The sequence below is a fragment of the Antedon bifida genome, chromosome 8 (assembly GCF_963402885.1).
Source record: "Antedon bifida chromosome 8, ecAntBifi1.1, whole genome shotgun sequence".
NCBI classification, from domain to species: Eukaryota; Metazoa; Echinodermata; class Crinoidea; order Comatulida; family Antedonidae; genus Antedon; species Antedon bifida.
The window spans coordinates 5,450,252-5,509,743 of record NC_136233.1 but is presented as its reverse complement, the minus strand read 5'-3'; the positions used below and the strand labels follow the sequence as shown (position 1 = coordinate 5,509,743).

The 59,492-nt window shown below is 34.7% G+C and overlaps 1 protein-coding gene and 1 non-coding gene across 2 annotated transcripts; one reads left to right on the top strand and one right to left on the bottom strand.

Moving 5' to 3' along the window:
- Positions 1-15,633: 15,633 nt before the first annotated feature.
- Positions 15,634-16,519, bottom strand: LOC144850387 (uncharacterized). Its single transcript, XM_078707661.1, has one exon. It carries the CDS (start codon positions 16,330-16,332, stop codon positions 15,634-15,636), a length of 699 nt encoding a protein of 232 aa, XP_078563787.1. The 5' UTR covers positions 16,333-16,519.
- Positions 16,520-33,664: 17,145 nt separating this feature from the next.
- On the top strand, positions 33,665-33,739 carry Trnat-agu (transfer RNA threonine (anticodon AGU)). The gene has a single exon. It is a non-coding gene; the product is annotated as a tRNA-Thr (tRNA).
- Positions 33,740-59,492: the final 25,753 nt, after the last annotated feature.

The following is a 59,492-nucleotide window of genomic DNA, read 5'->3' as shown; positions in this document are numbered from 1 at the left end:
TAAAATCAGTACCGAAAGTACGAACCAACTTTATATACCATCGAGTACAAATTCTAAAAGTAAGGCGCGATTTACCGAATTTTGCCCTTACGTAAATTTATATATAGATATTTTTTTATCACAATGATCACCTACAATTTGTCAAAGTGACGAAATAAATTCTACTTTTTTATGTTGGTTCGATGGGGTTTGCTATGTTTTTTTAAGGTTTTCGGTTTAGCAATACCCTCTACATTGAGAAATAAACAAAGTTAGCGTTTATCACCAAAAAAAGTAAATTCTGTATTTACTTAAAAGCAACCGCATGTACACTGCAATACTTACAATGATAATATGGTGCTTTGTTTATTATACTTAATGAGTTCTGCAACTGTATTCATGTTCCATGGCGAACAACCTACACCAGTAGGTAAAGCAATCTTGCGGTCATAGCAACCCTGTGGATAAACTGAACATTTTGTTTGTGAAGTCTATACAGAACTATTCGTCGATGTTCACCAATAAAAAAAAACATTAGTCAAAAATTAATTTGTACAGTAGGTATGCATAAATCAAATATTATATTTACATGAATACAACTTTTAAAATAATCGGTTGGTTGGTAAACACTAACTTGAGCACGCGACTGCAGCCATGCATATGGCCTTGTTATATAATATTAATTTAATAAGTTCCAAAATAAGATTGTCTTTAAAACAAAGGTATTCGACTGTGTCCGGTACCGTATAGACATCGCCATACACGCACACAGTGATACGTTATTGCGGCTGTATACCACAGGATACAGATTAATGTTACACTGATGTATGGTGGAAACATGGACACTGACAGAACCAAACACGATGCAAAAACCTGATCGTGTATTCAACACTGTTGTATGGTGGAAACATGGACACTAACAGAGCAAAACACTAACAAAATGCTACATGTTTTCAACACTGTTGTATGGTGGAAACATGGACACTAACAGAGCAAAACACTAACAAAATGCTACGTGTTTTCAACACTGTTGTATGGTGGAAACATGGACACTAACAGAACAAAACACTAACAAAATGCTACGTGTTTTCAAGACTGTTGTATTGTGGAAACATGGACATTAAAAGAACCAAACGCTAACAAAATGCTACGTGTTTTCAATTGGAATGTTCATATGTAACAGGTATGCTTATAGTTTATACCCAAATACTTGAATGATTTATCTGCTGAATCTGACTTGAATCTGAGAAACCTTGTGGGACCCATTAAAGTAAAACCTGGAATGATAAGTGACCATGCTATAAATAGATGAGTCACCTCATCCAAGTGGCGGGAAAATGGTCATGAATATTTAGTGTATAATGTTTCAGTATGGGTCAGTTCATAAATGGACAAGGGATTTTGTCAATTGATTTGCATTTTTAATAGTTTCTTTTTTTGTATAACCGAACTTTAAATTGATAATTACATGTGTATGACTCGAGTTACAATACAATCGGTCTGTAAACTACGAAATAACGTTATGGTAAATGTATATACCATCGGTTAAAAATTGTCATAGTACCTAACTGGGAATGGATGACACTTACTAGTGCCTAGCCCAAAGTGAAGGTTTTCATCTCCTTCCGACTGGTTACTAGGTAAGCATCTATATTTTTATCTCTCTTAATTTTAGAATTGTTTTAAGTTAATATAGTTGATTAGTTATTTGATTGTTATACTAGACACAACGCAATAGTAGCCTATACTGTCGTTAATGATACGATTGATCGATCGATCACTGATATGTTATTTTAAATATAGTAACACTGTTTTTATTATATCTCCTTCCGACTGGTTACTAGCTTCAATAAAAGAATTTAACTTTTCCAAATCAAGAACTGTCTTTGTGGATGATTTTATTGTGTTTGTGCCAGTGCTGCAGCTCCGGAAAATACTACGCGATAAAGCTACGACGCTAGTAGTACGAACCTGTTACACATATCAATAATCTAATATCTAAAGCTAATCGAATGTTAGGCTTTATTTTTTCTGTAGCCGGAAATTGTTCTCCAGACGCGATTTCGTGTCTGTACAAAACTTTGGTGCTGCCTATTCTAGAGTATGGTTGGCCGGCGTGGGGCCCCAGAAATGGAGGACACATAGAACGCCTCGAACAGGTTCAGCGACGGGCCTCTAGACGTATTCTGTGACCCACTGCGAACCTATATCATACGACGAACGTTTAATAACTTTGGGTTGGTTATCTTTACGTGATAGACATTTAATGATTTTAATTTCCTTTATATTTCGTTGTTTTTATAATGTAACTTTTTGTAGTACTGTAAATAATAATATCCATATCAATCAACGCCATCCTGAATTACTCACATTTGTCCACCCTTTTGCACGTACCGATACTTTAAAATATTCGTCTATCAACAATTTTCCTGTTATATGGTCATCACTACCCCCCATAATCAAAGATCAAACAGTTACTCTTCCTTTGAAAAATTTCCTGTCGAAATTGAAAAAATATCTGCTTGATAAACGCTAACTTTATTTTAATTGTATAGGTGTATTTAAAATTGTGTAACACAGTAATACAAATTAATTAAATTTTTTTTAAATATTCTGTTGTTTACATTTTTACCTTGTATTATGTTGTATGTTACAGGGGTTGCGGACACAAATGTGTTATGGCGCTCTGTTGCTGTCGCAACCCCTGGACCGCTTGTTGTCGAATAAAGAAATGAAAAAATAAAATGGACACTAACAGAACAAAACACTAACAAAATGCTTGGCTGCCACTCCAAGGGTCCTGGGTTCAAGTCCCGTCACATGTCAGGATCAAAATTACAACTCCACTAAAAAAATTGTAATAAGACTTTGTTTATGTAGAGCATCTTGTGTATATGTTTGTCTTGTGAACCTCTGAGGGTCCCTAATGAACAGCAATTGCTGGATGGATAAACAAAACACTGTTGTATGGTGGAAACTTGAACACTAACAGAACCAAACACTAAAAAAAATGTTACGTGTTTTCAACACTGTTGTATCGTGGACATTTGAAAACTAACAGAAAAACACTTTGAAACAAGATTGAATACCTTGAGATGCGGTTTATCCGTATAAAGTTTTGACAATTTCACAAAACCTGAGAACAATCGGCAAAAACCGAAACATCTATGTTTTACAATGTACAGTATTAGAAAAAAAATGACCCAACATAACATATGAACAAAAGATATAGTTATTATAAGAATGCAGAAAAGATGAATGTCCATGATCACCAACCTACTGTGAGAAGACAGTCCCAGAACAGATAATAGTATCTAAAATATCTAACATTGCCCATGATTATTAAGACACAGGCCTACTTAGATATGATAGTTAATGTTTAAGCAGTCACTTAGTTCTAAATTTTAAATGCATTTAATACATACCAGGTCTGGCTTTATTTGTGAGACAGAATGGCAATAGTTCTAGTACTAGGCCTAGTACTAATATTCTTGCGTCTTTAAAGATAAACATCTTCTTACATACGTATTAAGTCGGTAATAGAAATAAGCCGTTAGTTTTTGAAAAGCTCACTAGTATAATGCATAGGTCTTATTATTTTATAATTTATTCATTCATTTTTAAGATGACATTCACTTAAATCACATTACCGGGCGCATTCAATTATTGTTTGTGGGTGTAATATGATTGAATTATTGAACCTTGTTTTTCTTTTGATAATCCATTATTTCGATTTGTGGAGCTTCACACCTCATCATGTATAGAGTGTATTTTACAGCTGTAACTAAATTTTTTAATATAAAGATATTGTCCCCCTGAAAAAATAATTTTTTAAATGTTTTTTTAATATGCCATTTTAATGTCACATAATAGTTTTTCAAAAAATTGGATCTAAAAAAAGTCTTTTTTTTAATTATTATTCATTTTTCATGTTTTTTAAATACAAATAATATTTGTTATTTAAAGATGTATTGTCCCTTGAAACACAAAAAAATGAAGGTCAAAATATTCTAAATTTAAATTGGCCATATCAAAGTAATATTAAAGTTATTCACTTTAAGTCGAAAATTTGAGCCAAAAACAAACATTTTACGTAATTAACAGTTAATTAATTTGATTACATTTCGTCTGGAAAATCGTCGCGAGCAAAAGTAAACAAAGATTTCAAACCATGAGTATACATTATGCATGATGGTAATTAGGATTGTTTACAACTCGTCACGGTTGAGAAGGTGTTTTCACACAGATCGCGAGGAAGTTTTATGATTATGCATACAGAGTAGCCAAATAAGCGCGTTGCATTATGAGACATGTTTTGATCGAAAACTTTGACTGGAAGTCAAAGTTATTTTTTGAACCAAAAAACGTCTGTATTTCAGTTAAATGATTTTTTTTCCCACTAATTTTTGGTGAAAGTTAATAACTATTATGATACTTCAAAATTACCCACTTTTTTCGAAATGTTTTTTTTTTTTTTTTGGGAATTTGACAAAGGGACAATACATCTTTAATATATAAAAAAGAAAGTATTTGTCTATACAAAAAAAGTATTAGTCTAAGTAACTAAGGGCGCGTTTATACAACACGCTATTACACGCATATTCAACACGCCTACGAGAAGTGTGTTGTATAACACCGAAGAGATTCCGTGTAATGAGATTTTAATTGCAAAAAAGGCTACTTGGTTGAATCCTAAAATTTGTGGATTCCTGGTTGCTGTTGGCGTGTTGGAAGTGTCCTCAGGGTATTGTATTGACCTCTCGTTAAATATAAGTATGTGCTGTGAAAATGTTGACCAAATCTAGTAGATAATTGTGCTTTTTTTGCATATTTTAACTGATTTAGCACTTAACATTAACGCTAATTAATGTTGGCATAATTTGGCAAAATGTAGCATAGTTTTATCCTAATTCTAAAACATTTTTTTTTTAATTTCAAAAGCAGATTTAAAAAATCAATAACTGAATAAACTAAATTTTAAACGAAATCATCCATTTTATTAAAATCCTTAATAAACTCATATTAATTCATAATGCATACGAGTATATATACAGTTAGGATTATGAACCAAGGTATAACACGGTATTACGATTTAATGTATAACTGCAAGGTTTTTGTGGGGTTGACCTCGGCCCGTGCAACACGCTAAAAATTAAAGAATTGTTCAAATTTAGGGTGTTGTATAAACACAGCCTAATTGTCATTCTTTAGTCCGTTTATGTATATGTATCTTTTTAATGGGATTTGCTGACAACTGACATTTCATTGTTTTTACGAAGACAAATAAAGTTTCTTGTATCTTGTTGCAGACAATTTTTTTTTACGAAAAGAGGTTTAAGCATCAGCTCCGTCTGTAACTCAGAATTAAATATGAACAAAACCGCTTGTCGTGGCTGAAATGAATCTAGTTGTTATACTGAATTCAAAATCAGTATTTATACTTAAAGCAAAGCAGTGTTGAGCATCAGGCAATGTAAGTTCTAGAAATGAAATTGAGAATAGAAACTTTTGGGAATATAATGAATCTGTAGGTGAGTGGATTTTGCACTGTTAATTGAAAATACAAAACTCTTAGAGTGAGGATGAATCTACAAAGGAGTGGGTTAATTATGGCCACGTGCAATTTAAATATAAATTAGATAATACCATTTTAGTATGTTGAAATTTTGGATATGAATGGAAATAAATTTATTTTTAAAAGCACAAGAGGACACCCATAAATTAAAATATAATTTTAGGTTAAAAAAAAACATTTATACGGTCAAAATTGTTTTCGCTTCGGTTTTTAGTCACGTCCAACGCAACTCTACAGCTCACTATGTCGGTTGGTCGGTAAACACTAACTTGAGCACGCGACTGCATGCAGCCATGTATATGTCCTTGTTTTATGATGGACACATTCGATTAGGATTACCATTGAGTTAGGCAACACTTTCTCAAATATCACTGAATACAACAGAATCGGTTTGTTCTTGTCTCAACGAAATATTTTGTTTTTTTTGTACAAATAGAAATATTCATCCCTGGCAGATGATGACATCGGGAAAAGCAGACGACGAGCAAACAAAATCATATTATCACTGTAAAAATAGTGTTTAGATCTTAAACATCTATTTGTACCAACGTTTTCCACACATTTAGCCTTAAACATGTTTAGATATGAACATGTTTAGGTTCTAAATACAATATAAACATGTAGTCTGTATCCAACTTCACACATCAGTATCGTGTTGATCGATCATGTGGAGAAATATAAAGACAGGTTTTAAACGTGTTTAATGTGCGATGTGTGGAGCTCATGTGTGGCGCTTTTTTCCGCCACAGTAAAACCATATGCGCTGCACGCAACACTAAACACGTACCTTAACATGTTTACTGAACATAATAGTGACATGTTGACTGCTAAACGAGTGGAGGAAAACAACATGTAGCTATAAACACGTTTAGGTTTTAAACACGCTAAACATGAAAAAGTGGGTACAAAATATTTTACAGTGTAATAATAATAAATACATTTCTAATTTCATAGTAAATTGGTCGCGTTGGTGGCTTTTAAGATTTTAATTATTCATTAGATTAACTATCACTAATTGCAAAATTACAAAAACACATGTAGGCCTAGTCAGATAATATTATTATTTATTTCAAGTCCATGAAATATTGATATCCGACAAATTACAAACACTTATGTTTGGATCATCGACAATGTATTTCTTTCAATATATTTCGTTGTATCCCATTAAGTTTAAACCAATCAGTAAGTTACACACATTGATTTGGTGTTTGCAGCCCATGTTAAAGGTTATAGACGTCAAAAACGTGTTTGTATGAGTTAATAACGCATTTCCACGAATGGTAACGCATTTCCACTAATGGGAAAAGTTTAAAAACAGATACAATGAAACTTGTTTTATAAGATACAATCTTTCTAATAATACAATTACCGTAAATCTTCTAATAGTAACCCCCCTTCTAATAGTAACCCCCCTTCTAATAGTAACCTCCCTTCTAATAGTAACCCCCCTTCTAATAGTAACCCCCCTTCTAATAGTAATCCCCCTTCTAATAGTAACCTCCCTTCTAATAGTAACCTCCCTTCTAATAGTAATCCCCCTTCTAATAGTAATCCCCCTTCTAATAGTAATCCCCTTTCTAATAGTAATCCCCCTTCTAATAGTAATCCCCCTTCTAATAGTAATCCCCCTTCTAATAGTAATCCCCTTTCTAATAGTAACCCCCTTTCTAATAGTAACCCCCCTTCTAATAGTAATCCCCCTTCTAATAGTAAACCCCCTTCTAATAGTAATCCCCCTTCTAATAGTAATCCCCCTTCTAATAGTAATCCCCCTTCTAATAGTAATCTCCCTTCTAATAGTAATCCCCCTTCTAATAGTAACCCCCCTTCTAATAGTAATCCCCCTTCTAATAGTAATCCCCCTTCTAATAGTAATCCCCCTTCTAATAGTAATCCCCCTTCTAATAGTAATCCCCCTTCTAATAATAATCCCCCTTCTAATAGTAACCCCCTTCTAATAGTAATCCCCCTTCTAATAGTAATCCCCCTTCTAATAGTAATCCCCCTTCTAATAGTAATCCCCTTCTAATAGTAATCCCCCTTCTAATAGTAACCCCCCTTCTAATAGTAATCCCCCTTCTAATAGTAACCCCCCTTCTAATAGTAACCCCCCTTCTAATAGTAATCCCCCTTCTAATAGTAATCCCCCTTCTAATAGTAATCCCCCTTCTAATAGTAATCCCCCTTCTAATAGTAATCCCCTTCTAATAGTAACCCACCAAGTCAATCTGTAATAATAACTACTCTAATAGTAACTCATTGGGGTTACTGTCACAAAAATTTATGATGCAGTCGTATTTTGAAAATAAGGAGATAATGCAAGTTGATCTTGGGAGTGGGGGAGGATTGAGTGTTTATGAGTACAGTTTATAAAATAAAGTTAGAGTTCAACCAATGTTGTTATTCGTACTGTTTTATTATTTTGCTATGAGTTGCTGACCGGAAAAGCTGGGGGTGGGTTACTATTTTCAGGTGCCTAATTTAAGATTAGCAATAGTGGTACTACTCTAATAGTAACCCCTACTCCAATAGAAACGCCCCCCCCCCCCCCTCCCCTTCTAATAATCAAAGAATAATAAAGGGTTACAATTAGAAGATTTACGGTAACCGTCGTCTGGAATTAAATAATAATACAAAATCTTACGCAGGGTGCGAACAAGTGAGGATGCATACTATTCTCTTAAAATGTAACAACTACAGATTTATTCTTAGATCATTAACATCAAGTGTGGCTTAATAAACAATAATAATCTGCCTAATGAGCGGCGCGACATTTTTAGTCGCGTGGACGCGACTCTATAGTTCACTATGTCGGTCTGTCTGTCGGTCCGGTATCACTATGCGTTTTAGCACGCGACTTATGGCTGTTGGCCTTGTTTTGTAAAATACTTTAATTAATTCTTGATTTGAGAAACTTTCTGTTTGTTATCTATTTTACAAATTCGTAGTTTAACAGTTACCCTAGTTTTCCTGGATTGTTGTAGTAGTTGTCCTTTACCAACTTTTAAATATGCCGTAACCGTGTTTCGAATACAATTAAATTTTAAAAAAATATCTCCTTTTTTATTCATATTTGTTATAGAAATTATTTTAATTTGTGTTCATTTAATTTATTATAGGAGCCATTATTGGAATCATTAGTTTGTGAATGTCTATCAATCGCGTTGCACCAAATAACATCTATATTTGATTTATTTTATTTATTTGATTGCCTTGGTTATCATATGAATTTAACTTTAATTAAATAAATAATTTAATACGTACCAGGCTGACACACACCATCAGACGAAAGAGAATATGAATCTTTACATAAGCATCTGTAGCCATTATTATCAGCACTAGTACAAACATGCGAACACGGATTAGGCCTACTTAAACAAGGAGCTAAAATGATGAAAAGTAAATAGAAGCAGCATTTTACAAGTTATTAATCATATATGATTATAAGTCAAATGCAAATTACCTTTTATTAATCTTTTCAGAAATTCATTGCTCGTTTTACAAACATATACAAATATGTAACAATACTAAATGTAAACAATTACAAAACGCCAAAAACATGAGTAAAAAATTAACAATAAACTTATTGAAAACCACTAGTTACGTTTAAAATGTTTATTAAAAAGTTAAATGACTTGTGGAAGGAAGGAGAGAAGGTACCGGTTGGTGCAAGAGCTCGGTGTCCAGAAGCGACCACTTCGGACTAAGTAGTGGGAGTTAAGTATTGTAAAGAGGGTGGCCGGTGTCATTCAAAATAGATTGAAATATTCTGGATTTGTTACTATTATAAGCCTCGGACAACGACCCCTGGCAACAACCAACTGTCCGCTCAACCTTCCTAACAACATCGTTAATTCTGTCAGTTGTATTGGTATTCCCGGCCCAACCAGAAATACAGTATTTCCAGGTTCGACATATGACTTTAATATAAAAGATAGTAATGATTTTAACATAAACATTGAAAGAATCATTTTCCAGACAGTAAAGAATTAACCCTTTACCTGATACAATATGGTCACACCATGTGAGTTGATCATTAAAAGTAACACCTAGATATTTAAATTTATTAACTTGTTCATCTGTATCATCTATTATAATAGGACAGTGGACACTTTTTTTCGGAAATAGACGATGATCTCTTTTGTATTGTTGACATTTAAGATAACTATTTATTTATTTACAAATGCATTAATTTCACGAGAGTAGGGAGAGATATCATTATCTCCATTAAGTAAACCTAGGTGAAGTAAAAAGGTAATGATGAAAATGATAAACAAATTTTCCTTACATGTCTGTTCTACTTGACCATTGTTTCCATATATTGTAATTCCATAAGGGGGTGAATCCAATTCCACGTTAAAGTAAGCCTCTTCAGTTTTTTTATTAATAGACCATAGAATACTACTCCTCCTATCAGTTATATAAACGTAATTCTAAACGAGAAGAAAAATATTTTTCAATGACAGCCTATCCATTCCACTCCAAACAAGGGAGATGAGATCATTTCATCTATATATAAATTTACGTAAGGGCAAAATTCGGTAAATCGCGCGTTATTTCTAGAATGTTTACTCGATGGTATATAAAGTTGGTTTGTACTTTTGATACTGATTTTAACCACCTGATGTTAACCCTGTTTATTAATTAAATTGAGTTCGATAATTAGTTATTGACAAGTAAAACAAATTTAGGTTCAACGATTTGCCCCAAATAGGGGTGTTTCGTGGTATACACTGTCTAATGCATGTCCATCTTGAAAAATACCCGCATACAATAATACGAGGATGCTTCACATTTTCCTATCTCCTCCTACGATAATTGTTTTTAATGGCTGAAAACCGGTTGAACAGCCCGAGTAGGCCTACAGCATCATAATGTTGAAGACAGGCCGATTTTTTTTTTAAATACTATTTTGATAGATTTAATATACGTGTATACAAATGTATTGATTTGCAATGAATGGAACATACCAAATTATTTGGTTTAACCATGGTTGCATACCTCCATGGTTTAACACAAGTAGGTAAATTTATGGGCCCTTGGAGAATAAACATAAATAGTATTGTAATGCTATACAATACTGTAAATAGGTATTAGCCACTTTTGATCGCCATTTGAATCGCAAATTTCTTATTGTGAGTGTTGGTACTGTTAGATATAATATAAACAAATATACTGTATTACTGTGAGTGTGGGTAGCCCCTAAATATTTTGTTACTGAGTGGATAATAAAGAAAAATAAAGAATATATTAAAAAATTGTTCCTCTTTGTACCTATCCTAATCCCCAACCCACTCAACCCTAATGTTAGATACAAAACACAAATTGGGTTTGTTTAAATGGGGTCCACATATATATAGTCCTGCGGTACGTACATTTGAAATCGCCAGTTTTTTTACGCTGAAATTACTATGTATTCGAGAACTATCTGTGGGCACGACCTAGATGGTACGCGAGCGAAGTATTATAAAATTAATGAATGTTTATGAGTTGGACGGTGAGAATATTTCATGAGTTGAAAAATAGAGCAATCAATTTGTAATCTTATGAATTCTCTCCATTCATTGAATACAAAACGCTCATTGTTTTTTAAGTAAAACATATGCTTTTATTCATTGTATCCATCGTAAATCATTGGCGAATGCTAGGTCGGGCGGGAAGGAATCCAGGCCATCCAAAACTACTCCAACTTCAAACGTGAAGTTATAGACGACGCGCACTAAAACGTAGCGTGGCCAAAAATTCTCAAAATCTTTACAGGAAGCTGAACGTGCATTAGAAGATCCGAAGAAAACAAGCACTAATTTAGCCCCGTTTACTATGAAAAATCAATCTAATTTCACTCTGAATTACCTTATAAACTTTTAACTTAAAGAATTCTGAAGTTGCCTCTGACTCATTGTAAAATATGCGTCGATCGGATCCATCAAGGTTGCATGACTCAACTTTAGAAAACCCATTACCCACGTCTGTCCAGTAAAGTCTAAATAATAAATATTGTAATGATTATGTAGTCCTTGTTGTATATAAGCTAACATTTCTAATTTATAATACAAAGGCAATATTATACAAATAATGAATGTTTACTATTAGTCCGGTGGCAGGAGGGGGGAATCACCACCCGAAAGGGGACAAATTGCCATCCAACTTTTCTAGACCAGAATTTTCCGTAGATTACGAATATGGAAGGATCAGGATAGGAAGCGTTTTCGAGATATAAGGGGTCAAAGTTCAAAATTGACCAATTACAACAATGTATTATGTATATGTATTATAACAAATTTATTGAAGCCCAATTTGGTCTTTTATTACATTTTTATGATTATAAGTGTCTATTCAATCACCTTATGAAAAAAAAATTCTTTGTAATTAAGGTTCAAATGTCAATATTGCCCAATCATAGAATGTACCTATAAAACCAAATAAAAACTTATATTTAATAAAAATTGGATGTTTTCTCATCCTGTTAATCAATCATACGCAATGTAAAAGAGCGAATACATCATTTCATCAGTTGACATAAGGTCAATTTCATCAGTTGACATAAGGTCAAAGGTCAACATTTTAATACACGTATTAGTTAACAAATAAATGCAAAGTTGTCCAAACTATGATATTGATGGTTTTACAAGTAATCAAATTATTTGATTAGTAAAGTTATGTTATTTCATTATAATTTTGATTAATATAATTATAATACTGTATTTAATCAAATCAGACTTTGATCAGGATAGGAAGCGAATAGGAAGAGATAAGGGGTCAAAGTTCAAAATTGAACAATTATAACAATGTATTATTATATGTATTATAACCAATTTATTGAAGTTCAATTTGGTTTTTTAATACATTTGTATGGTTATAGGTATCTATTCAGTCGCCTTATAAAACAAATACTTTTCAAATTAAGGTCAAAAGTCAATATTGACCAATCACACAATTTGCATATAAACCCAAATAAAAACTAACATTTAAGACAAAATGTTATGTTTTATCATTCTGTTAAGACATCTATCAATCATACACAATCAAAAGAGCACATTTATCATTACACAAGTTGACTTAGGTCAAAGGTCAACATTTGAACAAGTGATATACTAAATAATGCAAAGTTATTCAAACTATGAGATCGATGTTTATAAATGTAATCACGTTATTTGATCAGTGAAGTTATGGTATTTTTATATTTTTTCTAGTGCGCATTTAATATTTTAAATGTATTAATATAATACTGTAAAATAAATAATAAAATTATTAATATTATTAATATTATGACGGTTAAAATGATGTCAAAATGTTACGCTGACCTTCAATGATTTGCCACTATACAGTTGCATTAATTAGGGCTACAATATTCGTTTTTGGAAAATAAACTACTATTCATCAGAACCAGAGAATACCAATTCGTACAGGATAGGGCATAGGCAGATCCAGGTGGCCAAACTCAATCCACAACTCACTACACAGACAGACCACAATTTTTATATAGCCACAGATAGTTTGGCCGATACAGGAAATAGTTTCCTGTACACAAAAGATTCTAAAATAACCCGAATGAACCCTCTAAGGACCCTTTTGGGATCTCTATGTGGTGTGCTACATAAGGCCCTGTATTAGAAATTAATATGGGGTAAATAGTTCATAGATGAACTATGGAATAAAACTAAAATGTTCACCCTCAATCTTTAAATAACATTTATGGATTTGCCCAAATGAACCCAAGGGCCGATCCTTCATGGACCTTTCGGTGTTCTCTATGTGGGCCTACAAGAGACCCTATATTGGAAATACTGTATGTGGGGTGAAAATGTGGGTTCATAGAGATATAATAAATATCCCTGTGCACCCTCGATCATCCATAAGGAACATTTTATGGATTTGCCCAAATTACCCCAAGGGCCGGTCGTTCTCCATGGATGGACATTAAGCCCCATAATGGAAATATAAGGGGTGACACTGTGAGTTTATATAGACAGGCGCGGCCCATGGAATAAAGCTGCCTGTGCACTCTCGATCCTTAAGGAACACTTATGGATTTGCCAAAATTAACCCCCCAAAGGCCGGTCCTCCATGGATGGACATTAAGCCCCATAATGGAAATATAAGGGGTGACAATGTGGATTTATATAGACAGGCACATGGAATAAAGCTGCCTGTGCACTCTCGATCCTTAAGGAACCGATTTTGATTTTGCCTAAAATGAAACAACAGCAGGTCATCTATTTAGACCCTTCTCTACTGTATGTTCAGTTCTACATTTGGCCCCTATATCGGATCAATGCATTTGGCTACATAAGTTACTGTGTTAGAAATATATCGGGTAACTAAAACTGTGGGTTCCAATATTAAGCCATGGGAAAAGCCTGTCTGTGCACCCTCAATCCTTTTAAAAGGAACCCATATGGATTTGCCAAAATGAACCAAGGGTAACTTCTGAATTCTCTATGAACCGTACATTCCGTTTATTGGAGATACATGGATACCTGAATGACATTTCTCAAATGTTTCTGAAAGACATTGTACTGTATAGTAGTAGTAGTATTCCCCTTCCACACCTCTTTGAATTAAATCCACCCCGATAGGCTCTTATGTACATGATTTCAAAGCAATAATCACACTTGTATTTTTCAAGCAGTATAATCTATTAGATTGAATAAAAATATCTATTATGTAAAAGGCTCTAGCCTCCCTAACTTGTGTGGGATTGCGGTTGACACGTGCAGTAATAATACCAGGTAACTCGTCTGAACAAACATTTATTGGCATAAAAACAGGCAAGCAAAACAGCCTCTATAATACAGATATCAAAGATAAATAGTTCAATGCAATATTTTCATAAATTAGGCTAGTCATTACTGTAGGCCTCCTAGGGTATAATGTAGGCCTAGCCTAGGCTAGTTAACTTGTACAGTAGTTTTAGCAATGTTCAACCTCACAAAATATTAATCCTATCAGGCCTATAATGTAAACCAACTATAAGAAACAAAAATAAAATATAAGTCATAACAAACTCTCACTAACCAGTTTATGGCAGTTTAATTAATTAATTACAAATTCTAGCATTTACTGTATTTGCTTTAGCCAGGAGAACACTACTATCCCTGCCAGTCACCCAGGCCAAAGAGAGAGATGTCTCCTTGGATACAGCTCTCTAGGCTTGGGTGTCCAGCAGGGTTCCCATCCCCCATGGACTATTCCATTATCACAAAATCAAACAAAATCACTGAACCATAACATGTTCCCCGTGATGACTATACTTGGCCCCCAAGTATTGTAATCTGACACACTGTCGCAAGATAAAGTATACTAATTATTAGATACCCGATTGTTGGTTGAAATAGCATTGGGATGCCACCCCCCGTTAAGACATTCTGCAATGGACTACTAACCATCATGTCATGCCAACTGTTAAAGTGAAGATACTAAATACGGAGCCAGTACGGTCCCTCCCAATAGCAGAAGTATGAGGAATTTCCAATGCGAGTCCACCCATCATGGCCCTTGTTACCATGACACTCACCCGATCAGTAAAGTTCTGATCGCACCTCATGACCACTGCTAAAGGTTCACCCATAAGACTGCTTTCCAACGCAACTAACAGCTCAAGGAGCATGACCAATCCAATAGGTGCCACCATACGGCTTCATACCCCAAAAACTATAACTACAACAACTCATAGGTTACCCTATAACCATTACTCTGTGACAGATCGATTCATTATATAATACAAGCTTCAGAGATTGTGGTACTTTAAACCATTATTATCAGCTTTCCAATCATCTATAAATACATCTCATGTTACATGATACAAGAACCTGTGTGTACCTAATTATTTTCAAAATACCATATTACGACACCATAACATGCTGTACTCTTAAACTTAATACCTATTAACAATTAGGTAAACAATAGTAACATAATTATAACAATAACTCCTATGCGGTAATATTGATGAACACCAAACACTTTATCATCATAGATTATTTAGCTTAAAATGGTTTAACAATTACAGAAAAGTAGCACAAACCAATAGAAGGTGTGCATACATAAAATTCAAGTTCATAAAATAATTAAGTCAACACTTAATGGCGAGAAACTGTAGACTTTGGCCATTTCTCAGGGTTACTATGAAAACCTCTAGTTGATCTTGATGATCGTCTGAGTTGAGGTTCTACTGGTTGGTGTCTTGCATTTTGCTGTGGTAAGTCATGATGTGTAAATACCCAGGTTGGCATATCATCTTCTTCATAGTCACTTCCTACAATGTCTTCAGTTGTTGCTTCCCTTGGATCAACAATTAAGAGTTTTCTATTTACAGTACGTGTCGGGCCACCCAGAAGAGGCCGAATCTTGTAAACGTCTCCAGCGTCGTTAACCCAAACTATGATGTAGGCATCGTGATGAAACTTGTCTTCTAACTTGTGTCTGCCTTCAAAAGCACACCTTTTCAACAGTACACGATCTCCAACGCTCAGTTGTGGACTCATCTTATGTATATTCTGCTTCAGTGTAGAGTTTTCTAGTTTCCGTTCAATGCTATCTTTTGCCACTTGATGGGCTTGTTGTATAGCATCAGCTTGTTGTTCGATAAAGTCATCTTCCCAGTTTTCCCGTGAATTGTTGAGAAGTTGGTCTAATGGCGTAAACGGTTCACGTCCATATAGTAGGCGAAATGGTGAAACACCAGTAACACTGTGGGGTGTTGAATTATACAAGAACACTAAATGTCCAAGCAGCTCTGGCCATTTTCGTCGTTGTTTATGATCAATAGATCTTATCATTCCACAAAGGGTACGGTTAAATCTCTCTGTTTGGCCATTGCCCTGCGGGTGGTATGGCGTGGTCCTGGATTTGTGAATGTTGTAGAGTTTGCAAAGTTCCTTAATGACTAGGCCTTCGAAGTTTCTCCCCTGGTCGGAGTGAAGCCGCTGTGGTGCACCATAATAATTGAACCACTTCTCTTGAAGGACTTTCGCTACTACTATGGCTGACTGATTTCGGCAGGGTATAGCTTGTGCAACCTTAGTAAATGCATCTGTTAGAACCAAGACATCCTCGTAACCACCTTTGCCCTTATCAAGTTTGAGAAAATCAATAGCTAACAACTCAAATGGACGGAATGCGATTAGATGGCGTCTAGGCATGCGAATCATGGGACAAATTGTCTTGGATGTTGTGCAAGTGAAACATTTCTTAATATGTTGTCATCATCTTGTCTTTAAAATGCCAATAGTCCTATTAGCACCTTGATGACCCCATCCATCGTGTGCCATCTCTAGCATTTTGTTGCGAAGACTATGTGGAATGAGTAGTTGTCGACAGTCACCTGTGTTACATTTAACTTCTCGGTATAGTACTCCTTTCCACTCCTTTAAATGTGTTATCTGTTTTAACCATCCTCTTAGTCCAACAGAGTTATCAGTAATTGGTTGCCCAGGTTTCCAGTTGATTTGCCAATACTCCCAAACCTTTGCCAATATTGCATCGCTTCTCTGGAGGTTAGCTAATTGTTGGTGAGTGTAGGACGGAAACAAACTATGTGTTTCATCTTGAGGGTGAATTTCTTTAGTAGTTTGATTTGCATTTCGGATGTTGATGGGTACTAAACTACAGGCTGTCACTTCTTTTACCATTACTGTAACATCACATACTTCAGCATCTGGACATCTGCTTAGTGCGTCTGCACACTGATTGCTCTTCCCAGGTTTGTACTTAATGTCGATATTGAAAGGTGCGAGCTGAGCCACCCAACGATGCTCCGTTGCTCCTAACTTGGCTGTCCTTAAATGAACTAATGGGTTATGATCTGTAAAGACAGTGCATTTTGATCCTCTAATGTATGATCCAAACTTTTCTGTTACAGCCCATTTCAGAGCGAGAAGTTCTACTTTGAAGCTTGAGAGATCTGCATAATTCTTTTCAGCTCCACGAAGGCTGCGGCTGGCATATGATATGGGGTGAAGTTTTCCATCTTCGTCTGCTTGCATTAAGCATGCTCCTAGACCATTGAAAGAAGCGTCCACTTCTATAACAAACTCCTTACCGAATATGGGGTAGGCCAAGACAGGTGCTGTTGATAGTGCTTTCTTCAGTGTCTGGAATGCTGTTTCGGCTTGTCCACTCCATTCAAACGATAGCTTCTTCCCCGCATTTCTGGTTTTCTTTCCGGTCAATCCATGTAATGGAGCAGCAACTTTCGAGAAGCCAGATATGAATCGTCTATAGTAAGATGCAAGTCCCAAGAATGAACTCACTTGCGATGAATCTTTGGGAGTAGGCCACCGCATAACTTTCTCTACCTTACTTGGGTCTACCGATATTCCATTTTTGTTGACGATATGACCTAGATGAGTTACTTCAGTCTGGAACAACTTGCATTTTCCACCTTTTAACTTCAAACCACACTTCTGTAGTCTCCTGAATACTTCAGCTAACCGGTCCAAATGTTCTTCAAAAGTGTTTGAAAATACAAGGATGTCATCCAAATACAATATCAATTTTTCAAGGTTTAGATCACCAAATATATTTTCCATAATTCGCTGGAATGTTCCTGGACTATTACACAATCCTTGAGGCATGCGATTGAATTCGAATAACCCCCAAGGAACTCGAATAGCTGTTAATGGGACGGAGTCTGGGTGCATCGAAACTTGAAAATATCCATGAGAGAGATCCATAGGTGAGAAATATTTGGCTCCACCTAAAGCTTCAAGAGTCTCGTCAATCCGAGGTAACGGGAACGAATCCTTGATTGTGATTGCATTGAGTTGTCGATAATCCACACACAGTCGCAGTGCTCCTGAGCTTTTCCGTACAAGTACTACTGGGCTAGCATACGGACTAGAGGACTTCTGTATAATTCCTTTATCGAGCATGCCTTGTAGCAGCTGTTTGACTTCGGCCATTTGTGATGGTGGTATTCTACGATAGGGCATACGGATTTGCTTGTCAGTGGAGACTTTGATTTCATGAGGAATTAAATCACAATATCCAAGGTCGAACTCGCCAGTTGAGAAAACCTCTTTATGATCTACAAGCAATCTTGCAACTTGGTCAATTTCATCAGGATCGATGTTATTGAGACTTACTCCAAATGGTAGTTCCAAGATTGTGCCATCTCTACACACATGTCTCTCACAGGTATTTATTTGCGTTAGTGGAATGGGTGAGCTGTTAATTACTTGACTCTCATCAGTATAAACTTCTCTAACATCTACTTGTAGAACATCATCTGTCTGGAATGTAACTACATGAGCTTGTTGAACTAGCTCTACTGCTGCTGCTACCATGGTTTTGGGTTTTAAGATTAGTTCTTCGTCAGTCGAATTCGAAACAAGCAGACTCACTTGTGAAACTCCGGATACACAACCTTCAATTACCTCCAGACCTTCTCTATCACTGGATGATTTAATTAACCATAGACTCTTAACATCATTATCAAGCCTACATGTGGCATCAAAACAGCATTCTAGTCTTTTTACTGATCGTGGGGGAACGACTTCTAACAAATCTTTGGTTAGTACACCACGTTTCCCACATGTTACTTTGGACTCTGCTGTTTCATTAGACATCTTCAGGCTATTAATCACCATGCTTAGGTTTTCATCTGGTGTATCAATGAATAATCGTAGGGCATTACATCCTAGTATCAAAGGAAAATCTTGCTTACGTCCACATTTAGGTGAATTGCCTTCTACCACCAGAAACCCAACGACGACCGTCTTATTTCCTATGGTAACAGGTATCTGTACATAACCTTCAACTGCTATTTTGGTTCCTGTAACTCCAACAATCTTAATGGCGGAATCTAGGTTTTCCATTGGACCAATACGAGGCTTCAGTATTGAATTGTATACATCAGTTGGGATTATTGAGGCTTCGGCTCCTGTATCAAGAATGCAGCCGATCCGTGCACCAGCAATATCCAACATCATTTTTGGGCTCGGCGCCAGTAGTCCCAACCTAGTCGATTCAGTTTGATCCTCACTTTTCACCCTACTCTCATGTGCAACAATAGGCAGTTTATCACTCCCTCCTACCACCTTGCCTCTGATGGCGGAGGGCAGAAGTTTTCCGGGTGCTGTACTCCTGCCGACTGCTGCATAGTTGGTTGTGTGGTTCGCTGTTGCTGCATGGTTTTCTGAGATGAATAGTTCATCTGCGGCTGGTAAGTTGCCTGTGGCTGATCAGTTAGTGGTGGTTGGTATGTTGGTCTAGGTTGATTGACTACCTGTGGCTGGTAAGTTGTCTGTGGATGACTAGTTATTGGTGGTTGGTAATTTGGTCCGGGTTGATTGACTGCCTGTGGCTGGTGCATCTGTTGAGGTGTAGGTCGAATTTGGTAGGCTCCTTGAAGTTGGGGAACTGGTGCTTGGTGGTAAGCTGGTTGAGATTTGAAGCTTGGCTGTGGTTGGTAGGATCTTTGTGAATAGGTGTCCTGTGACCGATTTGTGTTATGGCACTGGCGTTTATAATGACCTTTCTGCCCACACTCGTAGCACTTAGCATCTTTAATTGACCTGCTTTTAGTACTTGTACTCCATGGCCTATCCATTTTCTCGATCACCAACCTTAATTTGGCCATTTCATCTTTCATCATCTTTGACCTCTTTGGATAACTCATGACTCCCGGTTGATTGGTTGTTTTGGTCACGATGAAAAGTATTCGCCACTTGGTCAGCATGCACCTCGTATACACCATGGGACCTTCTAGAGATTGGTTCCTGATCTTGGAAAAAATCAAGTGCACTTCTACGCATTTCCATAAACGTCCTGCCCCTGCAATCAATTTCTATTCGCCGCAACTCCCGCTGCACCCATTTTTCGCGGACACCTCTAACCAGTCTTTCTTTCAGAGTATTATCTTTTAGTCTTGCCATTGCAGTTCTTTCACCAGCATCTGTCGTTGCTGTTTCCATTTTTCCATACAGTCTCATTAGTGCTAAACTAAACTCTGCCAGGCTTTCTCCATCTTGTTGTACACGATTATGTAGAGTCTCACTCAACGAAGCATTTGTCTCAAGTGGACCAAAACGTTCTTTCAACACATTGATTATTCGCTCATGGTTGCTTCGCACATCAACCCCATAACACATCAGTTCTTCTTTAGCACTTCCACCTAAATGGTCCAACAAGGCTTGAGCTTTCTTGGCATCTGCCAGTCCATACTGATTTGCGTAGGCTGAGAAATCTTCCAGCCACTCAGTCAACGAAGGTTCGTTGGTTGCCTTGGAACCTCTAAACTTGGTCAACTTGATTCCAGGATGAACATGATGGACGTTGATGCCTTGAAGTGCAGTTGCTATTGTTTGTAAAATCTCCTGTGTAGAAGGACCTTCTCCGTTTTCCATAGCCATCATAAATAGTATATAATAATTATGATTATGTAAAAAGTATAGGTCTTCCATAAACTGAGGCTGCTTCCTTGAATAACGTACTTTTTACCTTTATCTTGTCTTGTGTTCAATCCCACTTCTGACACCACTGTAAAAGGCTCTGGCCTCCCTAACTTGTGTGGGATTGCGGTTGACACGTGCAGTAATAATACCAGGTAACTCGTCTGAACAAACATTTATTGGCATAAAAACAGGCAAGCAAAACAGCCTCTGTAATACAGATATCAAAGATAAATAGTTCAATGCAATATTTTCATAAATTAGGCTAGTCATTACTGTAGGCCTCCTAGGGTATAATGTAGGCCTAGCCTAGGCTAGTTAACTTGTACAGTAGTTTTAGCAATGTTCAACCTCACAAAATATTAATCCTATCAGGCCTATAATGTAAACCAACTATAAGAAACAAAAATAAAATATAAGTCATAACAAACTCTCACTAACCAGTTTATGGCAGTTTAATTAATTAATTACAAATTCTAGCATTTACTGTATTTGCTTTAGCCAGGAGAACACTACTATCCCTGCCAGTCACCCAGGCCAAAGAGAGAGATGTCTCCTTGGATACAGCTTTCTAGGCTTGGGTGTCCAGCAGGGTTCCCATCCCCCATGGACTATTCCATTATCACAAAATCAAACAAAATCACTGAACCATAACAATTATAAACAATTTGCTGTTAGAAATCTCTATGCCATTTCGTTTTTTAGATGAGAAAAACAGGTCAAAGGTTAAAATTACAGAAAAATAGTGTTTCAGTCACTTTTTGAAAAAAATGTTGCATTATGGCAAGTATAAACATATATATTGTGAACAATTTGATACCAAAATTGGCTCCTTACGACAAATATTTATTAATTTATGTTTTTATAACCTTATTCAATTATGTCAAAGGTTAATAACCACACTTCCGGTCATTTTCAAGCAATATCATCTGTTACACTGGATATAAATGTATATCTTGGGAACAATTTGCTCCTATTTTTAATTCTCTCCGACCTGCCGTTACTTAAATATAGCAAAAAGAGGTCAAAGGTCAAAATTGTTAAAAATGGGTCAATTTTACAAAGAAAGTTCTGTTAGAGCTAATATAAACATATACATTGTGAACAATTTGACACCAAAATTATCTCACTAGGTCCAGAATTTCCAGAGATATAGCATGTTTTTATATTGGTCAATTTTGAACTTTGACCCCTTATATCTCGAAAACGCTTCCTATCCTGATCGATTACCTTCCATATTCGTAATCTACGGAAAATTCTGGTCTAGAAAAGTTGGATGGCAATTTGTCCCCTTTCGGGTGGTGATATCCCCCCTCCTGCCACCGGACTATATGAGAAAGATGGTGAGAATACTTAAGTATATAAGTTGAAACATAGAGTACTCTATCTCTCTCTTTTTTCATCTCCATTTAGGCCTAACGAATACAAACATTCATTATTATTTGTTTTATAACACACCTACTTTTATTCATAAATTAACGAATGCTAGGCCGGGGAGCTAAGCTTAAAGACCAATTTACACTAGGGCGATAACGATTACTAACATCAGCTTTCAATATTGTGAATTTATTCTTTTTATCTCCAATTTCAGCCATTTTACTACCAAATCTGCAATAAATTACATTTTTAAAGTACATTGAGAATACTTGCAAACAATTTCGCAAGTAATTCTAGGGTGGGACTCAAACCCACGACCTCCAGATCACTATCCTGCTGTTCATACTGTACCTATAGACTACAGTCGAGCTTGCACTGATAGCTAGATTCAAGCCCAATTACTGCTTACTTGGGCTCAAATCTAACCCCTATCCATCAGCGCAAACTTATTGGTCTAGAACACAGGGCTTTAAAATAACAATGGGCTCGTATAGACACACACATCGACTATCTGATCCGTCAACAATTATACTTAAAATACAGCCATCGTTAAAAAATCAATTAACAATTGAATAATATAAAAGACGTTGAATACACTTCCACGTCAAGATTAGCTGAGAAAGAAGAAATAACAAAAAAGATAAAAAAGATCGAGTTCTACTAGCCCCCAGAATCGCCTACTCTTGACTCTGAGTGCGTGGACCCTGATGAAACCGAAGTGGGTATGCTGAACCAAAACCATCCTTAAGGGTAAGCTAGATTCGATCATTTTAAATCAGGGGGCCTTGATCAAACGAATTGACAAGATCTAACACAAACGGAACTTGAAAAATTAATCACATTTACCAGTGATTTAATTGTAGAAATAGAGAAGAAAATCGTTATGGGAGCGAATCACTAGAATGGGGGCCCAGTGGACGACACCCCCGGAAGAAACACATCACGAGATCCGATGGGATGACTGTGTAAATCCATTCTTTCAATTTTAAAAATGAAGTGACCTTTAAAGTTCAATGCTTTCAAAAAAACCACAAATAAAATGATTCCAAAGTCGTGTTTCCACAAAATATCAGATGAAAGTTTGTGTCTGAGCGCATCATCTAATTTTGAGTAGTGAGGGCACTTTTTGTGTTGATTTTAAAGTCCGTTTTATTATTCCAATACTTGCATCTTAATTCTATAACTTAATTCACATTTATATTTTATCATTAAAATGTTTTAATCTGCCGACTGATTAACAGATGTAACTTTCTGATGCGCACCCTAGATTAATATTCTCACAGCACAAAGTCAAATATTGCGCTTTTATAATACCTAATCATCCCATGCGAACTATTATTAAGGCAGACAAGACCGTGCGGAGCACAGGTTATTACTAGACCACACTTATTACAAAAGTAGCAAATAGGTAACAAATCTCCCAAACCAACAAAATTGCAAAATATTAAAACCATTGAAATGTTTTTATTTTGATAATTTGTCAAAGTACTTTTATCAGAGTGCGCTTTTATTATACTTGCCCATGTAAATTATATAAACACATATTAATTAGGCAGAAAAGACTGTGCAGAGCACGGGTTATTGCTAGTTATTATAAATGAAGATATAAACGATATTCAAACAAAAAACTATGGTATCGCCGACATATACATGCAAATTTTACAAACACATGCAGGAGGTGTAATACTATAGACGTCATCTTTACCTGGCCATGGACAATGATCGTATGTGTTTTGTCCATTATTTGACACACATAACAAGTGCATGTTTTTCAAACAGGGAATCCCCGTCAGCAAAATAACGTACTCTTAGAAGAAAGCTGCACGGTCATACAAGGCGCAGCTCCGATATGGTTTATTTCAGTAACTCGCCTTTTAACCATCCGCATATATGATCATTTTACTAAAAACTATTTTAAACATTAGAAATAAAAATATACACTTGATTTGCCTCAACAATAATTATACACCTAATAACATCCTACATAACGGACAAATAAAATAAAAATAAGGTGATCGAATAATATGTTGTAAACGACATTGATATGATATCTGCCGCCACATATGCAATCGGTGATAGTATAAAATGGATACGCTGGCTTTACGGGCTATACATTGTAAAACATTATTGTTTTTTAATAAAATGTTCTCTTTTACGTAAAATAAAAGACACTATATATTCTCTATATAGGCTAAAATATATTAATTACAGTAGTACATATAAATGGAGTTACCATATTCACTGTATATGCCTAAAATAATATTTAGACGTGTTTAGAAATGGACATTTTGAAACACACAGATTCTCTGAGACCTGTAAAATAAAAAATAAACAATTTTTTTTATGGATAATAAATATTTATTTAATAACCAAATTGGAGAAACAATTACTGTGAACAGACCAAAAAATTCCGCTTGGATTTGTAAAACTTTGGCAACTTATTAATTGGTAACGTTTAACTGATTTAACGGATATACTTTAAACTACTCAACATGCAAGTTAATTGCATCTTTATTAACTTTAAAATGACTCAATAATCCAATAATCATGATTGTTCTCACATGGCTAACATTATTTTTTGAAGGACGCCACCAACATAATTACAAACAGCAAAACACAAATAAAAAATATCCACATAAATTGGTGCAATGCAGTTTCGTACCCACCCCTTAAAATTACTCAAAATTGTTTCAATACTTCATCTAACCTACCTACAACATTCTGCAAGCATAAAATTGTAAAACAACGATCATTTCTTATTTATAACTATTTTTAATCAATTAATATTGAGCACCCTTTAGAAATCCATCGCTAGCTTAGCTTTGTGAAAATCATCGCTAGGTCTGCCGATAAAAATACGGAGGACATCAAGAATTTTGGCGATCTATAGAGGACGGCTGTTATGGTCATTATATGGCTATAACAAATAATATTGTTTACATGTTCTTCGTGAAACAAATTTATTTTTTTTTTATTTAATTATTTTGTTAATTTTTATAAATTCTATTTATTTTTTTAAAGTTTATTGCTGTATGTTATTCTCTTGCCCAATTGTATTTTTGTGAGGGTCCCTAATGATCAGCTTCGGCTGGATGGACCACCCTCGTAAATATTGTTAAATAAATAATAAATAAATAAATGAATAGTTGCATCATTATTTAATGTTATATTTTATTTGTTTTTATGTTAACAAATAGTAGATTTACACAACAGGAAAGAAGATAAACAAAAAGAAGAAATGAAAGACATGAAATGGCCACGGTGTATTCAGTGTCAGCAGAAGTAAAATAAATTCTAGTAATTGGATGGAAAATGCCTCATATCACGTTTTTATCTTTAAATCCTGTTTTTGTTGCATTTCTTATTTCCATGTATTGTAAGAGGACTTTCATAGGTGAATACAAAATGTAAATTATATATTTAATGCTATACAAATCTTAAAACTGGGAAACCATAACATTAGCGATTCTAGTACAGTGAACATTACTAAAACAATTAAGTTGTCATAAGCTTCTTGTTTATTGTGTTATAACATTAACAATGTATCTCAGAACTGAACGAAGTACTGTATAAATTGATGATACATTTCAATTCATTTTATTTATTTATTAAACTAAAACAGAGGAAAATTGGTCAGTAAGAAGTACATAATTATATCTTCATTCTTCTTTCCTGTGTGAAATTCTAACCTATTAAAATGAAAAAACAAAAAATATAACATGATGTTGATACACACAATGATGACTACAACAATATCATTTCTTTATTAAAAAATACGAAAAAACTCATGTCGGAATTAATGTAAATTATTATTTAGTGCATGTTTAAAACATTAGTAACTACGCCCTTTATAGAGCGCAACCATACTCTATCAATAGAGTTAATGTCCTGTGAGGCTTCCATACTTTTATCGGCAGGCCTGCGATGACTTTCACGAAGCTAAGCTGGCGATGGATTTCTGAAGGGTGTTCAATATTAATTGATTAAAAATAGATTTTTTTACAATTTTATGCTTGCAGGATGTTGTAGACAACTTGTGAGTATGTTGGATGAAGATTTGAGTAATTTTAAGGGGTGGCTGCATTATTAGCGCCTAAATTAAATTAATCTAGTTCCTAAAAAATCTCAATTTTAGGCCTAAATCTATAAAAAACGAAGAAAATGTATATCCCGCTTGCATGCATCTCGCTCCATACAAAATAGCGCGACCGATTTCAAACGCGACCGATATCATAAAAAAGTGCCGGAAGTTGATTTTATGTATGATTAGAATTAGTTGTTTTTCATTATACAGTAAGTACTATAAGTAGCATTTGTTCCCATATTATTGGAAATCCCTGTTTTAGCCTGGGTGCAGAACAGTTAATATACACATTTGCGGGAAAAAAGTATAGGAAAATTTTTTTGTAATTTTTCTGATAGAGTATACCATATAGAAGGTCAGAAAAAAAATCCCCATCCCAGGGTCTTGGGGAAAATTTGTTACGGCACTTTTAAATTTTGGCCTATATAACGCACACAAATTCCTATTAACACACACAAATACCAATATATAGGGGATAGGGAAAATCAATTAACGGTTTTTGTTACTTGCAGTTGTGTTTTAATGATTAAAATTAGTAGAGGCTTACTTTAATAACTACTTCTCATAGTAGTTGATAAATCGAGTCGATACGATGACACCATCATGCCTGAATCCAATATGGCGTCTAATTTGGCAGGAAAAACAGGGTATTGCTAAAAACCCCGCAAACCTCCAAAAAAACATAGCAAATCCCACCAAACCAACATAAAAGTGATTGAATCATGGAGTGTATGACCCACTGGGTATATAAAATATTAAATTTCTACTGTTAACTACTTATTTTGGGGATAAAACATCATTTTTTGGTTAAAAATCAGCAATCATTTTTTACCAAAAAATGATGTTTTACCCCAAAAATAAGTAGTTAACCGTATAAATTTAATTTTTTTTTTACATGGATATACCCAGTGGGTCGTAAACTACATGATTCAATCACTTTTATTATGTTGGTTCGGTGGGGTTTGCTATATTTTTTTGGAGGTTTGCAGGGTTTAGCAATCATTTTTGACCAAAAAAGTATGTTTTACCCCAAAAATAAGTAGTTAACAGTAGAAATTTAATATTTTTTTTTACATGGATATACCCAGTGGTTGTACACTACATGATTCAATCACTTTTATGTTGGTTCGGTGGGGTTTGCTATGTTTTTTGGAGGTTTGGGATGTTTGCGGGAAGTTAGCAATACCTACGCTCGCGCTAACCGCTCGCCAATTCGCCAATGGCGACTGGAGTCTCCATTTGGCGAAAATAATTATTGCCTCGTTCGCCAAATAGATGTCTGTGAAGTTGGTTACTAGTTCCTAGTTCCTAGTTCCTTATTCAAATTCAATTAAAGGGACATTCACAAATATTTAAAAAAAAACAGATTTTAATACGTAATAACTGTCTAATTGAGTTGATATTGCACCAACATGTTAGCCTTGACCTCCTCTACTTCTTCCGGTCAAAGTTTAATAACATTTTATGCATTTACGCCCTCTACGGCGAATAAGTAACTGGCTTTACGAACGTTATAACACTTGACCTGCTTAATTTTTTCAAAATATTTTGGTATGAATCGATCACCCTTGACGTACTCTACCTTTTGCCACTCCAGTTCCGCGAACTTTTTTGCGTCTACGCCCTCTACGGCGAATAAGTAACTGGCTTTACGAACGTTATAACACTTGACCTACTTAATTTTTTCAAAATGTTTTGGTATGGATCGATCAACCTTGACCTACTTTACCATTTGCCACCCCAGTTCCGCGAACTTTTTTGCATCTTCGCCCTCTACGGCGAATAAGTAACTGGCTTTACGAACGTTATAACACTTGACCTGCTTAATTTTTTCAAAATATTTTGGTATGAATCGATCACCCTTGACCTACTCTACCATTTGCCACTCCAGTTCCGCGAACTTTTTTGCGTCTACGCCCTCTACGGCGAATAAGTAACTGGCTTTACGAACGTTATAACACTTGACCTACTTAATTTTTTCAAAATGTTTTGGTATGGATCGATCAACCTTGACCTACTTTACCATTTGCCACCCCAGTTCCGCGAACTTTTTTGCATCTTCGCCCTCTACGGCGAATAAGTAACTGGCTTTACGAACGTTATAACACTTGACCTACTTAATTTTTTCAAAATGTTTTGGTATGGATCGATCAACCTTGACCTACTTTACCATTTGCCACCCCAGTTCCGCGAACTTTTTTGCATCTTCGCCCTCTACGGCGAATAAGTAACTGGCTTTACGAACGTTATAACACTTGACTTACTTAATTTTTTTTTAATAGTTTGGTATGAATCGATCACCCTTGACCTACTCTACCATTTGCCACCCAGTTCCGCGAACTTTTTTTGCGTCTACGCCCTCTACGGCGAATAAGTAACTGGCTTTTACGAACGTTATAACACTTGACCTACTTAATTTTTTCCAAATAGTTTTTGCATCGACGCCCTCTACGGCGAATAATTAATTTGTTATGGGTAGATGACCCTTGACTACTTTACCATTTGCCAAACTAGTTCCGCGAACTTTTACCTATGTCCTTTTACGGCGAATTCATTTTAGTTTTGTTTTGACTTGTTACGATTCTAGAAGATAATTTCTGAAGCAAACACAAATACAACAGTTTGGTTAAAAACGATAACCACAAGTTATTTATTCCGTTTTATTCATTAACACTTTTCAACACAAGTAGAACATGACTACCTGAAATTAAAACAGCATTTAAAGTAGGCTCTATCGTAGTATATAAACTAAGAACTAATAAATAACTTCTTACGTCAACATGTGACGACACACTGCATAGTCATTCAATACCACCCCACTTCAATAAACAGTTGCAATCGATCCCAATGTAATATCTTTTTAAACTTGCTTACAGTACCCATTTTATAAAAGCGCACAAACCAAATCTGAACTGACGGTTTTGTTAAATGTCATTACAGCAACTGTTACTTAAAAACAGTTTACACTACCTTATAACAGCAAAATTAACATATTATTCATTAATACTGTTACCGTTAATATTAAAAAGCGCACAATATTCATTGAGTGATAATAGTCGTTTAAACACAATATACAGTAATATTTTTAAAACTATATTTGTAGTACCCGTCTATACCTCACAAACTAAACAATTGGGTGAAATAGTGTTTGAAAAACGGTTTAGGCTTATAGACTTTATAACAACAAAATTAACATATTGTGAAATATGCCTTAACCTTTAATGTGAAACATATTCATTAATAATCCTTTATTAATTAACAATTAAAAAGCGCACATTCCCTGGGTGATGAAAGCTGTTTTAAAAACAATACAATAATTGTAATGTAACGAATGTAATGTTGAACTGTAAGTAGCTGAAATAATTTTTTATTTAACAATTTAAATATGCCTATTACTACTCTTTCATAACTTATATAACATTATACAATAATTTCTTTCAAAACTGTCAAAAGCAATTTTTTTTCCCATTGCATTTTGTTTCCTAGGTAATATGATGTAGGAAGATAATTGTATCTAAATGTTAAGCATCACATTAAGTTGTTTAAATGGTGTTCTTACGCATATCGTTTATGGCATAAATGTCTTTTATTATAAAATCTATAAATTACTAAATGTTTTACCACTGTAGACCTAGAATGTTTGAACAAATCTCTGAATTAAAAATCACCCACATAGGCCTACAATGACATCATCTTACAGTACCCATCTATAAGCGCACAAAAAAAAACAAAGCTGAACTAATGTTTTTTTTTTCAAATGTCATTACAGCAACTGTTACTTAAAAACAGTTTACACTACCTTATAACAGCAAAATTAACATATTCATTAATACTGTTACTGTTAATATTTAAAAGCGCACAATATTCATTGAGTGATAATAGTCGTTTAAACACAATATACAGTAATATTTTTAAAACTATATTTGTAGTACCCGTCTATATCTCACAAACTAAACAATTGGGTGAAATAGGCACTAATGTGGATTTTTTAAATTTCATGATATCAACTGTTACCTGAAACATATTCATTAATAATCCTTTATTAATTAACAATTCAAGCGCACATTAGTCCTTGAGTGATAATAGTCGTTTTAAACACAATACAAACAATATTTTTTAAACTATATTTTCTACAGTACCCGTCTATAGCGCACAAAAATAAATGTTGAAATAATGTTTTTAAAAAATACCTGAAAACGGTTTAGGCTAATAGACTTTATAATATCAAAATTAAGATATTCATTAATAATCCTTTAACCATTAATATTGCCAATTAAAAAGCACATATTCTTCCATGAGGTATAAAAGTTGTAAAGAGAATACAACAATTTTGATCGAAAGTAATTTTTTTAACTAAGTTGTTTTACCTAATACATTACCCATTATAGTGTACAAAGAAAACAATTATGTGAAATAATGTTATTCATACCAAATTAATTTGAAAACATTAAGTAGGTCAAGTGTTATAACGTTCGTAAAAGCCAGTTACTTATTCGCCGTAGAAGGCGTAGACGCAAAAAAGTTCGCGGAACTGGGGTGGCAAATGGTAGAGTAGGTCAAGGGTGATCGATTCATACCAAAATATTTTGAAAAAATTAAGTAGGTCAAGTGTTATAACGTTCGTAAAGCCAGTTACTGATTCGCCGTAGAGGGCGTAGATGCAAAAAAGTTCGCGGAACTGGGGTGGCAAATGGTAAAGTAGGTCAAGGGTGATCGATTAATACCAAAATATTTTTTTAAAAATATATAGGTCAAGTGTTATAACGTTCGTAAAAGCCAGTTACTTATTCGCCGTTGAGGGCGTAGACGCAAAAAAGTTCGCGGAACTGGGGTGGAAAATGATAGAAAAGGTCAAGGGTGATCGATCTATACCAAAATATTTTGAAAAAATTAAGTAGGTCAAGTGTTATAACGTTCGTAAAGCCAGTTACTTATTCGTCGTAGAGGGCGTAGATGCCAAAAAGTTCGCGGAACTGGGGTGGCAAATGGTAAAGTAGGTCAAGGGTGATCGATTCATACCAAAACATTTTGAAAAAATTAAGTAGGTCAGGTGTTATAACGTTTGTAAAGCCAGTTACTTATTCGCCGTAGAGGGCGTAGACGCAAAAAAGTTCGCGGAACTGGGGTAGCAATTGGTAGAGTAGGTCAAGGGTGATCGATCCATACCAAAATATTTTGAAAAAATTAAGTAGGTCAAGTGTTATAACGTTCGTAAAGCCAGTTACTTATTCGCCGTAGAGGGCGTAGACGCAAAAAAGTTCGCGGAACTGGGGTGGCAAATGGAAGAGTAGGTCAAGGGTGATCGATCCATACCAAAATATTTTGAAAAAAGGAAGTAGGTCAAGTATTATAACGTTCGTAAAAGCTAGTTACTTATTCGCCGTAGAGGGTGTAAATGCATAAAATGTTATTGAACTTTGACCGGAAGAAGTAGAGGAGGTTAAGGCTAACATGTTGATGCAATAACAAATCAGTTAGACAGTTATTACGTATTAAAATCTGTTTTTAAAAATATTTGTGACTGTCCCTTTAATATGTCTGTGAAGTTGGTTACTAGTTCCTAGTTCCTAGTTCCTTATTCAAATTCAATTAAAGAGACAGTCACAAATATTTTTAAAAACAGATTTTGATACGTAATAACTGTCTAATTGAGTTGTTATTGCATCAACATGTTAGCCTTGACCTCCTCTACTTCTTCCGGTCAAAGTTCATTAACATTTTATTCATTTACACCCTCTACGGCGAATAAGTAACTAGCTTTTACGAACGTTATAACACTTGACCTGCTTAATTTTTTCAAAATGTTTTGGTATGAATCGATCACCCTTGACCTACTCTACCATTTGCCACTCCAGTTCCGCGAACTTTTTTGCGTCTACGCCCTCCACGGCGAATAAGTAACTGGCTTTACGAACGTTATAACACTTGACCTACTTAATTTTTTCAAAATGTTTTGGTATGGATCGATCACCCTTGACCTACTTTACCATTTGCCACCCCAGTTCCGCGAACTTTTTTGCATCTACGCCCTGTACGGCGAATAAGTAACTGGCTTTTACGAACGTTATAACACTTGACCTACTTATTTTTTTCAAAATATTTTGGTATGAATCGATCACCCTTGACCTACTTTACCATTTGCCACCCCAGTTCCGCGAACTTTTTTGCATCTACGCCCTCTACGGCGAATAAGTAACTGGCTTTACGAATGTTATAACACTTGACCTACTTAATTTTTTCAAAATGTTTTGGTATGGATCGATCACCCTTGACCTACTTTAACATTTGCCACCCCAGTTCCGCGAACTTTTTTGCATCTACGCCCTCTACGGCGAATAAGTAACTGGCTTTTCGAACGTTATAACACTTGACCTACTTAATTTTTTCAAAATATTTTGGTATGAATCGATCACCCTTGACCTACTTTACCATTTGCCACCCCAGTTCCGCGAACTTTTTTGCATCTACGCCCTCTACGGCGAATAAGTAACTGGCTTTACGAACGTTATAACACTTGACCTACTTAATTTTTTCAAAATATTTTGGTATGAATCGATCACCCTTGACCTACTCTACCATTTGCCACCCCAGTTCCGCGAACTTTTTTGCGTCTACGCCCTCTACGGCGAATAAGTAACTAGCTTTTACGAACGTTTTACACTTTACCAACTTAATTTTTTCAAAATAGTTTTTGCATCTACGGCGAATAAGTAATTCGTTATGGGTAGATGACCCTTGACTACTTTACCATTTGCCAAACTAGTTCCGCAAACTTGTACATGTCCTTTTATGGCGAATTCATTTTAGTTTTGTTTTGACTTGTTACAACATGCAATTTTAAAAGATAATTTCTGAAGCAAACACAAATACAACAGTTTGGTTATAAGCGGTAACCACAAGTTATTATTCCGTTTTATTCATTACAACTTTTCAACACAAGTACAACACGACTACCTGAAATTAAAACAGCATTTAAAGTAGGCTCTATCGTAGTGTATATAAACTAGAACTAATAAATAACTTCTTACGTCAACATGTGACGACACACTGCATAGTTATTCAATACTGCCCACTTCATTAAATGTTATGCCGGGCTATTTTTTTTCGTTAATTACAACAGTTGCAATCGATCAAATGTAATATCTTTTTAAACGTGCTTACAGTACCCATTCTATAAAAGCACACAAACCAAATCTGAACTGACGTTTTTTTTAAATGTCATTACAGCAACTGTTACTCAAAAACAGCTTACCACCAAGCTCGGTGGTCTAGAGGTATGAACGCCAGGCTAGTGATCTGGAGGTCGTGGGTTCGAGTCCCACCCGAGAACTACTTGCGAATTTTTTCGCAAGTATTCTCAAATGTACTTAGTATAAAGTACAAATTACGTCAGAGTAGGGTAAAACATCTAATTAATCCTTTATTAATTAACAATTAAAAAGCGCACATTCTTCCCTGGGTGATGAAAGGTTTTAAAAACAATACAATAATTGTAATGTAACGAATGTAATGTTGAACTGTAAGTAGCTGAAATAATTTGTTATTTAAAAATTTAAATATGCCTATTACTACTCTTTCATAACTTATATAACATTATACAATAATTTCTTTCAAAACTGTCAAAAGCAATTTTTTTTCCATTGCATTTTGTTTCTCATGTTATGATGTAGGAAGATAATTGTATTTAAATGTTGCATCACATTAAGTTGTTTAAATGGTGTTCTTACGCATATGGTTTACGGCATAAATGTCTTTCATTATAAAATCTATAAATTACTAAATATTTCACCACTGTAGACCTAGAATGTTTGAACATTTAAAAATCACCCACATACAATGACATCATCTTACAGTACCCATCTATAAGCGCACAAAAAAAACAAAGCTGAACTAATGTTTTTTTTTCAAATGTCATTACAGCAACTTTTACTTAAAAACAGTTTACACTACCTTATAACAGCAAAATTAACATATTCATTAATACTGTTACCGTAATATTAACAATTAAAAAGCGCATACTATTCATTGAGTGATAATAGTTACGATAGGTCAAGGGTGATCGATTCATACCAAAATATTTTGAAAAAAATAAGTAGGTCAAGTGTTATAACGTTCGTAAAAGCCAGTTACTTATTCGCCGTTGAGGGCGTAGACGCAAAAAATTTCGCGGAACTGGGATGGCAAATGGTAGAGTAGGTCAAGGGTGATCGATCCATACCAAAATATTTTGAAAAAATTAAGTAGGTCAAGTGTTATAACGTTCGGAAAGCCAGTTACTTATTCGCCGTAGAGGACGTAGATGCATAAAAGTTCGCGGAACTGGGGTGGAAAACGATAGAGTAGGTCAAGGGTGATCGATCCATACCAAAACATTTTGAAAAAATTAAGTAGGTCAAGTGTTATAACGTTCGTAAAGCCAGTTACTTATTCGCCGTAGAGGGCGTAGACGCAAACAAGTTCGCGGAACTGGGGTGGCAAATGGTAAAGTAGGTCAAGGGTGATCGATCCATACCAAAACATTTTGAAAAAATTAAGTAGGTCAAGTGTTATAACATTCGTAAAGCCAGTTACTAATTCGCCGTAGAGGGCGTAGATGCAAAAAGGTTCGCGGAACTAGGGTGGAAAATGGTAGAGTAGGTCAAGGGTCATCGATCTATACCAAAATATTTTCAAAATATTAAGTAGGTCAAGTGTTATAACGTTTGTAAAAGCTAGTTACTTATTCGCTGTAGAGGGCGTAAATGCATACAAAGTTATTGAACTTTGACCTGAAGAAGTAGAGGAGGTCAAGGCTAACAAGTTGATGCAATAACAACTCAATTAGACAGTTATTACGTATTAAAATCTGTTTTTCTATATATTTGTGACTGTCCCTTTAATTGAATTTGAATAAGGAACTAGGAACTAGGAACTAGTAACCAACTTCACAGACATCCCTTTAATTGAATTTGAATAAGGAACTAGGAACTAGGAACTAGTAACCAACTTCACAGACATGCCAAATAGGCGAAAATACATTTCCAAGCCTAGGCCTAGCCTGGTCGGCGTGACTTCTTATGGGAGCGAGAATTCGCCACACTTCGGTACTTTCTGACTCGGGTACACTTTTTACCACCACAGCATTTTATGTGACGATGTCACGATCGCCGTGTTCATTTTTTTAGTTCTGTTTAAACATGCGCAGAGCGTGCCTCGATGACGTTTTAATGACACACAGTTAATGTGATTGGTTCGTGGCCGGCCGTCGTCGACGTGTGATGATGAGCGAATAAAAGGGGAAGTCCCTATTCTTCGACGTAGAAAATGAACTTCGAGAAGAAAATATAAACAGAAACATGTGGACGAATACTTCCGTAAACGAGGCTGTTCTGTTATTTAAAATAGGGAATTTTAAATTTAACAAAGTAATTACCTCAATAGTATAATGTTAACATGTTTAATTTTATTTCCCTTTCGATTATTCTAACCGAAAGTTGCGCTTTAAATTGAATAGCTAAGAAACAGCGTATACTACAACGGCAACCATGGCCAAACCGCGTTTCGGCCGCCTACATAGAATGGGTTACGGCCGCTGCATAGCAAATTCAAAGCTTCTTAAATTTCTGCGGTACATTTGTTCCTAACGTACTTGTTTTATATAATAGATTGATAAATATTCCACTTATTAAATATTTAATAAATCGGTAAATAAAATTGACGTTTCGAAGCAAATATTCCATGATGAGAGGCGACATTTTTCGACATGCCTCGTGTGCGGCGAAGACTAGTTCAGAAAATGGAACAGTCCACTGCGGGGGTTATCCAATCATTAATTAACGCGCTAATACATGCATACCATGCACATTGCCTGGGCGACAGTAATTTAGTAATAAGCGGAGAACTAAATCCCCCGTAAGGAAAATGGTAAACACTGATATTTATGGTAGGGATTATTTTTTTCAGTGGTTGGTCTTGTTGGCTTCTTCGCACGAGGTCCACGCAAAGTCAAATAAAACGATGTGGTTTATCAAACAGAAATATAAATTAGCTTTAATTCAATACTAAATTAGCCAGATTTTGATAATGAGAAAGACTCAAAAATTCAATTTTTATCGTTAAAATTGACATATGAGGCGGATGTACATAATAATAATAACCGATTTACGTATCAAAATAAAGAGTATTTAAAGCCTGATAACATGCAACAAAAATTACTCCACCACCTATTATGGACCTCGTGCGATCGGGTGCGAAAATGGGTAGGTGTTTTCCGAAGTTATTTTTAGCGCGCGGATTTCGGCTCGCCGGCTTTTGTACCTCATTTTTAACTCGCGTTTTCTATTAAAATATTTAATAAACATAGATTAAAAATATATAAAAATAATCCCTTAAACAAGATCTTTCCAGGCATATAATTTTTATTCTCATAGGTACATAAGAAATAGTATATTTTTAACTTCAAAGACACGTCACTTTTTGAAATTTCACGAACGTGTTAAAATCGCGGTAACGAAAATCAGCTTCATTGGGATACCTAATAATAATAATATATAAATGTAAAAGAAGTAAAATAACAAACAAATACATGCATTATTTATTTAATTAACATTTTTGCGAATTTTTATGTTTTTTTAAATTTGGCTAAAGGATTTTCAATTTGGCTAATGTTTTTCAAAACCTTTCGCCATTTTGGCGAACGAAAATTTGACCTTAGCGCGAGCGTAGAATACCCTGTTTTTTCCGCCAAATTGGACGCCATATTGGATTCTGGCATGATGATGTCATCCTATCGACTTGATTCATCAACTACTATGAGAAGTAGATTTTAAAGTAAGCCTCTACTAATTTTAATCATTAAAACACAACTGCAAGTAACAAAAACCGTTAATTGATTTTCCCTATCCCCTATATAGGTATTTGTGTGTGTTAATAGGAATTTGTGTGTGTTGTATAGGCAAAAATTTTAAAGTGCCGTAAAAAATTTTCCCCAAGACCCTGGGATGGGGATTTTTTTTCTGACATTCTATATGGTATACTCTATCAGAAAAACCAAAACAAAATTTTCCTATACTTTTTTCCCGCAAAATTTGTACTGCACCCAGGCTATTTGGCTAAACACAATTTGCAAAACACAATAATTTTGAACAAATCAATAATAAACCCCACCCAAATGAAAGTCAATGTTTCTGGGTTTTTCCCCCGACAAAATAAGCGTGCGTGGGTGGTAGTCGCTTAGCTAGTAGGGCTTAACTCTCTCTAACTACTAAAACTAAAACCATGGTGGAGTAACGAATGATTAAGCTTATTCCACTACTAGCTGACCATTTCGTTAGCTGCTGGTTGTAAAGGCTAAATCTAATCTCCTTAAAATTAAGTAGAATGGGGCTATATTTACCTCTCCCTCTTCTGGACAGGGTTAATTGATGCTTCAGTTTCAGTTAATATATTGTAACGAAACTTCTGGTCTTTGTTCTCTGGGGGAAACCGGAAGTACCGATAGGGGCAGGTATATAAAATATACAGAGCGTCATTTCGGCGATCGAGCATTCTCTAATTCTACGGAGAGCCATATATGCCTTTATTTACTTCCGAAATAGAAATAGTACTACGGTAACTCTGGTTCAGTGGACCGAATTTAGCACCAGTGGAGCACATACAGTGATGATATAAAATAGAAATAAGTCACTAATTTTAATATCTTTTCGTATGTTAATACACTGTGCTCAAGTGGACACAATTTAGAGCCAGTGATATAAAATAGAAATAAGTCACTGAATTTTAATATTCCGTATTTTAATACACTTTGCTCAATTGAACCCTATTTGGAGCCAGGGGAGCACAGTGATATAAAATAGAAATAAGTCACGGAATTTTAATATCTTTTCGTATTTTAATACACTGAGCTCAAGTGGACCCAATTTGGTACCAGGGAAGCAGTACATTGATATAAAATAGAAATAAGTCACTGAATGTTAATATCTTTTCGTATTTTAATACACTGTGCTCAAGTGGACCCAATTTGGCATCAATGGAGCACAGTGATATAAAATAGAAATAAGTCACTGAATTGTAATATCTTATCGTATTTTAATACACTGTGCTCAAGTGGACCCAATTTGGCACCAGGGAAGCACATTGATATAACATAGAAATAATTCACGGAATTTTAATATCTTTTCGTATGTTACTACACTGTGCTCAAGTGGACCCAACTTGGAGCCAGTGGAGCACAGTGATATTAAATAGAAATAAGTCACTGAATTTTAATATCTTTTCATATTAAGCATATTTGAATACCTACCGGTATGGTACCATATATGTTCGACAATACAGTGTCGCATATCTCTATTTTAAAAAAAACAATTTAAAAAAAAAAAATATCCGTCGAGGTTTGAACCCCAGCCGATAGCACTCAAAACTGAGCATTACCCGTTACGCCACCAAGTTAAGTACAGACTGAAAAGCTGATAATAGTCATCAAATAGTCATAAATATCCTATTAACCTTGCTAAAACCAAAATGATCAGTTAGCTCAGTCGTCTGAGCGTCGTGTTAAAAACACGTATGTCGTGGGTTCGATTCCCACGCTGGTCGGTGGAATAGAGTTAAGGCTATGCGATCCACTGTGTTTGGGGTTCACAGATCATACGTACCCCTTTCCACCACACATCATGAGGCGACAACATCAATGCATCTGGTGATGTGGTGGAAACGACGACCCCAAAAGGCTGTGGCAGGGCCTTAGTGCTGAGGCAGGGAGAGCACATTTACCATCTTTTTTTTTGGCTCTTGCAAACTGCTTTGATGGTTTAAATTTTATGTTTAGCGCCCTCAATTTATTTTAATGTTTAAAAAAAAGGGAATTAATTCTCTTCGTTACGTGTTTAGAAGAGAATTAATTTATCTCATCGTAGTTTGGTATGCCGTGCGTTTGTTATGCAAGTGAGTGTGCACATGTGCTGTAGGAAAGACGGTATTGTTAGTCATTCGCGATCAACACACAACACTGTTCAATTTTTATTTTGTTAATCTTTTACATTAGAATTGTAATTCTACCGTTACACATTTTTTTAAATATCCGTTTCATGCAAGATAATTGTATTGTAGGTCTACTAATATGTTGCGAATAAAAGTTTATGGTAGAATAAATAAATAAATATGTTTTAAGCAGATCTTCGAAATTTAAGCATAATTATGAAGTCGAGTTATTTAAAACCCAACCTAAAATTCGCATCTGGATAGTTGAAATTTAACATTATAATTATCAAAGGTGATATGATAATTCTAATTGTTTTCTAAATTATAGAAATATTAAAATTAGTAAGTAGGCTTTTGTGTGCTAGCTCTGTTTGTATTTCATAATTTTGTTTTGTTGAATTACCGCCACGGCCGCGTGCATTGCATGTCTCACACTTGGGAAACAATCACCATTGTATGGCTGGTCCTGAAGACTTTTATATTTCGTTTCATAATTTCCGGGGACTAAGCTTTCATTCTTAGCTCTGCCCCAACCATGGTGAGCTTAACTGGTGACTTAATATTTAATTTCATACTTCAATAAATATTTTTTTCAAAATTGGCTTTGCTCAGCCCCAATCATGGTGGGGTAGTGAAGACTCTTATATATCATGTTTAAAAATACTATAGGTGTCATTTCTGGGGACCTTGTAGCTATTTTAAACAGTTTGGTAAGCCCTGCGTTGTTATGCAAATGAGTTTGTGCAGGTGTAATGGGAAAGATGGTATTGTTAGTCCTACGCGGTGAACACACCACAAAATTAAATTTAAAAGTTAAATTTTGATTTTGTTAATCTTTATTAGAAATTCAAATCATGTAAAGATACAATTTTCCGGGCGGGAATCTAGAAACTCCCCTCCTTTAGTTTACAAAAGTAATCTTGAAAAGAACCCTATGTGGAAAAGAAGCATATCCGTTGAAAAGAAGCCACCGTACCCAAGAGTACTAAAACATTAGGAACATTCGGGGTGTTATGGTGTCTATTTAATGGGAAAATGAATGCCATACACTTTTGTTTAAGGTCCACTTGCCTAGGCCTGACATTTTCAACCCTTCAAATATCTCCCTTTAAAAAAAACCCCAATATTCATAAGAAAATATATCCGTAGAGGTTCGAACCCCAGCTGATACCACTCAAAACTGAGCATTACCCGTTGCACCACAAACTGAAACATAACTGAACAGCTGATAATTGTCTATTTATATGTGTATTACGTAATTCATTATTACATCATAAATATCCTATTAACCTTGATCAAACCAAAATGATCAGTTAGTTCAGTCGCCTGAGCGTCGTGTTGACAACACGTATGTCGTGGGTTCGATTCCCACGCTGGTCGGTGGAATAGAGTTAAAGGTATGCGACCACTGTGTTTGGGGTTCATAGAATTGTACGTCCCCCTTTCCACCACACATCTTGAGAAGGCACTAGCAATGCATCTGGAACCCAAGGCTGCTGCAAGAGAGCACAATTGTTACTCTTTTTTTGGCTTTTGCTACGTGTATTTGATCTCGTAAATTTTATGTTTAGCGGCCTCAATTTTAATGTAAAAAAAGGAATTAATTATCTTCGTTACGCGTTACGTGTTGAGAAGAGAATGTATCTCTCATCATAGTTTGGTATGCCGTTCGTTGTTATACAAATGAGTTTGTGCAGGTGTAGTGGGAAAGATGGTATTGTTAGTCATTCGCGGTTAACGCGCACCACTGTTAAATTTTGATTTTGTTAATCAATGTTGCAACATTGGTAGCGAAATGTCCGATTCTTCATAGTAGTTGGTGTGTATGGCCGCACCGTCCCAGAATAAACATGTTTTAAACAGATAGTCTCCGATGGTTTTTGCATAGGGTTAATGGAGAGTGAAATAAGATCAAATATAGAACATTTGCAAAGATGCCGATTTCCAGACCAATTTCGAAGCTTAGACTAATTCCACCGCCGGGCTAGGCCATAGGCATATACGAAGTCGAGTTTTTAAAGTAGAAAACCCCACCTAAAATGTTGAAGTCGCATCTGGATAGTTGAAATTTTAACATTATCATAATTATCATAGGTGACTATGTATAGTAGTAAGTATAAGTAAGTGCATTTCTGGGCTCTATTTTCATTGCTCTGCCTCAACCATGGATGGGCTAGTACTGGAGACTTAATATTTAATTCTATATTTCAATGAATAGGTGCACTTTCAGGGGACAAGCTCACATATTGTCCTGGTGAGTCTTATATAGTTTGTTTTATTCAAATAATGTAACGCCATTTTTTCGGGCGGGAACCTACTGTATACAGCTCTTTTTTTTTTAAATTGTCTTTGCTCAGCCCCAAGCATGGTGGGGTACTGAAGATTCTTATGCATGTTGTTTTTAAACATAACAGATGTCATTTTCGGGTACCTTGTAGCTCTATTTTAAACAGTTTGGTATGTGCGTGCGTTGTTATGCAAATGAGTCTGTGCAGGTGTAGATTGATTGATTGATTGAAATATATATTTATACTGGGTAACCTCTTCAGTCAAAGACTGGTCTCCCAGAGGGCCCAGTTTGTGATCAGTGGCTGTGATGTACTAATACACCGGGGTAACCCCCTACTCGTCTCGAAAGATGTACTAGGTTCTTTAAAGTGCACACGAGCTAGTTGTGTACACTGGACCTACGGTTTATAGTCCTTATCCGAGAAGACTCGTTCTACCACCAGAACCATGGAGTGAGTGAGCCTCGAACTCCTGCCGATGTTATGGCTACGTAATTACGGTTCCACTGTCTTAACCGCTCGGCCACTCACTCACTATGGTAAAGATGGTATGTTAGTCATTCGCGGTCAACACGCCACACTGTTAAATGTTGATGCTGTTAATTATTTACATTAGAAGATTTTTCAAATCATGTAAATAAAATATTTTCCGGGCGGGAAGTTAGTTCCCCTCGTTTAGTTTGCAAAAGTAATCTCGAAAAGAACTCCATGTGGAAAAGAAGCCCACCCAAGAGTACTAAAAATGATGGAGCACATGGGCTTCTTTTCGAGGTTTTATGGCAGTCTATTTAATGGAAAATAATGCCATGCAACTTTGTTTCTGATTTAAAAAAAGTTCCACTTGACATTTACAATCCTCAAAATATCTCTCTTTCAAAATAAAAGCAAAACAATATTCATTATTTTCCATTAAAAAAAATCCACTGGCGCCAAATTGGGTCCACTTGAGCACAGTGTATTAACATACGAAAAGATTGAAACTTGAGTGACTTTATTTCTATTTTATATCACTGCTCCCCTGGTACCAAATTGTGTCCACTTGAGCACAGTGTTTTATACGAAAAGATATTAAAATTTAGTGACTTTATTTCTAATTTATATCACTGTGCTCCACTGGGGCCAAATTGGGTCCACTTGAGCACATTGTATTAACATACGAAAAGATATTAAAATTTAGTGACTTTATTTCTATTTTATTTTTTTATTAAACCTTATTTTGTGAGAGTGACCCTAAACAGCATATGCAGACAGTCAAAAACATATATGAAAAAACGGATGAACTATGTTCAAAAAATTTAAATATATAATATATATGTACTTAAATACAAAAATATAGCCTACAATACTATACAAAACGTTGAGTTTTTTCTTTTGGGATTAAATATTTTTTTTAGAGCAGACTTAAAATTATTTATTGTTACCGCATTTCTTAGTTTGGTGAGTAGCAAATTCAGGTATGTTGTGCTCTATAGATGATGAAGCTGTTCTTAAAAGTTTCAGTTTTAGGGAAAGGGACGACAAATTTCCTCTCACTTACACTTCGGGTACATCGATGATTTGGAATTCTGGCAAGACGCAGGGCAAGGTATTCCGGAGCAAGACCATTTACAGACCTGTAGGCAAGGCAGCCCAGTTGTAGATGCATGCGATCTTGGACTGTATGAAGATTTAAGGTGTAAATGTTAGTTCGTGGTGTGAGAGGATGAGCTTTAAGGATAATGCGAAGTGCTCTATTTTGAATGGTCTGTATTCGGTCAATATTCGATCTGATTCCTCAAACACTACATCAATAGTCAATGTGTGGGAGGATTATAGTGTGATAGAGGAGTATGGATGTGAGTTTATTAATTAAATGACCGAGCACGCGATAAGATGGAGATGGAAAAGCCCAGTTTGGAACGGAGTTTATTTACATGAAAAGAAAAAGATAAATTTGAATCAATGTGAATGCCAAGATGTTTCTGTTTGTCAGTTTGTGATATGGGTATATACGAAACGATATTAAAAGTAGTGACTTTTATTTCTATTTTATATCACTGTGTTACCCTGGTGCTAAATTGGGTCCACTTGAGCAGTTACCGTAGTACTATTTCTATTATTGAAGTTAATAAAGGCATAAATGGCGCTCCGTAGAGAAGTAGAGAATGCCCCAGTCGTCAGAATGACGCTCTGAATATACCTCAAATTGGCTAGTTGAGAATTCTCAACTATTACCGCAGTACGTCTGGGATAGGCTGATTTGTTAACTTAAGGGGTCATTTAATTACTGAATTCTGATTGGTAGTAAAGGAAATTTACTGGAATCCTATTGGATGGTAAGGTGGTAGTAGGACCATGTCCATCCCATTGCAGTAATAAAGTTGAGCCACCTGTGACCATTACAATGTCCTACCATGCTAATGTAGGAGTGGGGAAATGTTATGCTTACTACTGTTTCTTTTAATAATTTAGTACAATTAAAAAGAATAAAGAATACACTTAACAATATACAACAAATAACATTAATGTACGATGTAGTTTAACACTGTTCTCAACTATAGTCATTTTGGTATACTTGAGCACAATGATAAAGAATAGGATAAACTTAATAATATACAACAAATAACATAAATGTACGATCCCGTTTAACACTGTTCTCAACTATAGCCATTTTGGTGTACTTGAGCACAGTGATAAAGAATAGGATAAACTTAAAAATATAAAACAAAAATGTACGATCCCGTTTAACACTGTTCTCAACTATAGTCATTTTGGTATACTAGAGCACAGTGATAAAGAATAGGATAAACTTAACAATATAAAACAAATAACATCAATGTACGATCCCGTTTAACACTGTTCTCAACTATAGTCATTTTGGTATACTTGAGCACAGTGATAAAGAATAGGATAAACTTAACAATATACAACAAATAACACAAGTACACGATGCAGTTTTAAACTGTTCTCGACTATAGTCATTTATGTTAATGTATATATTTGTGTATATATAATATGCACACGTACATACGTTGATGGGTATTGATATAAATAGATTTTTAAAAGTACGGTAATAGACACTTTATTTGTAGATGAATATGACATGGACAAGTTGCAATAAATACTATCGTTATATCGTATGTTGATGAGTATTGATATAAATCGACTTTTTTAAAGTGGAATAACACTAAAATGTATAGATGGATATGGCCTCAACAAGTATTGTATTAAGCGGTACTGTATATTGATAGACTTCATACCTGTAATGTCAATGAAATCTGGCAACAATAATTGTGTTTGATCCTCCTAATAGTATTCTAATAATCTTGGTTTGTAAAGGAGGCATGAAAAATCTAAACGCATAGCCAGGGGAGGGGTTGGAGTTTCGAACAAACACCTCTGTGCCCGTCCTACGGTTTTTGTGAACTTTTTAGTAACGTGCAAACGCGACTCTACAGCTCACTATGTCGGTCGGTCGATCGGTAAACACCAACTCAAATTTGAGCACGCGACTGCAGCCATGTATAGGCCTTGACCTGTTTATACTAGAAATCAGCAGTGAAAGTATATGTAAATAATAATTAGGTTTTTTTATTTAATAAATAGTATTAAAGTTGATCTCATTCTTTATCTGTGCTTAATTATACTCAAATGACTATAGTTGAGAACAGTGTTAAACGGCATCGTACATTAATGTTATTTGCTGTTTATTCGAAGTTTATCCTATTCTTTATCACTGTGCTCAAGTATACCAAAATGACTATAGTTGAGAACAGTGTTAAACTGGATCGTACATTAATGTTATTTGTTGTATATTTAAGTTTATCCTATTCTTTATCACTGTGCTCAAGTATACCAAAATGACTATAGTTGAGAACAGTGTTAAACTGGATCGTACATTAATGTTATTTGTTGTATATTTTTAAGTTTATCCTATTCTTTATCACTGTGCTCAAGTATACCAAAATGACTATAGTTGAGAACAGTGTTAAACGGGATCGTACATTAATGTTATTTGTTGTATATTGTTAAGTTTATCCTATTCTTTATCACTGTGCTCAAGTATACCAAAATAACTATAGTTGAGAACAGTGTTAAACGGGATCGTACATTAATGATTTTTGATGTATATTATTAAGTTTATCCTATTCTTTATCACTGTGCTCAAGTATACCAAAATGACTATAGTCGAGAACAGTGTTAAACGGGATCATACATTAATGTTATTTGTTGTATATTGTTAAGTTTATCCTATTCTTTATCACTGTGCTCAAGTATACCAAAATGACTATAGATGAGAACAGTGTTAAACTGGATCGTACATTAATGTTATTTGTTGTATATTGTTAAGTTTATCCTATTCTTTATCACTGTGCTCAAGTATACCAAAATGACTATAGTTGAGAACAGTGTTAAACGGGATCGTACATTAATGTTATTTGTTGTATATTGTTAAGTTTATACTATTCTTTATCACTGTGCTCAAGTATACCAAAATGACTATAGTCGAGAACAGTGTTAAACGGGATCATACATTAATGTTATTTGTTGTATATTGTTAAGTTTATCCTATTCTTTATCACTGTGCTCAAGTATACCAAAATGACTATAGTTGAGAACTGTGTTAAACTGGATCGTACATTAGTGCTATTTGTTGTATATTGTTAAGTTTATCCTATTCTTTATCACTGTGCTCAAGTATACCAAAATGACTATAGTCGAGAACAGTGTTAAACGGGATCATACATTAATGTTATTTGTTGTATATTGTTAAGTTTATCCTATTCTTTATCACTGTGCTCAAGTATACCAAAATGACTATAGTCAAGAACAGTGTTAAACGGGATCGTACATTTATGTTATTTCTTGTATATTGTTAAGTTTATCCTATTCTTTATCACTGTGCTCAAGTATACCAAAATGACTATAGTTGAGAACAGTGTTAAACGGGATCATACATTAATGTTATTTGTTGTATATTGTTAAGTTTATCCTATTCTTTATCACTGTGCTCAAGTATACCAAAATGACTATAGTTGAGAACAGTGTTAAACGGGATCGTACATTGATGTTATTTGTTGTATATTGTTAAGTTTATCCTATTCTTTATCACTGTGCTCAAGTATACCAAAATGACTATAGTCGAGAACAGTGTTAAACGGGATCATACATTAATGTTATTTGTTGTATATTGTTAAGTTTATCCTATTCTTTATCACTGTGCTCAAGTATACCAAAATGACTATAGTTGAGAACAGTGTTAAACGGGATCGTACATTGATGTTATTTGTTGTATATTGTTAAGTTTATCCTATTCTTTATCACTGTGCTCAAGTATACCAAAATGACTATAGTCGAGAACAGTGTTAAACGGGATCATACATTAATGTTATTTGTTGTATATTGTTAAGTTTATCCTATTCTTTATCACTGTGCTCAAGTATACCAAAATGACTATAGTCAAGAACAGTGTTAAACGGGATCGTACATTTATGTTATTTCTTGTATATTGTTAAGTTTATCCTATTCTTTATCACTGTGCTCAAGTATACCAAAATGACTATAGTTGAGAACAGTGTTAAACGGGATCATACATTAATGTTATTTGTTGTATATTGTTAAGTTTATCCTATTCTTTATCACTGTGCTCAAGTATACCAAAATGACTATAGTTGAGAACAGTGTTAAACGGGATCGTACATTGATGTTATTTGTTGTATATTGTTAAGTTTATCCTATTCTTTATCACTGTGCTCAAGTATACCAAAATGACTATAGTCGAGAACAGTGTTAAACGGGATCATACATTAATGTTATTTGTTGTATATTGTTAAGTTTATCCTATTCTTTATCACTGTGCTCAAGTATACCAAAATGACTATAGTTGAGAACAGTGTTAAACGGGATCGTACATTGATGTTATTTGTTGTATATTGTTAAGTTTATCCTATTCTTTATCACTGTGCTCAAGTATACCAAAATGACTATAGTCGAGAACAGTGTTAAACGGGATCATACATTAATGTTATTTGTTGTATATTGTTAAGTTTATCCTATTCTTTATCACTGTGCTCTAGTATACCAAAATGACTATAGATGAGAACAGTGTTAAACTGGATCGTACATTAATGTTATTTGTTGTATATTGTTAAGTTTATCCTGTTCTTTATCACTGTGCTAAAGTATACCAAAATGACTATAGATGAGAACAGTGTTAAACTGGATCGTACATTAATGTTATTTGTTGTATATTGTTAAGTTTATCCTATTCTTTATCACTGTGCTCAAGTATACCAAAATGACTATAGTCGAGAACAGTGTTAAACGGGATCATACATTAATGTTATTTGTTGTATATTGTTAAGTTTATCCTATTCTTTATCACTGTGCTCTAGTATACCAAAATGACTATAGTCGAGAACAGTGTTAAACGGGATCATACATTAATGTTATTTGTTGTATATTGTTAAGTTTATCCTATTCTTTATCACTGTGCTCAAGTATACCAAAATGACTATAGTTGAGGACAGTGGTAAACTGGATCGTACATTAATTTTATCCTTTGCTTTACTGTGCTTTGATTTGATGAGCAAGTTTGGTTGCCCCGCCCCCATATGCTGCCTACTAAATTAGGATTCCCTAGCTTTTCTATAAAAATTGTACCCACAATGCACGTTATACGGAAGTCATAGTCTTGTAAAATACAGACACAATAGTTTTTATCGTATTGTTTTCATTTAAATATCACTAAGATTGTCTAAAACTACAAACAACTAAAATTAGTGAAGGTATGCAAGTGTTTCTAAATGTTTACTACTGGTAGTATTAATACAATTTGGATTATAGCATTTTCCAGAAAGGTAAATTCAAGGTGTTATCATCGATTTTGTGTGATTTTGGTCGGATTTTGTGTACACTACCATTTCGTAGGGTCTTCGCTTTCGAGGTCTTCGGTCTTCAATCTTCGCTTTCGAGGTCTTCGCTTTCGACACACCCACTTAAACGATCCACCCCGCCGTCAAACCTGGTTACGGCCCTGGAGATAGGAAAATGCGAAGCATCCTCGTATTATTGTCTGCGGGTATTTTTCAAGATAGACATCCATTAGACAGTGTATACCACGATCGAAAAATAATTCAAATCGTTGAACCTAAATTAGTTTTAATTGTCAATAACTTATTATCTAACTCAATTTAATTAGTAAACAGGATTATATCAGGTGGTTAAAATCAGTACCGAAAGTACGAACCAACTTTATATAGGCCTACCATCGAGTAAACATTCTAGAAGTAACGCGCGATTTACCGAATTTTGCCCTTACGTAAATTTATATATAGATGCATTATTTACAATAACACTAATAATACAGATTACAGTTAGTAATTAAATATTACAAGAAACGGATAACTATCCAAATTAACTAACTGATTAAATTAAATAAAACAAAATAAATAAATGAATATTCATGGTTACAGTAACAGAATTAAGATAATGTGTTTTTTTAGTTAAGCTTAGATACATGTGAGTAGTTAATTAGTCTGCTGGCAGTTAAAAGTGAGTTTACTGTTCTCTGACCATCTCTGTATTCTTGCATTAGTTGCTGCAGCCCTTGTTGTCTGTACTCGCAGGATGTCCTCCCTGAATACAAGTTCAGCATTGATCCCAACAGTTACCTCCTCTTCGTATAACAATGTACATAATAGGTAGAATGAATATGTTCCCTATAAGAAAAGGAAAAAAAAGAGATTAAGATATTCAATTACAAAGATCGCGGTTGCCCTACACGTCAAGTTCCTGTTCCGAACCCATGTTACATTGTTATGTCGACGTCTATCCACTTTCTTGGTTTATTGAAAGCCATCCCTGATTGTCAATGTATCCTGAAGATGGAGAAAAAGAAGAAGAAAAAAAATTTAAGTAGCGTAGCGACAGAAACAATGATATTGAAAACAATTTGTTTTAGTGTGGTTTTATTTTGGGACATATTTGAATTGAATGAATTTTAAATTATCACAATTACGTACATTTGCACGTGCAATTAAAAAAAAATCAAAACATACATCAAATAATAGTTAAAAATAGAACAAAAAATGTAACCTTACCTTTCCACGGATTGATGTGCTTTCGAGAATCTTAAAAGTAACCTCATCATCTACACCAACTGGAATGTCTGGATTTGGTTCTCGATATGAGTTAGGTAAGTTTTGTTCCTCAACAACTGCAGGCTCTTCAAATGCCCCAAGGTCTCCGGCAAAGACATCTAGCTGGGCTGCTGGCTCCTCCGGAACAGGTCGCACACATTCATTACACGTCCAATTAATGTAGCCGTCGTGGATACCAGCAAGGTAGGCAGCACGTGTTATTCCAGTACCGCAAGTTCGATGTTGCCATCATTGGCACTTCTCGCAAAAAAAAACAGCCTCCTGGCGATGATTAACAGGTTCTCTACACTGGATACAGACGTTCATTTTTGTTGCAGTCAAAGATAAATAAGATTAAAAGTGAGCATGTACGTACTTGCATCCCCATTTTTTACAGAGAGAGGAGACAATTATTTGCTCAACTATTGTGTTGCTTTCACAAAGGACATTTTTTAGTATTGACAAAAAATTATGATTTACGCATCATCCGACTTTTTGGTTTACGAAAAGCAACCGAACATTATGCTTTGTCTTATGTGTTTTTTCTTTTATTATAAGCCTATGCATTAAATCAATGCGCCTCAAAGTCAATGACCATTTATCATGTGATGTATTGTTTCTATAATGAATGAAATCAAAGCGTCATTACAAAGAAATACTTTCTTTTTATTCAATTACTGCTTTGATTTGTTTGTGTTTTTTTAAATAAAATCTGCATGCCGATGTTTCCATTCGTATTGAATTACTATTTTGATGGTGCTGTTGTGTTGACTGCATTTTAAAAGTAGTTGGACTCAACGCAAAGAATGGTACACATATCATTTTAAATCGTTTATTTTGTTTTTATTTATTAAACAAGTATATATTATTATATGGCAGTATATACATTTGCTGAAAAAATAAATCAGTCAATGTTCACATTAATACATAAAACGAAACATATTTTACTATTCTATTTATTTTATATAGGCCTATAAAGCTGGCTAACTTTTGGTAAATATTATTTGAATTGATTGACTCATTGATTGATTGACTCAACTTGATTCATATTCTCGTTGTGGCCAGGAAATATTTTTATAGTCTATAGCTCTACATTTATCTTTTTGATTTATTTTATATCCATTTTAAAATTTAAGCAAATGTAGGCTTATTTGAATTTATGCCATTTTATAGTAAATTGAATCTGTATAAAAGGCCCATGTAACGATCATCGATAAATAGATAAACATGTATCTTGCATAAAACAAACGAAATTGAAAAGTTTTCATTTTAGAACTATACAATAACCATTTGTGCTGTCTTTGATAAATATCATATTAAATACAATTTGATTAATAGACAGATCATGGAGGTATCTAATTGTATACCTCCATGGACAGATATGTCTATCGTTATCTTTCTCATGTTGTAACTATAAGAAAACGATTGTTTTGCTTAAAAGTAGTAATTTCAAAAAGCCGCGGAGAAGGGTGCGTGGCGCAATGTCATGGACGATGTTGTTACGGTGGACAAGGATCATCCCTCCAAGAAATGTTGGTTTGTTTCTCTCCACCCAGGGGCACAAATGGGTACATGGTAAAGTCAAAACTCAATTGCGCTGATTTTACTAGCTGCATTTATTATGGTAGTATGTGTCCGGCATGTTTGATCCAAAAAATGACCGGGGTAATAATGTGAAGCGCTTAGAACCTTTGTGCAAAGCTCTATATAAAAATGAGTATTATCATTTTTTATTTATTGTTGTTTTATGATAAAATAGATAAAGTACTTTAGATTGAATTTTATCAGAATACTTAATACAACGTCACATATGAGCATGCGCAAACAACAATGGTTACATCATCTATGTTTTGCGCATGTGCAAAAGATGCTATCACATTGATGTGCGTGTGGTTACCATAACTACGTACGTACATATAGTATACATACTTGTTCACTCATCGCATACTCGGAAAACCTAAAATTAAAATGCCTTCTTTACTTTGCTGTTGCGGAAACAATACTTCTACAGTCCAGGTAAAGTTTAATAACTATAAAATTGTTTGTATGGGGGTTAGACAATTACAAAAAAATCAATAAAAAAACTTGGAAAAGTTCACATTTTTCTAGGGCTTCTAGCCTAGGCCGCGCCGCCTGCTGAATCGAGCGTTAGGAGGTGCGCGGCGCATGAGAATCAAAGAAACATGGTGCTTTCCAAAATTCTAGGCTACACTATCATGATTCGTTTGTGCGCATGTGAAAATAGGCTCACAATATGTGCGCATGGTTACCATTACTACGTACGCGTACATAACCTATAATAAAGTTGTTACATTCATTTCTTTTGTATCGTAATCGTTCAGAAAACCTAAAACAAATGTTATCTTTTCTATGCTGTTGTAAGAACAATACCTCAAGAATCGAGGTAAAGTATACAAATTGGGAAGTACAATTTTAAATAAACAATGAATTAATGCAAAAATTTGACATTTTGCTTGGCCTCTCCTCCTCCTCCTCCTAGCTAAGCGCGGCTGAGCTGCTGAATTGAGCCTTGCTGCTGGTGCGCGCGCGAGGATGGAAGAAACACACAAGGCCGGCCAGCATCGGCGGAAGAGAGCCTGTTTTTAGTGTGTATAATAATATGAGGCTACACCATCATGATTTGGTATGTGCGCATGTGCAAATAGTCTCACAATTGTGCGCATGGTAACCATTAACTACGTACGCGTACTACAAAAATAATACGTTTTCTTTAACATAAATCGTACTAAAATAAAAATGTCATCTACTCTATACTGTTGCAAAACCAATTCCTCAAGAGTCCAGGTAAAGTTTGATCTTATTCAATTTTAGCTAGGAGCCTAGGGCTAGACTAGGATAGTTAGTTAGTAGCAAGCAGGAGACTAGGCCTGCTGGAAAAACGAGCGTTTGTACGTATACCTTTGGTGTGTGTGTTTGCGCGCACGCACGTCTCGTGAGGAGGATCGAAAAAAGGTACGTTCAAGGAGAGCTAGCTAGCGCATCAAAAATACACATCCAAGTATATAGGCCTAGCCAGGCTAACTTTGGGCATTTAATTATTAGAGAAAGAGAAATTTTAATTAGTCCCTACGGCTATGCCAGGCCTAACTAGCTAGGCCTAGCTAGGCCTCTAGCCTAGTAATAATGTATAATATTAATTGTTTTATTTCTTTTTATCAAATAAAAAATAATTGGCTAGGCCTAGCTAGGCCTCCCTAGCTGTGTGCTCTCTAAAAATTACCAATCCAATCCAACAACAGTGTGTATGGCCTATTATTAGTTTTAGGTATCTAAGAAAAGCTTTCTTTCAGACTTAAAAAGTATATTTTAATTATTATTATATAGGCCTAGGCTATTAGTATTAGGGGCCTATAAATATTATTAATTTTTAAATGATATTTTTTTAAATTTTATTTTTATCTGTCTGTTTAATATAATCTTATTATTTGTCTATACTTCTTGTCTTCCACAAGCATTCTGCTTTTTTTTATGTTATCGGTTTTTATCTCTTTTTTGAAGTAAATAAATGTCACTTTGAATTGAATTGAATAGAATAGTCTACCTACATAGTTAGTTAATTAGTTTTCTGTGCTAATGTATTGTATATTCTTGTATTTAATAATCAGCCTTTCTTTAGATGCCTACTTTTTATCCAAGGGATAAGCAGAATTATTGGTAAATAAAATATGTGAATAATTTTATGTCACTGTGTGTTTATTTGTTTGTATCCTCATTTAATATATTTGTATTTCTGTATTTTCCCTTTTTATAAAACTTTGTAACAATTTCAATGATTTATTAATACAATGATTTAATTTAATATTTTATAATTTTATTTTCTAGTTAATGTTATTAGATATTATTATTTCAAATATGAATATTTTATATTCTATTAAATATGAACTTGAACTTTATTTCAAAAAATAATTACTTAATTTAAAATAATTGTATAGCTCATATTCATAATTTAAAATTGTAATACTTATAGGCCTATACCTATATTGATTTATCTAAAATTATAATAATTAATATTATGTTTTTATTTAACTTTCCTCAAGAAATGGAAATTAAAATTTTACTATAGATCATTGTTATTTTATACTAGCCCTATATAATAATGTATTGATTACATTTTCCAATCATTAGGGGTTATTAAATATTAATTAAATTAATAACTGAAAAATTTAAGAATAACATGTAATTTTAATTTTAATCAATTTTTAAATTTATTTTTTAAACAATTCAAATAAAGATAATACATTTCTTTTTATTTAAAATGTGTTATTAAATTATTTTTGTTATTGTTATTAACCGTAATATTAAATAATATATATTATATATTTGTTGTTATTAAAGTTTTCAATTATTGACTGATTTGCTTTAAATGATTGTTAATGTTACTAATAATAACTAACATTTAACAATAACATTTGAAATACTTAATGTTGATTTTTGTTAATAATTTGTGATTCATCAAAATTTTTCATAGTTTGTTTTATTGTTTGTGTTATTATTTTTTTGAAAAAGTTACTATCAATTAAAACATAATAGTATAAACACAAACATACAGGGGTGAAAATATAACCTCCTTGGCGGAGGTAATAAACCTCCAGAATAATGACCAGAATTATTTGGTTTCACAAAAAGTCACAAAAAGACTTTAAAGATGTCCCCAAAACTTAAAAAATTAAAATTAGTGAAAAGTGAATAACCATTATATGACAAACAATTGTATAAAAACAAATTTTTTCGGGGGACAATCTTTCAATTTAGTATTATTTGAGGGGTTTCAACTTGCATGGATATATTTGTTTGAGATAAAAATATAACTTTGCACTGACTAAAATTATTGTAAAATGTCAATGATCGTAATTTAATTTTTCTGTCTATCGAAAGACCTGTTTACATTTTATAAAGATAAACTAGATTTAATTCGTCACTATGACGAATTATAGGTTATATGCATTGATTAAATAAAGATAATTGATTTGTAAAAGATATATTGATTGATTGATTTTCTCAGAATCTTTAATTATTTATAATATATGCTAGGATCTTACTAACGCAAATACAATAGCCGGTATCGCAATCCGATCAAAGATCCCTCTGCGTATAATGTCATAAACCACATTTGTTACATAATAATAAAGACATAAGTTTTTTAATCTGTTATAATACTGCACGTTTTAAATTGTTTGCAATATTGTTGTTTTAATCTACCAAGCAAAGTGAATTTCCATTTTTATGGACAAATAAAATTTCTTGAATCTTGAATCTTGACATAAGTTTCTTTTTATCTAGATTTCATTATAAATCATGTGTATAATCTATACACTAAGAAATAAAAATACAAACAATACAAATAATAAAAAAAAATCTTATTTCGTTTCGTTACCCAAAGTGAGGCTCGATCTCGGTACCTTGAATGCTATAGACACGAGCACAGACCACCGAGCCATACGCAACTTACTAAAACATGTAGAATGATTCCTCCGTGTATTTACTATTCAGTAGCCACTTTGGTGCAGATAGATTATTACATACCGCAATGAATTATAATTTATTACTATGATGACATCTTTAAAAATTTAAAAAAATGATGCACTGTCAAACTATATACTTTTAACTTTAATATATGAAATTCTTAAGAAAGAAAGTTAATGTTAAGTTTGTTATTTCGGCCTAAGAAAATGTCAAAATTTGTTTGATTGTCGAAATTAATTTTTTTTAATTCAATATGCAATTAATGATGACTTAATCAACTTTTGTTCTCTTAATTTGATAATAAATCATACATATGATACATACACTTCAAGAAAATGAAATAAAAAATAGGTGTTCCCCAGCATTCTGACGATATATATTAATTTTAAAATTTAGCATATTTTCACTATTTTGTTAACTTATACGTGCGTAGCCTGTCACTTTTGACGTGCTTGTATAACGCAATTTCGAGTTGAAAAGTGAATCAAATATGATGATATTATTAAAGAAAGATTGTAAAACAGAAATCGGGCAAAAAGAGTGCGCATTAACGTTTAACGCGCAGTGCGCGTGCAAAATTCTGCGCACTCGTGGCAATTTTTTAAACGCTTAAAATTGCCTGAAACGTACTCTAATTTCATCGAAAATAAATTTTGACAATTTTAAAACTTTTAAGCGCGCGTACGCATGCGTTATATGCGCTACGCACGTAATTATATTGCCATATGATGAAATATGACCTGAAATTTATGAGTACCAAATTTTGTTTAAAAGTGATTCATGCTTGTGAAGATATGATTACAAACGTGATTTCATTAAATCGCGCGTAGACCGCGTAATTTATGATTGCGCACCGTGAAAACATGACCACATCGATTCCTGGCCATAAGGAATATACTCTGAAAAATTGACTTAGCTAGATGAAACTGATGCCAAGATAATTCACGGACAAAATAGTGCTAAGGAAAGAATAAATAAATAAATAAATAAATAAATAAATAAAGATCCTGACAGAATCAAGAGGTTATATGCATATCATGCATATAACCTAATTATAATTTTATTCAAACAACAAAATGTGATGTTAAGAAATGATTGCAATACTAGTTTTTATTGCTGTTTAGGTATTAGATACCATTGGACCGGCTGCCGCAGCTAATGCTGCCGCCGCTGATGCTGCTGATTAATTTTAATATTATTATTAATATTAACGCACCAAAATTAGGCTATATTCTAGCCCCATATCAGGTACAACCAAGCAGAGCTTATCAGTTTCCAACAGGGCTGGAAGCCCCTGTATGCTGCAGTGGACATCAACATAACACCAATGGATTGGGCCTAGGTATACTAGGCCTGGACTTGCGTGTGTCTGCGGGAAAGTCTTCAATCATAATTCGTAATGCTCTTGTAACATCAAAGTCATCACACAGCATGAGAGGTAAGCCGCTTTTGTACAATACTCACTATGCTACTACGGCCACGTTTCAACCGTTGGTTACCAAATATGGCGATGTTGAACTCAACCCAGGCCCAGATACAGCAGAAGCAGATGGTTTAGCTAGGCATTCGCCACGACAACTTGGTGTTTACTACCAAAACGTGCGTAGCTTAAAAAATAAATTTGAAACTCTACATTCCGACATGACGGCACATATGATAAATGGAACATACGATATAGTTGCCTTTACTGAGACCTGGCTCAAGGAATTTGTTCTCGACTCGGAACTAGAAATTGAAAACTTCAATCTCTACAGACGAGACAGACCAGGAAATCGCAGAGGTGGTGGAGTTGCGGTCTACATATCGGATCAACTAAAAAGTCGCAAAATTGAAGACTTGGAAAATGATAGCAATGAACTCCTTTGGGTGGAGATCACAGTATCCAGAACCCAACGGATCATCGCTGCTATTTATTACAGACCTCCGAGCTCTGGTAGAGAAACCATTATTAACCTAATTACTGCACTTGACACTGCCGTTGAACGTTATCCTGATCATAACCTTCTGGTTATTGGAGACTTCAACCTACCAGATATTACTTGGAATGACAATGGTACTTACTCAGTACCAGCTAACTCCTTTTCAGAACTTTTCATGGACTCCGTAATTCATGGTCACAATATTTCTCAGTGCAATAAATTTCCAACATGTAATAATAGAATTCTAGACCTTGTACTGTGCAATAATAATAATATTATTTCTGATATTTCTGCAGGCCAGAATATCTTTAACTCAGACCATAATTCAATTTCAATTTCACTTCAATTTGTAAATATTAATTTAATTAATAATAATAAATCTAGATATTTTTATAATTATAGACGAGCCAATTTTGGTGAATTAAACAACACATTTGAAAAAATTCCATGGCATATCCTAGATTTTGCAACAGACATCAATGAACGTGTTGGAATGTTTTACGATCTTGTTGATGCGGCTGTCAGGGACCTTGTCCCCACCATTAAAATTCGCAAAAAAAGTCCTAAATGGTTTGATGCCGAGCTTGTGAAAGCCTTAAAATCTAAAGAACATTACCATCGTATATGGAAACAATTTCCATCCATCATTTCACGTCAAAACTTCTGTGTAGCCAGAACTAATTTCAAAAAATTATCAAATTGTAAATATAAGGCTTACCTGAAATGCATCTCCTCTGACCTTGTTGCAAATCCTAAGCGATTTTGGACTTGGATCAAGTGTAAACGAAAAACTACATCTAATACAATTAGTATCTCTGATGGGGTTAAGGTTGCTGACAGCCCGCAAGCAAAAGCCACACTTTTTAACAATTTTTTTGTTTCAGCTTTCTCGGACTCCAGGGATACCCCTATTGCCGAGCATTTAGATCTGCCTGAACTCAACGTCGATGTCCTCAATAACATCAGTATTTATCAAGATAATGTCGAATACCTCTTGAGGTCAGTCAGTGTGGATAAGGCAGTTGGCAATGATCCTATCAGTAATCATACTCTTAAACTCTGCTCTTCTACCTTATCTTTACCCATTACCAATATTTTTAAACATTCAATTTCATCCGGCACTTTCCCTGACCAGTGGAAGACCGCAAACGTTGTCCCAATACATAAAAATGGTTCAAAATCTAAAGTCCAAAATTATAGACCCATCTCCCTCCTCCCCACTATCTCCAAAATTCTTGAGAGGCTTATCAACACTCAACTATTATGTCATGTTTCGCCCATTATTTCCCAAGATCAACATGGCTTCATGCCCGGTAGATCTTGTGAAACAAACCTTGCTACTCTTCTGTCTACCGTGTATGAAGCCATCGAAACTAAAAAGCAATGTGACATAATCTACACCGACTTTAGTAAAGCTTTTGATAAATTGTCCCACAACCTATTATTATTAAAACTTCATCAGTTTGGCATTAAAGGTACTTTATTTTCATGGTTTAAAAGTTATCTTGGCGGTAGGATGCAGAGAGTAGTAATTGATGGTGCCACATCCAATTCTCTCCCAGTCATCTCAGGCGTGCCTCAAGGTTCCATTCTTGCCCCCCTGCTGTTCAATATATTTGTTAATGAAATACCAAATCTCTTTCAAAATTCCAACTGTCTTATGTTCGCTGACGACCTCAAGATTTACAAAATTATTACCACCACTGAGGACTCCGTTGCACTTCAGGCAGATCTGGAAAGACTCGGTACGTGGGTTTCCGACTGGAAAATGTCCCTGAAGTCCGAGAAATGCAAAGTCCTGTCTTGCTCTCTTAAGAAAAAACCTATTATTTTCGCTTACTCTGTTCAAGAAGAAGTCCTTGAAAGTGTAAACTCTTACCGGGACCTCGGCATTTTCATCGACCGTAAACTGACATTTATTTCACACGTTGATCATGTTGTCAGAAAGGCCAATAGGCTGCTTGGGCTGATGTGGCGCAATTGCAAACATTTTTCTCCATACACCAAACGTGCGCTTTATCTTTCCCTCGTCCAACCATCTTTCAATTTCTGTTCAATTATTTACAACTCACTCTCTGCTTCTCAAGCCTCCAGAATTGATCGGACCCATAACAAGTTCTTGCGCTTTGTCGGCCCAGCAGCCAACCTGCCTCCTATTGTTTCCCCGACATCTAGGAGAGCAAGACAGGACTTGCACTTCCTGTATAAATGTCTTACTTCTAAGTTTGATTGTAACATTGTTTCGTTGTTTTATTTTAATGTTCCTGTTCGTAATCTTCGTAGTAAACTCTTTCTTCATGTTAAATTTTCTCGTGTC

What these genes read in the sequence shown, in the direction of transcription:
- LOC144850387 (XM_078707661.1), bottom strand. Translation starts at nt 16,332, where the DNA reads ATGATAAGATCTATTGATCATAAACAACGACGAAAATGGCCAGAGCTG.